Source organism: Homo sapiens, chromosome 10 (genome assembly GCF_000001405.40).
Source record: "Homo sapiens chromosome 10, GRCh38.p14 Primary Assembly".
Lineage (NCBI taxonomy): Eukaryota > Metazoa > Chordata > Mammalia > Primates > Hominidae > Homo > Homo sapiens.
Window position 1 is genome coordinate 5,239,622 of NC_000010.11, and position 72,089 is coordinate 5,311,710.

The 72,089-nt window shown below is 41.4% G+C and overlaps 1 long non-coding RNA gene and 2 pseudogenes across 1 annotated transcript, besides 4 other annotated features; all 3 read right to left on the reverse strand.

Moving 5' to 3' along the window:
- Nucleotides 18,768-18,937: an enhancer, noted in NCBI's record as "experimental_13180 CRE fragment used in MPRA reporter constructs". NCBI's record gives its function as "activates a minimal promoter by MPRAs in K562 erythroleukemia cells, with activity observed for both the introgressed and non-introgressed 10:5300437 variant alleles {active_cell/tissue: K562}" and the evidence as "EXISTENCE:reporter gene assay evidence [ECO:0000049][PMID:34662402]".
- On the reverse strand, nucleotides 26,368-31,615 carry LINC02561 (long intergenic non-protein coding RNA 2561). The gene is made up of 2 exons (NR_149060.1): nucleotides 31,577-31,615; nucleotides 26,368-27,064 (listed from the first exon to the last, which is right to left on the reverse strand). It is a non-coding gene; the product is annotated as a long intergenic non-protein coding RNA 2561 (long non-coding RNA).
- Nucleotides 31,918-33,117: an enhancer, noted in NCBI's record as "MED14-independent group 3 enhancer chr10:5313502-5314701 (GRCh37/hg19 assembly coordinates)". NCBI's record gives its function as "activates an origin of replication core promoter dependent on BRD2, BRD4, P300/CBP and CDK7 cofactors, and independent of MED14, by STARR-seq in HCT116 cells {active_cell/tissue: HCT116}" and the evidence as "EXISTENCE:reporter gene assay evidence [ECO:0000049][PMID:35650434]".
- On the reverse strand, nucleotides 35,585-46,304 carry AKR1C7P (aldo-keto reductase family 1 member C7, pseudogene; annotated as a pseudogene).
- Nucleotides 44,845-45,139: an enhancer, noted in NCBI's record as "tiled region #4527; HepG2 Activating non-DNase unmatched - State 11:FaireW, and K562 Activating DNase matched - State 5:Enh". NCBI's record gives its function as "activates a minimal TATA promoter and a strong SV40 promoter by Sharpr-MPRA in HepG2 and K562 cells {active_cell/tissue: HepG2 | K562}" and the evidence as "EXISTENCE:reporter gene assay evidence [ECO:0000049][PMID:27701403]".
- Nucleotides 51,566-52,765: an enhancer, noted in NCBI's record as "P300/CBP strongly-dependent group 1 enhancer chr10:5333150-5334349 (GRCh37/hg19 assembly coordinates)". NCBI's record gives its function as "activates an origin of replication core promoter dependent on BRD2, BRD4, P300/CBP, MED14 and CDK7 cofactors, with strong dependence on P300/CBP, by STARR-seq in HCT116 cells {active_cell/tissue: HCT116}" and the evidence as "EXISTENCE:reporter gene assay evidence [ECO:0000049][PMID:35650434]".
- Nucleotides 64,759-65,280, reverse strand: RPL26P28 (ribosomal protein L26 pseudogene 28; annotated as a pseudogene).

Sequence of the window (72,089 nt, forward strand, 5' to 3'; positions counted from 1 at the left end):
CTACAACCATCTGATCTTTGACAAACCTGACAAGAACAAGCAATGCTGAAAGGAATCCCTATTTAATAAATGGTGTTGGGAAAACTGGCTATATGCAGACAACAAACCGGACCCCTTCCTTACACCTTATACAAAAATTAACTCAAGATGGATTAAAGACTTAAACGTAAGACCCAAAACCAGTAAAACTCTAGAAGAAAACCTAGGCAATACCATTCAGGAGATAGGCATGGGCAAACACTTCATGACTAAAACACCAAAAGCGATGGCAACAAAAGCCAAAATTGACAAATAAGATCCAATTAAACTAAAGAGCTTCTGCACAGCCAGAGAAACTATCAGAGTGAACAGGCAACCCTGGGAGAAAATGTTTGTAATCTATCCATCTGACAAAGGGCTAATACCCAGAATCTACAAGGAACTTAAATTTACAGACAAAAAAAAAAAAATCAAAAAGTGGGCAAAGGATATGAACAGACATTTCTCAAAAGACTACATTTATGCAGTCAAACACGAAAAAAGCTCAACATTACTCATTAGAGAAACGCAAATCAAAACCACAATGAGATACCATCTCATGCCAGTTAGAATGGCAATCATTAAAGTCAGGAAACAACAGATGCTGGAGAGAATGTGGAAAAATAAGAATTCTTTTACACTGTTGGTGAGAGTGTATTAGTTCAACCATTGTGGAAGACAGTGTGACAATTCAACAAGGATCTAGAACCAGAAATACCATTTGACCTAGCAATCCCATTACTGGGTATATACCTGAAGGATTATAAATCATTCTACTAAGACAACACATGCACACATATGTTTATTGTGGCACTATTCACAATAGCAAAGACTTGGAACCAACCCAAATGTCCATCAGTGATAGACTGGATAAAGAAAATGTGGCACATATACATCATGGAATACTATGCAGCCATAAAAAAGCATGAGTTCATGTCCTTTGTAGGGACATGGATGAAGCTGGAAACCATCATTCTGAGCAAACCATTGCAAGGACAGAAAAACCAAACACCACATGTTCTCACTCATAGGTGGGAATTGAACAATGAGAACACTTGGACACAGGGTGGGGAACATCACACACCGGGGGCCTGTTGTGGGGTGGGGGGATGGGGAAGGGATAGCATTACGAGAAATACGTAACGTAGATGGATTGATGGGTGCAGCAAACCACCATGGCATGTGTATACCTATGTAACAAACCTGCACATTCTGCACACATATCCCAGAACTTAAAGAATAAAAAAAATTGTGGTTTTTGCATTGTTGGAATTTGCTGTTTGATACTAGAATACATTCTTAAATAAATGTGATTATATTATGTATCATTTTAATGGGCATTTCTCACTTTATTTTGCTAGTGACTTATTACTTGCTGTTTATTTTATGTTTATTTTAGACTGGAAATTACATTAGACAAAAAGCAAATTCGAGTGATTTTCTTATTCGAGTTCAAAATGATTTGTAAAGCAGCAGAAACACACAACAACAAAAACACACTTAGCCCAGGAACTGCTGACTAATATACAGTGCAGTGGTCGTTCAAGAAGTTTTACAAAGACAAGAGCCTTGAAGATGATGTAGTGGCCGGCCATCGAAAGTTGACAACTACAAATTGAAAGCAATCAAAGCTGATCCTCTTACAAGAAGTTGCCAAAGAACTCAACATCGATCATTCTACAGACGTTTAGCATTTGAAGCAAATTGGAAAGGTGAAATAAGTGGTACCTCATGAGCTGAGCAAAAAATCAAAAGAACCATGAAGTTTCATTTTCTCTTATCCTATGCAACAACAATGAACCATTGCATGATTTGATTGTAACATGCAACAAAAAGTGAGTTTTATAAGACAACTGATGAGGATCAGCTCAATGGTTGGACCAAGAAGCCCCAAAGCACTTCCCAAAGCCAAATTTGTACCAAAAAAGGTCATGGTCACTGTTTGGTGATCTGCTGCTGGTCTGATCCACTACTGCTTTCTGAATCCCAGCAAAATCACATCTGAGAAGTATGCTCAGCAGATATATGAGATGCACTGAAAACTGCAATGCCTATAGCAGTCACTGGTCAACATAAATGGCCCAGTTTTTCTCCACAACGCCCAGTTGCACGTTGCACAACCAACACTTCAAAAATGGAAGGAATTGTGCTACAAAGTTTTGACTCATTCGCCATATTCACCTGACCTCTCACCAACCACCTACCACTTTTTGAAGCATCTGACAACTTTTTGCAGGGAAAATGCTTCCACAACCAGCTTGATACAGAAAATGCTTTCTGAGAGTTCATAGAATGCTGAAGCATGGATTTTTATGTTATAGGAACAAACTTATTTCTCATTGGCAAAAATGTGTTGGTCGTAATCGTTCCTATTTCGATTAACAAAGATGTGTTTAATACTAGGGAGTTTTTCTCGGTGTGGTAGTTAGAGTTGGAAGAATCAAAATAATTATGAAAACACACCATGAAATAAGTGAATAAATCAAATAATTACTAACAATGACAATTCTTAAGAAACTGAAACAGAGGGTTGAGAAGGAGACAGATAATGGGGACTGGGAAGCTACGCTGAATAGAGTGACACAGGGATGAAGACCTCACTGAGAAGATGAGACTGAAGCTAAGAACAAAATGATGAGAGAGAGGGGGTGACATGGTGCTCTAGGGAACCTCTGCTCAGACAGGTACTATTCTTGGCGTGACTCAAGTACTTTCCTAAAGGAGAACTTGACAAGGACACGGTCATATTGTTGCGGGGGGAAGGGGAGTGAGTCTCAGGAGATTCGATTTGGAGCCAATGCCTCTGCTGGACTTCTCCCGGGACGTGGGAGAAGTAAGCCAGAGACAGGAGATGAGACTTGGCAGTGTGATTTAGACTTGCGCATGCTCTTAACCATGACACCTGCTTCTGGTTCCAGAAATGTAGTGTCGCACTTAAATGTGCTCCCCTACCCGTTACACCTAAAAACAGTAAAAGTCTCTGAAATGTTGAGAAAAGAAGGCAGACTGTCTAGGGACCTAGACCCCAGGACTGAAGAGATGACTGGGCAGTAAGTCCTCTGGATCTTTTTGCCTCCTGTATATCCTGGACTGGGCACTGAGGAGGCTCATGACCTAGAAACACCAGTGGGCACAGTCAGCAAAACAAAGCAAACAAAGGTGGAGAAACAGGATGAGGTGGCTGTCTCTGGGCAGGAGAGTCAAACATGGCTAATGAAAAATGTAAGATGGTGCAGCCACATTGAAAAACAGTGAGGCAGTTTAACAAGTTAAACATACACTTATTCTAGATCCCAGAAGTTCCATTCCTAGACAACCACCCAAAAGAAAAATGTAGATTCACAGACTCCTACACAAATGTTCATTGTACCAATACTATTCATAATAGCCAAAAACTAGAAACAATCTAAATTCCGTTCACTGGTGAATAGAGAAACAGAACGCGGTACATCCATACAATGGAACAAATACTTCTCAATAAGAAGGAGCAAACTATTGGTACAGGCAAGAACAAAAATTAACCACAAATATTTTAATCAAGTAAAAGTCAAATATTTAAAAAATTATTGTTTGACTTGATTTTTATAAAATTTCTGGAAGAGGTGAAGCTTTATAGACAGAAAGTAGGTTACAGGTTACTTAGAGCTGGTGTTGGGAGGAGAGATTGCCTGCAGATGGGCACAGAGAATTTTTTTGGGGTGATGAAAGTGTTTCAAAATGAGATTGTGGTTATAGGGCCAAAAAGGGAAATCTTACCTCTTTATCCTTTGAAATTTCACTGAAAATGAATGAACAAAAAAAAAATTATGAGGAGCGAAAAGGCATATAAGTTTATTTTTATGTGTATAGAATGGAAGAATTGCAGAAGAATCATGACCTAATAACCCAGGTGAGGTCCAGGTGCTTATATACCTCACTTCATGGGAGAAGGGGAGGTGAGGAAATAGGCGGTATGGGAGTCAATGATTTTCAGGAGAGATGAATGGACCTGGGAGGCAAAGATCATCCTGTAGTCTATTTACTTTGGATGTTGGGAGCACAGAACAAATAACAATTTGGGACAAAGTTGGTTTAGGCTGTAAATGTTGGTGTTTAATTTTCAGTCTCTTCCTCTGTTACATAAGTTCTAATCCTCTTTGGTTAATGAAATTTCAGGGAGAGATTGAAAGCAATTGTGTTCCTCTTTGTGAGTCCAGTTTCTAGGTAAAGAAACTTCAGAAAAGAGCCTAATCTTGCACTTCTTGGGAGACAAAGGGAGGAAAGGTGGGAGGAGGGGAGGGGTATGGTGGGGGAGACCCTGAGCCTGCTGTCTCAGTTCAGCCTGTCAAAGCTCCCTACCTTGGGGTATCATTTTCCACTTTGTAGTATGATTTTCTGAGCCTTAACACAGGGATGATTGCAGAACTCTAGACATTTGCTAAAACTCATAGAACTGTATGTTAAAAATTGGTGAGTTTCATGATATATAAATTACACTTCAATAAAGGCGCTGGCACACAGCAGTAAGTATTGTTGTTGTTACTGTTCTGATAACCTCAGCATTTGTCTAACTTCCTGCGGCATGAAAAACAGGAATGGAGACAATTTTAGGCAGGAGGAGCTGCACAGCAGAGTTCATTTGGTCTGGGGGATGGTGGGTAGGGGTGCCCTGGGGCTGAGAGCAGGAGGATCTGCTGTCTTTAGTGGGTTCTGAGTACTCCCTACTGCTCTCTTACATGCTGGGTGTCTCCTCTTTTCCTACAGTTCACACACGTAGAACACCCAAGGCTAGGAAAGGAGAAAACTTGGGGTGCTGATGGCAGCAAGCTTTTCAGTATTAAAGGGAGCTGTGTTCTCTGAAGTTGGAGTGTCTTCAACTGTGGCTTATCCCCCCTTCAGCAAGCACAGGTCCCATGGCATAGATTCTGAGGAAGACCTTGGTGAAGAATGCGCACTCCTAGCTCAGACCAAACTCTGCAACCTTAGCAAAGCTGGATATTTGATCTGTTGCATTCTTCTGATCATGTGTTACAACCTACAAATGGTAGAGCCATTGGCACTCAAACACCTGATGTTTTTCCCTGGTGTAATCCATGCCCCAGAGACAGGAAATTCTCCCTTGGTCTTCCAGGCCACAGTTTGGGAAGGTGTTTATCCCTGGGACCAGGGGCTTCAAAATTCAGCAATAATTACTGATATGATTTGGATATTTGTGCACTCCAAATCCTATGCAGAAATGTAATCCCCAGTGCTGGAGGCAGGGCCTGGTGGGACGTGATTGGATCATGGACTGGATCACTCATGAATGGTTCAGCACCACCCCCATGTGATTAGTTCTCGCTTTGAGTTCATGGGCACCTGGCTGTGTAAAGTGTGGCACCTGCCCCCTCACTCTCTTGTTCCCACTCTTGTGGTGTGAGACACAGGCTCCCCCCTTACCTTCCGCTGTCACTGTAAGCTCCCTGTGGCCCTCCCCAGAAGCAGATGCCAGCACCATGCTTCATGTCCAGACTGCAGACCATGAGCCAATTGAACCCCTTTTCTTTATTAATTACCCAGTCTCAGGTATTCTTTCATCATGATGCAATTGCCCTATTACCATCACTCCCATATCCTAGTTTCAAGGAAGGCTGTTGTTTTAGTCCCAGCCCAAGCGAACATGTGAAAATATAGCCTCACAAAGTGAATATGGAACTCTTATTCTTATATGCCTGACTTAAAAAAATAGTGTAAAGTGAGGAGGAGCCAAGATGGCCGAATAGGAACAGCTCCGGTCTACAGCTCCCAGCGTGAGCGACGCAGAAGACGGGTGATTTCTGCATTTCCATCTGAGGTACCGGGTTCATCTCACTAGGGAGTGCCAGACAGTGGGCGCAGGCCAGTGTGTGTGCGCACCGTGCGCGAGCCGAAGCAGGGCGAGGCATTGCCTCACCTGGGAAGCGCAAGGGGTCAGGGAGTTCCCTTTCCGAGTCAAAGAAAGGGGTGACAGACGCACCTGGAAAATCGGGTCACTCCCACCCGAATATTGCGCTTTTCAGACCGGCTTAAGAAACGGCGCACCACGAGACTATATCCCACACCTGGCTCAGAGGGTCCTACGCCCACGGAATCTCGCTGATTGCTAGCACAGCAGTCTGAGATCAAACTGCAAGGCGGCAACGAGGCTGGGGGAGGGGCGCCCGCCATTGCCCAGGCTTGCTTAGGTAAACAAAGCAGCCTGGAAGCTCGAACTGGGTGGAGCCCACCACAGCTCAAGGAGGCCTGCCTGCCTCTGTAGGCTCCACCTCTGGGGGTAGGGCACAGACAAACAAAAAGACAGCAGTAACCTCTGCAGACTTAAGTGTCCCTGTCTGACAGCTTTGAAGAGAGCAGTGGTTCTCCCAGCACGCAGCTGGAGATCTGAGAACGGGCAGACTGCATCCTCAAGTGGGTCCCTGACCCCTGACCCCCGAGCAGCCTAACTGGGAGGCACCCCCCAGCAGGGGCACACTGACACCTCACACGGCAGGGTATTCCAACAGACCTGCAGCTGAGGGTCCTGTCTGTTAGAAGGAAAACTAACAACCAGAAAGGACATCTACACCGAAAACCCATCTGTACATCACCATCATCAAAGACCAAAAGTAGATAAAACCACAAAGATGGGGAAAAAACAGAACAGAAAAACTGGAAACTCTAAAACGCAGAGCGCCTCTCCTCCTCCAAAGGAACGCAGTTCCTCACCAGCAACAGAACAAAGCTGGATGGAGAATGATTTTGACGAGCTGAGAGAAGAAGGCTTCAGACGATCAAATTACTCTGAGCTACGGGAGGACATTCAAACCAAAGGCAAAGAAGTTGAAAACTTTGAAAAAAATTTAGAAGAATGTATAACTAGAATAACCAATACAGAGAAGTGCTTAAAGGAGCTGATGGAGCTGAAAACCAAGGCTCGAGAACTACGTGAAGAATGCAGAAGCCTCAGGAGCCGATGCGATCAACTGGAAGAAAGGGTATCAGCAATGGAAGATGAAATGAATGAAATGAAGCGAGAAGGGAAGTTTAGAGAAAAAAGAATAAAAAGAAATGAGCAAAGCCTCCAAGAAATATGGGACTATGTGAAAAGACCAAATCTACGTCTGATTGGTGTACCTGAAAGTGATGTGGAGAATGGAACCAAGTTGGAAAACACTCTGCAGGATATTATCCAGGAGAACTTCCCCAATCTAGCAAGGCAGGCCAACGTTCAGATTCAGGAAATACAGAGAATGCCACAAAGATACTCCTCGAGAAGAGCAACTCCAAGACACATAATTGTCAGATTCACCAAAGTTGAAATGAAGGAAAAAATGTTAAGGGCAGCCAGAGAGAAAGGTCGGGTTACCCTCAAAGGAAAGCCCATCAGACTAACAGCAGATCTCTCGGCAGAAACCCTACAAGCCAGAAGAGAGTGGGGGCCAATATTCAACATTCTTAAGGAAAAGAATTTTCAACCCAGAATTTCATATCCAGCCAAACTAAGCTTCATAAGTGAAGGAGAAATAAAATACTTTATAGACAAGCAAATGCTGAGAGATTTTGTCACCACCAGGCCTGCCCTAAAAGAGCTCCTGAAGGAAGCGCTAAACATGGAAAGGAACAACCGGTACCAGCCGCTGCAAAATCATGCCAAAATGTAAAGACCATCGAGACTAGGAAGAAACTGCATCAACTAATGAGCAAAATCACCAGCTAACATCATAATGACAGGATCAAATTCACACATAACAATATTAACTTTAAATATAAATGGACTAAATTCTGCAATTAAAAGACACAGACTGGCAAATTGGATAAAGAGTCAAGACCCATCAGTGTGCTGTATTCAGGAAACCCATCTCACGTGCAGAGACACACATAGGCTCAAAATAAAAGGATGGAGGAAGATCTACCAAGCCAATGGAAAACAAAAAAAGGCAGGGGTTGCAATCCTAGTCTCTGATAAAACAGACTTTAAACCAACAAAGATCAAAAGAGACAAAGAAGGCCATTACATATTGGTAAAGGGATCAATTCAACAAGAGGAGCTAACTATCCTAAATATTTATGCACCCAATACAGGAGCACCCAGATTCATAAAGCAAGTCCTCAGTGACCTACAAAGAGACTTAGACTCCCACACATTAATAATGGGAGACTTTAACACCCCACTGTCAACATTAGACAGCTCAACAAGACAGAAAGTCAACAAGGATACCCAGGAATTGAACTCAGCTCTGCACCAAGTGGACCTAATAGACATCTACAGAACTCTCCACCCCAAATCAACAGAATATACATTTTTTTCAGCACCACACCACACCTATTCCAAAATTGACCACATAGTTGGAAGTAAAGCTCTCCTCAGCAAATGTAAAAGAACAGAAATTATAACAAACTATCTCTCAGACCACAGTGCAATCAAACTAGAACTCAGGATTAAGAATCTCACTCAAAACTGCTCAACTACATGGAAACTGAACAACCTGCTCCTGAATGACTACTGGGTACATAACGAAATGAAGGCAGAAATAAAGATGTTCTTTGAAACCAATGAGAACAAAGACACCACATACCAGAATCTCTGGGACGCATTCAAAGCAGTGTGTAGAGGGAAATTTATAGCACTAAATGCCTACAAGAGAAAGCAGGAAAGATCCAAAATTGACACCCTAACATCACAATTAAAAGAACTAGAAAAGCAAGAGCAAACACATTCAAAAGCTAGCAGAAGGCAAGAAATAACTAAAATCAGAGCAGAACTGAAGGAAATAGAGACACAAAAAACCCTTCAAAAACTCAATGAATCCAGGAGCTGGTTTTTTGAAAGGATCAACAAAATTGATAGACCGCTAGCAAGACTAATAAAGAAAAAAAGAGAGAAGAATCAAATAGACACAATAAAAAATGATAAAGGGGATATCACCACCGATCCCACAGAAATACAAACTACCATCAGAGAATACTACAAACACCTCTACACAAATAAACTAGAAAATCTAGAAGAAATGGATACATTCCTCGACACATACACTCTCCCAAGACTAAACCAGGAAGAAGTTGAATCTCTGAATAGACCAATAACAGGCTCTGAAATTGTGGCAATAATCAATAGTTTACCAACCAAAAAGAGTCCAGGACCAGATGGATTCACAGCCGAATTCTACCAGAGGTACAAGGAGGAACTGGTACCATTCCTTCTGAAACTATTCCAATCAATAGAAAAAGAGGGAATCCTCCCTAACTCATTTTATGAGGCCAGCATCATTCTGATACCAAAGCCGGGCAGAGACACAACCAAAAAAGAGAATTTTAGACCAATATCCTTGATGAACATTGATGCAAAAATCCTCAATAAAATACTGGCAAACCAAATCCAGCAGCACATCAAAAAGCTTATCCACCATGATCAAGTGGGCTTCATCCCTGGGATGCAAGGCTGGTTCAATATACACAAATCAATAAATGTAATCCAGCATATAAACAGAGCCAAAGACAAAAACCACATGATTATCTCAATAGATGCAGAAAAAGCCTTTGACAAAATTCAACAACCCTTCATGCTAAAAACTCTCAATAAATTAGGTATTGATGGGACATATTTCAAAATAATAAGAGCTATCTATGACAAACCCACAGTCAATATCATACTGAATGGGCAAAAACTGGAAGCATTCCCTTTGAAAACTGGCACAAGACAGGGATGCCCTCTCTCACCACTCCTATTCAACATAGTGTTGGAAGTTCTGGCCAGGGCAATCAGGCAGGAGAAGGAAATAAAGGGTATTCAATTAGGAAAAGAGGAAGTCAAATTGTCCCTGTTTGCAGACGACATGATTGTTTATCTAGAAAACCCCATTGTCTCAGCCCAAAATCTCCTTAAGCTGATAAGCAACTTCAGCAAAGTCTCAGGATACAAAATCAATGTACAAAAATCACAAGCATTCTTATACACCAACAACAGACAAACAGAGAGCCAAATCATGGGTGAACTCCCATTCACAATTGCTTCAAAGAGAATAAAATACCTAGGAATCCAACTTACAAGGGATGTGAAGGACCTCTTCAAGGAGAACTACAAACCACTGCTCAAGGAAATAAAAGAGGACATAAACAAATGGAAGAACATTCCATGCTCATGGGTAGGAAGAATCAATATGGTGAAAATGGCCATACTGCCCAAGGTCATTTACAGATTCAATGCCATCCCCATCAAGCTACCAATGACTTTCTTCACAGAATTGGAAAAAACTACTTTAAAGTTCATATGGAACCAAAAAAGAGCCCGCATTGCCAAGTCAATCCTAAGCCAAAAGAACAAAGCTGGAGGCATCACACTACCTGACTTCAAACTATACTACAAGGCTACAGTAACCAAAACAGCATGGTACTGGTACCAAAACAGAGATATAGATCAATGGAACAGAACAGAGCCCTCAGAAATAATGCCACATATCTACAACTATCTGATCTTTGACAAACCTGAGAAAAACAAGCAATGGGGAAAGGATTCCCTATTTAATAAATGGTGCTGGGAAAACTGGCTAGCCATATGTAGAAAGCTGAAACTGGATCCCTTCCTTACACCTTATACAAAAATCAATTCAAGATGGATTAAAGATTTAAACGTTAAACCTAAAACCATAAAAACCCTAGAAGAAAACCTAGGCATTACCATTCAGGACATAGGCGTGGGCAAGGACTTCATGTCCAAAACACCAAAAGCAATGGCAACAAAAGACAAAATTGACAAATGGGATCTAATTAAACTAAAGAGCTTCTGCACAGCAAAAGAAACTACCATCAGAGTGAACAGGCAACCTACAACATGGGAGAAAATTTTCGCAACCTACTCATCTGACAAAGGGCTAATATCCAGAATCTACAATGAACTCAAACAAATTTACAAGAAAAAAACAAACAACCCCATCAAAAAGTGGGCAAAGGACATGAACAGACACTTCTCAAAAGAAGACATTTATGCAGCCAAAAAACACATGAAGAAATGCTCATCATCACTGGCCATCAGAGAAATGCAAATCAAAACCACTATGAGATATCATCTCACACCAGTTAGAATGGCAATCATTAAAAAGTCAGGAAACAACAGGTGCTGGAGAGGATGCGGAGAAATAGGAACACTTTTACACTGTTGGTGGGACTGTAAACTAGTTCAACCATTGTGGAAGTCAGTGTGGCGATTCCTCAGGGATCTAGAACTAGAAATACCATTTGACCCAGCCATCCCATTACTGGGTATATACCCAAATGAGTATAAATCATGCTGCTATAAAGACACATGCACACGTATGTTTATTGCGGCACTATTCACAATAGCAAAGACTTGGAACCAACCCAAATGTCCAACAATGATAGACTGGATTAAGAAAATGTGGCACATATACACCATGGAATACTATGCAGCCATAAAAAATGATGAGTTCATATCCTTTGTAGGGACATGGATGAAATTGGAAACCATCATTCTCAGTAAACTATTGCAAGAACAAAAAACCAAACACCGCATATTCTCACTCATAGGTGGGAATTGAACAATGAGATCACATGGACACAGGAAGGGGAATATCACACTCTGGGGACTGTGGTGGGGTCGGGGGAGGGGGGAGGGATAGCATTGGGAGATATACCTAATGCTAGATGACACATTAGTGGGTGCAGCGCACCAGCATGGCACATGTATACATATGTAACTAACCTGCACAATGTGCACATGTACCCTAAAACTTAGAGTATAATAAAAAAAAAAAAAAAAATAGTGTAAAGTTTCCTCTTCAAAGTTTTCCTTGTGAAAGAATAAATCATAAATGTTAGAAATGATAGTTTCTTTTAAAGACTAACTTCCTTCAAGCCTCCTTGCTTTATGCTAATAACTTTGTTAAGCCCTAGGCTATACAGCTGTTAGACATGCTCACAGGCAAGTTGTACATCCTATGTCCTTGTACCTTAACCAAGATATTTGTGTTGGACGTGCTCATAGGCATGCCCCAGCTCACAGCCTATGCCCCTTTCTTATTTGGGAATATTACTTTTCTACCTATTTAAAAAAGCTTAAAATTAGCCAATCGGGTTTTAATTTAGATTGTGAGGTCTGGCTCCAGCCAGCGGAGACAGGACGGACACAGCAATAGGGACCTCATGCGTAAGGAATAGATACCCTGATGTCTCTTTATTCTATGTGTGTCCTCACCATTGTTCCATCTGCAAGGGGTACCCTTTCTGCAGAAAGTAAAAATTGCCTCACTGAGAGAACTTTTTGTCTGAATGCTGATTTTTCCTTGTGGCACAAAAGAAGAAACATTTTGCATTTCTAACACTAGGAACACTGATTTCCACGTAAAAAATACTCAGTAAATATTTCTGGAACTGAATTTCAGGTAGGATATCTAACCCCACCTATTAATCCTAACCTCTGGCAAAGGTGGCTTCAATCTTGTGAATGCTTAAGAAGCCTTAATGAGATTTAAGGAACAAATCTCAGGAACAAATAAGTTTATATTTGTTCTAGTTATCTGCCTCAGTGAACACCGTGACAATTACATAACCCAGCATTCTCGTCCCATCAGCCTGAACTACTTAAGGTGGCGGATTTCATTGATAACCTCCCAGAGGATGCAGGGCCAGGGTCATCCTGACTGACACTCCTGTCTGCTCAGTGCCCCTCCTCCTCCCTCTCCTGCTCTGCTGTAGCCCAGGAGGGCAGCCTCTTCAGCCCAGGGTACTGCCTTCTCTGCCCGCAGCCTTCCAGGTGGGCTTGGCCACTGTGAGGTGCTGCTGAGAGCAGAAAGGGAAGCCAGAGTCCAGGTGCCTTTTCTTCCCTTCTCTGGGGGACACAGCAACAGCTTCCATCCCTCCAGTCATCCTGGCTGCCTCCCTCAGGCCCTCCATGGCTGCTGCTTCTTCCAGGGACCCCGGGATCTGCCTCCAGCACTGCCTCCTCTGCTTCTCTAGCCTAGGAGGGTAGCGACTTCCTGTGTTTAAAAGCCTCTGGGTTGCTTCATTGTTCCCTACTGGCTTCCAGATACTCCCACCATCTGATGACACATCCTGTTTAAATAAGCAGCATGGATTTTTATATCCTGGTTCATGACTGATGCTGCTACCTCAAGATGTCCCTGGTCATCTCTGAACCTCCTCAGGGCTGCCACCCTGCACCTGTCCACAAGCGGCCATGTGTGAACTCCCCCCTGTGGCCACCATGCTGGCCTCCTGTGCTGCTGTGTTCTCTGTGACTAGAGCATTTGTCACTCAGCTGGGCATAGCTGTACCCTGTTGAGGAAGACCCTGCTGTTAGTCCCAGCCCTGAGGGGAGGGATGACGAATGCTTCGCTGCTCTGTTTGAGTGCAACATGGGCCTCTCAATTTCCCACTGCAAAAAAACAGTGTTGGATGCAACCTTTCATAAGGATTTAGAGATAGTTTGCAGATCACAGAAAATAAGAACAGAGCACAGAAAAACTTAAAAAAAAAAACCCCCACTGTGCCTATGCTTAGAACTCAATTTCATTCATTCCGCAAATATTTATTGAGCACTGACCACATACTAGGGAGCTTTTCTAGGTGTGGTGATTAGTGTTGGAGAAATCAGTCAATAAATATGAAAACACACCACAAAATAAGGGAATAATTCAGGCAATTGCTCTGGTCACATTTGTTCTGAAGAAACTAAAACTGAGGAGTAAGATGGAGAGACACAGTGGGGACTGGGGAGCTACTTTGATTAGAATGACACAGGGACAAAGACATCACCAAGAAGGTGAGACTGAAGCCAAAAACCAATGATGAGATAGAGGAGGTAACACGAGGCTCTGGAAAACCTCTGCACAGGTAGATACAAGCCTCTATGTGAATCCCACATTTTCCTAGAGAAGAACTTGACAAGGACATGGCCATCTTGTTGCAGGGGCAGGGAGTGAGTCTCAGGAGATCTCAATTGAGTCTGCACCTTTGCTTGGGATGCAGGACCTGGGAGAGGTAGCCCAGAGCAGCATGAAGGCCTTGGCTGAGGTGGGGCAGGCCTGGGAGTGAGGGGCAGTGAGCAGCCCCAGAACACTATGACCCTGCTGCTATGGCCTCCCTTTGCCCTGTGCAATGAATGGAATCTTTACATCCCCACCAAAGTCGTATATGAAGCCTTAACCCCCAAGGTGATGCTATTTGGTGGTGGGTCCTGTGGAGGTGATTAGGTCGTGAGGGTGGAACCCTCATGAATGGGATTAGAGCCCCTCTTAGTCCATTTATTGTTGCTATAAAGGAGGACTTGAAGCTGGGTAATTTATAGAGAAAAGAAGTTTATTCAGCTCACAGTTCTGCTGGCTGGAAGTTTCAGGACTGGGATTCTGGTGAGGGCCTCAGGCTGCTTCCAAGCGTGGAAGAAGGTGAAGGGGAGCTGGTGTGTGCAGAGATCGCGTGATGAGAACGGAAGCAGGAAGGAGGGGAGGGGCCAGTTTCTGTTTAACAACCAGCTCTTATGGGAACTAATAGACTAAGACCTTACCCCTCCCCAGAGAGGGCATTCATGTATTCATGAGGGGCCAACCCCATGACCCCAAACCTCCCATTAGACTCCACCTCCAACAATGGGGATCAAACCTCAACATGGGATTTGGAAGGGACAAACATCCACACTACACCAGTGCTTCCGATAAAAGAGCCCCCAGAGAGATCGCATGCTTGTTTCGCCACATGAGGACAGTGAGAGGACAGCTGTCTGTGACCCAGGATGCAGACCCCGCCAGACCCTGAATCTGCCCGCACCTTGATCTTGGACTTTTAGCCTCGAGATCTGTGAGATATCTCTTTTTTGTTTGTAAGACACCCAGTCTACAGTACTTTGTCATAGCAGCCTTAATGAACTAGACTCCTAATCAGAAGGTGTGGTCTTCACCAGAGTTTTCAGAGGGCATTTTGAGAATCCTGAAAGGTGATCTTTTTGGCTCCGTGCTTGTGTGGAGCGGTAAAGGAGGAGTGAGGTGTGTTTCCCTAGCGAGTCCAGAAGCATATCTCTTTGTTGCTTGACAATGGACTTTCACTTACTCGGGGAGGATTATATGGGTGTGTCTTAGTCTGTTTTCTGTTGCTGTCACAGAATTACCTGAGGCTGAGTGACTCAAAATAGGTTATTTGGCTCAGTCTTGGAGGCTTGAAAGTCCAAGTGCATAGACTAGTAGACATCTACAGAACTCTCCATGCTAAATCAGCAGAATACACATTCTTCTCAGCACCACATTGCACTTATTCCAAAATTGACTACATAGTTGGAAGTAAAGCACTCCTCAGCAAATGTGAAAAGAACAGAAATTATAACAATCTGTCTCTCAGACCACAATGTAATCAAACTAGAACTCAGGATTAAGAAATTCACTCAAAACCGCTCAACTACATGGAAACTGAACAACCTGCTCCTGAATGACTGCTGGGTACATAACGAAAAGAAGGCAGAAATAAAGATGTTCTTTAAAACCAATGAGAACAAAGACAACATACCAGAATCTCTGGGACACATTCAAAGCAGTGTGTAGAGGGAAATTTATAGCACTAAATGCCCACAAAAGAAAGCAGGAAAGATCTAAAATTGACACCCTAACATCACAATTAAAAGAACTAGAGAAGAGCAAACACATTCAAAAGCTAGCAGAAGGCAAGAAATAACTAAGATCAGAGCAGAACTGAAGGAGATAGAGACATAAAAAAACTTTCAAAAAAAAAAAAATGAATCCAGGAGCTGGTTTTTTGAAAAGATCAACAAAATTGATAGGCCACTAGCAAGACTAATGAAGAAAAGAGAAGAATCAAATAGACACAATAAAAAATGATAAAGGGGATATCACCACCGATCCCACAGAAATACAAACTACCATCAGAGAATACCATAAACAGCTCTACGCAAATAAACTAGAAAATCTAGAAGAAATGGATAAATTCCTGGACACATACACCCTCCCAAGACTAAACCTGGAAGAACTTGAATCCCTGAATAGACCAATAACAGGCTCTGAAATCGAGGCAATAATTAAGAGCCTACCAACCAAAAAAAAGTCCAGGGTGAGACAGATTCACAGCCAAATTCTACAGAGGTACAAAGAAAAGCTGGTACCATCCCTTCTGAAACTATTCCAATCAATAGGAAAAGAGGGAATCCTCCCTAACTCATTTTATGAGGCCAGCATCATCCTGATACCAAAGACTGGCAGAGACATAACAAAAAAAAAGAGAGAATTTTAGACCAATATCCCTGATGAACATCGATGCAAAAATCCTCAATAAAGTACTGGCAAACCGAATCCAGCAGCACATCAAAAAGCTTATCCACCAAGATCAATTTGGCTTCATCTCTGGGATGCAAGCCTGGCTCAACATATGCAAATCAATACGTGTAACCATCATATAAACAGAACCAAAGACAAAAACCACATGATTATCTCAATAGATGAAGAAAAGGCCTTCAACAACATTCAATGGCCCTTCATGCTAAAAACTCTCAATGAATTAGGTATTGATGGGACATATCTCAAAATAATAAGAGCTATTTATGACAAACCGACAGCCAATATCATACTCAATGGGGAAAAAACTGGAAGCATTCCCTTTGAAAACTGGCACAAGACAGGGATGCCCTCTCTCACCACTCCTATTCAACATAGTGTTGGAAGTTCTGGCCAGGGCAATTAGGCAGGAGAAAGAAATACAGGGTATTCAATTAGGAAAAGAGGAAGTCAAATTGTCCCTGTTTGCAGATGACATGATTGTATATTTAGAAAACCCCATTGTCTCAGCCCAAAATCTCCTTAAGCTGATAAGAAACTTCAGCAAAGTCTCAGGATACAAAATCAATGTGCAAAAATCACAAGCATTCCTATACACCAATAACAGACAGAGAGCCAAACCATGAATGAACTCCCATTCACAATTGCTTCAAAGAGAATAAAATAACTAGGAATCCAACTTACATGGGATGTGAAGGACCTCTTCAAGGAGAACTACAAACCACTGCTCAACAAAATAAAAGAGGACACAAACAAATGGAAGAACATTCCATGCTCATGGATAGGAAGAATCAATATCGTGAAAATGGCCACACTGCCCAAGGTAATTCAGAGATTCAATGCCATCCCCATCAAGCTACCAATGACTTTCTTCCCAGAATTGGAAAAAACTACTTTAAAGTTCATATGGGACCAAAAAAGAGCCTGCATTGCCAAGATAATCCTAAGCCAAAAGAACAAAGCTGGAGGCAACATGCTACCTGACTTCAAACTATACCACAAGGCTACAGTAACCAAACCAGCATGGTACTGGTACCAAAACAGAGATATAGATCAATGGAACAGAACAGAGCCCTCAGAAATAACACCACACACCTACAGCCATCTGATCTTTGACAAACCTGACAAAAACAAGAAATGGAGAAAGGATTCCCTATTTAATAAATGGTGCTGGGAAAACTGGCTAGCCATATGTAGAAAGCTGAAACTGGATCCCTTCCTTACACCTTATACAAAAATTAATTCAAGATGGATTAAAGACTTAAATGTTAGACCTAAAACCATAAAATCCCTAGAAGAAAACCTAGGCAATACCATTCAGGACATAGGCATGGGCAAGGACTTCATATCTAAAACACCAAAAGCAATGGCAACAAAAGCCAAAATTGACAAATGGGATCTAATTAAAGAGCCTCTGCACAGCAAAACTACCTATCATCAGAGTAAACAGGCAACCTACAAAATGGGAGAAAATTTTTGCAATCTACCCATCTGACAAAGGGCTAATATCCAGAATCTACAAAGAGCTTAAATTTATAAGAAAAAAAAATCATACAACCCCATCAAGAAGTGGGTGAAGGATATGAACAGACGCTTTTCAAAAGACAACATTTATGGAGCCAACAGACACATGAAAAAATGCTCATCATCACTGGCCATCAGAGAAATGCAAATCAAAACCACAGTGAGATGCCATCTCACACCAGTTAGAATGGCAATCATTAAAAAGTCAGGAAACAACAGGTGCTGGAGAGGATGTGGAGAAATAGGAACACTTTTACATTATTGGTGGGACTGTAAACTAGTTCAACCATTGTGGAAGACAGTGTGGTGATTCCTCAAGGATCTAAAACTAGAAATACCATTTGACCCAGCCATCCCATTGCTGGGTATATACCCAAAGGATTATAAATCGTGCTGCTATAAAGACACATGCACATATATGTTTATTGTGGCACTATTCACCATAGCAAAGACTTGAAACCAACCCAAATGTCCATCAATGATAGATTGGATTAAGAAAATGTGGCACATATACCCCATGGAATACTATGCAGCCATAAAAAAGGATAAGTTCATGTCCTTTGTAGGGACATGGATGAAGCTGGAAATCATCATTCATGAGCAAACTATCACAAGGACAGAAAACCAAACACATGTTCTCACTCATAGGTGGGAATTGAACAACGAGAACACTTGGACACAGGGTGTGGAACACCACACACTGGGGCCTGTCGTGGGGTGGGCAGAGTGGGGAGGGATAGCATTAGGAGATAGACCTAATGTAAATGACGAGTTAATGGGTGCAGCACACCAACATGGCACATGTATACATATGCAACAAACCTGCACATTGTGCACATGTACCCTAGAACTTAAAGTATAATAAAAAAAAGATATTCAGATTTAAAGAAAAGTTGAAAGAGTAGACCAATGAATACTTATTGTTAGACTATTATCACATTTAATACTTTTCCTTGTTTTCATTGAAACAATAAAAATAAGTGCAGACATCTTGAGTTTCCTCAGCCTGCATCTCCTATGGATAAGGACACTTTCCTGCATAACCACAACACTATTGTCACACCTTAGAAAGCTAACAATTTCCTAATATTGTCTAATAAACAACCCATGTTCCATGTTCAGATTTCCCCAGTCTTCCCCAAAATGTCCTTTTAGCTTTTAAAAAAGAATCAACTCAGAATCCAACCAAGGTTCATGAATTGGTTGTGTCTCTTTTGGCCTTTTAAATCTAGAATAATCCCTCCTTTTGGGGTGTATATGTTTCATGTCATTGACCTTTTTGAAGGATCTAGGACAGTTGTCTTGTAGAATGCTTCACAATCAGCATTTGCCTGTTTCCTTGTTTGCTTTCTATTTTGGGGGTTTTTTTCAGTGAACATTTTGAAATATACATACAGAAATGTGCTTAAGTTATAAATGTGTGGGTTTGTGAAAGTTTACTTTTCAGCCTCTGGGATTTTAAACTTTTGGCTACTTTGCAAACCCTTATCTCTGCACTTCTTTCTCCATTGCCTGTAGAGAACACCTATTGCCATGACAATTGCATGGCACTTTCCTACAGATCAGAGTGCTAAGGCTGGGCAGCATCCAATTTAGGCAGTTCCATTGTACTTATCTCAGATCCCCCACTGGGGTTTCAGTTAAAGAAGTTATTGTTCAGTTCCCCTTCTAAAAATGTTGCATTATATAATTATCCTGGCCTAGGAGATTTGGGTTTTTATACCATGTGAATGAATTGGCTATCAGGAAAGTCATTTTAAAGCTTTTGGTGATCTAATTCAATTGTTAAAACTGCTTTAATAACTAGGTTGTAGAAGACACAATATAGCAGGTCCTTGAGTAATGTTTTGCTCAATGTCTTTTTGTTACAATGTTGATGAGGAAAAAAAAAATCAATTCCTGGCTGGGGCCACTGTCAGTGGAGTTCACACTTTCTCCCCATGCCAGCGTGGGTTTTCTCTGGATGCTGCGGTTTGCTCCCACATTCCAAGGATGTGCACGTGAGGTTAATTGGTCCCATTCTGAGTGACTGTGGGCATAGATTATGAGTGCACCCTGCCATGGGATGGTGTCCTGTCCAGGTGTGCTTCCTACCTTGTGCCCTGAGCTGTTGGGATAGGTTCTGGCCACCCTTGGTCCTGAACTGTAATGAGCAGGTTGGAAAAGGAACAAATGAATAAATGCAAATTATTGTAAAATAAAAGTTTGTAAGGTCTACAATAATCCTACAAATGCATGACAATAAACGATATGGTATGAAAGTGCAAAAAAGAAAAAAACATTTCTGATAACCCTGAGTTGCCTTTTCCTCACGAATTGCAGAGTCTTTACTGAACTTTGTTTTGTTTGGTTAAATTCCCTATCAGAGTTTAAGCTGTATCCAGCTCCTCATAGTTTTCCTGTAAATAACTTTCTTCCCTTCCAGCAAAATGTTTTAAAACAAATACTGCCTTTTCTCAGTTGATACTTTTACATGGAAGGGCTCAAACATCCTTTATTTTTCTGGAACGTAACTCACTTGGTGCAGGAAAGAAGAAATTCATTATCCCCTCATCATCCCACCTGGTGGTTCCTTCTAGAGAAAACCTGCCAGGATTTTCTTCAATGCAGGTAGAAGAGTGACTTGAGAGTTGAGATTTGCTGAGAGGAGAGCAAATCTTGCTCAGTTCTTTAAGGTCTCAGTTACCCATGTTTCGCCGCATAGGTTAGCAGCTGTTACTGTTTAGTTTGGCTTTCATGAGATACAAAACAGGGAGCGAGTGAGATGGAGAAACAGTCCACCAATATTCAGAAACATGGAAAACTGGGCAGCAAAGGTGCTCAAAGAAATAAAGTATTATGATACAGATCAAGAAATATCACAAAGAACTAGCTCATACTCCAGGGAAGATCTGGGATATCGACTTCTGTAGATCTGTGAGATTTCATGCGTCTCATCACTTTCCAGCTCCCTTGGCTTTATCTAACTTGTTCCCTTCAACTAAACAAACAAAACTACAAACACAGAACATGTGAACCTTGCATTTCCTTTAGGACACAATGGGATAAGAAAAATAAACTACAAAAGTTTCATTCTCTGAGAATACTCAGGTGAAAAAGAAAGGAGAATTAAAATAAATGTAAATGAACAGGTTAATATCTCTACTCTTGTAGCTATAAAGATGGTATCAAGTTACGAGTAAGAAACCCATTGTGCTGGGCCCCTATTAACCTATAGGGCTTATTTAGGGGTTACTTACAGGGCGATCCACTGTCAGCAGGCTGGATAGGAGAACTGTAATCGCTTGCAAAAAAGCTTGCAGTTTATATAACACCATCACTTAACTCCCTCCCACCAGCGACCTCCATGTAGCAACCCTCATTTCTTAGGATAAGTTATTGCTGTCATGTGCGCCTGTCTTACAAGGTATGCCTAAGTTATTGTTGTCAGGTGAGTCTACCCTGCAGGTTATGCCTAAGTTATTGCTGCCAGGTGAGTCTACCTTACACGGTATGCCTACATTATTGCTGACAGGTGCATCTGCCCTACAGGTTATGCCTAGGTTATTGTTGTCAGGTGTGTCTACCTTACAGATTATGCTTACGTTATTGCTGCCAGGTGTGTCTCCCCTACAGAGTATGCCTAAGTTATTGTTGTCAGGTGAGTCTGCCTTACAGGGTATGCCTACATTATTGCTGACAGGTGCATCTGCCTTGCAGGGTATGCCTAAGTTATTTCTGTCAGGTGTGTCTACCTTACGGGTTATGCCTAAGTTATTGCTGAGAGGTGTGTCTACCCTACAGGGTATGCCTAAGTTATTTCTGTCAGGTATGCCTACCACGCAGCACCAAAGACAATGGAACCAATCCAGGGAGAGAAATGGATCAGGCCTCTGATTCATGAAAAGCAATGCAAAGAGAAGATGCCAAGACAGCAACTCTGGCAGCAAATTCAAAAGACAGGAGAGGTTGCTCAAGTATGAGCTGCATGAGGATTCAGGACAGGGTTCTTCACAATCTTCTGCTTTGCAAACGTTCCCCTGACCAACAATTGATGACTTTAGGAAACTGACACTGGTGTGTGGGTGTCGTGGTGGTGATGAGAATGACCAATGCTTGGGTTCCTAAATCTGAGAGTCAGAAACAGAACCAGATGACCAACCAGGGTTTGAAAGGAATTTGGGCCAGGCAGGTAAAAAGACCACAGGAAACATTAAGAACAGAAAAATAGTCCTAGCTTTCACACCACAGCAAGCACAATGGAGAAATCTGGAAGTGGCATCCATATCAGAAAAGGCTCCCTGAAACCATACAGTGCAGACACAGGGAGAAAAGGGGACAGAGGAACAACACAAGCTCCGTGGGGCAGCTGCCCCCTGGTGTCCCTGGTGTATCACAGGCATTTGGATTAGGATGCACAGTACGTGGTGCATGAAGATTGTTGCCCAAAGGAATGAATGTCCATCTGGAAGAGGAGGGTTCTTACCCCGGCAGCTCCCCTGGGGAGCTTTCAAGAAATGCAAATGCCTGGGCCTCACCCTGGGAGACGCTGAATGAGGAAGCCAGAGGTAGGCTTTTTTTTTGAGACAGAGTCGTGCTCTGTCACCCAGGCTGCAGTGCAGTGGCAGGATCTCGGCTCACTGCAAGCTCCGCCTCCCGGGTTCAGGCCATTCTCCTGCCTCAGCCTCTCAAGTAGCTGGGACGACAGGCGCCCGCCACCACGGTCGGCTAATTTTTTGTGTTTTTTAGTAGAGACGGGGTTTCACCATGTTAGCCAGGATGGTCTCGATCTCCTGACCAAGTGATCCACCCGCCTCGGCCTCCCAAAGTGCTGGGATTACAGGCATGAGCCACCATGCCTGGCCGTAGGGTCTTTATTTTTAAACAAAACCAATAAAAAGCTGAAGGAAACCAAAGTATTTCAGCCTAATATGGGTCTTTCTTTGACATATTTTGAGGTGGCTTTTCAGAGGGACTGCCAACAGAAACAGCCCTGGAAAGCTGGCTTTGGCATGGGAGAGTTGCATCTGGATAGAATCTGCCTCGATGCAGCCTGGCTTCCTCAGAGGCCCTCCCTTAGAGCTAGGGATGATTAACTGAGAGTCTGATACCTTTAAAGACCTGAAACCTTCACGTCTTCTCTCTGAGGGCTGCTCCCTATGAGGTTTCAGCTACACAACAAGACCACCTTTGCTAGGCAGGCTTCCTCTTCTCTCCCTCTCATAACTTATTTGCCCACCATAGCATGTTTTGTGCCATGCTCTCCACTCCATTCTTTTGGTAACCTCAAGATACTACATAAACTTCTGAACCCAGGTGAGGGAGGGGTTGGGTTAATCACCCTGATTCTGTCCTTTGCACACTAATACCTTTGTATGCCTGTTCTCTTATTAATCTGCCTTTTGCCAGTTAATTTTCCAGTAATACTTTTTCAGAGGCAAAGGGGATGGTTTCCCTCCGTCCCTACAAAACCAACAAACACAAAAATGTGTGCTATTTTGACCTGTTGCCAGGGTTTCAACCTTGCATTAGAGTTTCAGTAAACCTGTTTTTTCTTTTCTAGGATTCTTAGTCCCTGTACTTGTGCTAACTTCAAGTTCCTTCGGTGGATTTTAGTTCATCTCAGCTGTGCTGAAGGAGAAACAAGGCCACACAGTCTTGTCACCTCTGCTCTGGGTGTGAGGACAGCATGGAGATCATCAGGTCAACGCAAGTAAGATGAGGACTTGGGCCAGGAAGCAGAGAGAATGCTGGGCCGCTGTCCTTTTCTTCATGGGATGGTGTTTAGACAACATTCTCTGGTGACAAGGACTCTCTTCTTGCCCAAACCCTAGTCAGGCTCCTCTGGGCTCCTTTTTCAGTGAGGCCCCATTTTGGGGTGTGTCCCAAGACCCCAGTTTTAGCAAGAATCCTGTTACCTCAATTCAGCCAGAATCCCCCACCCTTGATGTCTATCAATCACCCTCAGCTTCAATATCTGGCCAGGTTCTTTGTCCCTCACCATCCCCAAGGAATTTGTGGCCACCCTGAGCTGCCTTCTACAGGAATCCTGTTAGGTTGGTTGAGTCAGAATGCCCCTTACCCTGGGCACTTTGTCCTAGTGATCCTCCATCTCCTGCCCCCACCCTGCTTCTTGGCTTTCCTTTAGTTGCACACTCCTGTTTTCAACAGTCATGCCCAGAATTTTAGCCAAGAAAAATTAGAATTCGGACCAAACTGTAGAAAATAATAAAAATTTAAAAACATTAAGCAAGACTAGAACCTAACAACAGGTGTACTATAGTTTTTGAAACATAATTTTTTCTCTCTCCAATTTCCCATTTTTACTAAAGACAAATCATGGTAGGACTGATTTGCTTTATTATACTTGGCCTGATTATTTGTATACAGTACAGCAAGAATAATTATTTTTTTACATAGGCTTTTAAATTGGCTTTGATGGAACTTTGTTCCACAGAAGGAATCTCAGATAATATTTTTTTGAAGTGAAACCCAGCCATGGATTTGTACCATCAAACACCTATGCGTGGGTGAATTTCTCTCCTCTTGAGATCCCAAGATAAACTTGGGGCTCCTGGACCTGTCAGAAAGTTACATTTTTTACTTACCACAGATCAGGAACCCTGTACAGGCACTGCGTAGACAAAGTATGAGGCCAGTTTTCCCAAGGGGCTTTTATTGTCTCCATAAGTCAAGTTTGATTCCTGAAAGAAAGCACAGCGTGCCAGTCAAAGCCTTGGTAAAATAACCAGTTTCTCCAATTGTGTCCTGTTTCAAATAAAAACATATTCTTATTGCACTTATGCAAATAACTGTATTGCCATAAGTTAAGAATACTAATAAATAGTTTCCAAATTCTGGAGAAATCAGGTAGAGAGAAAGAAATAAGCTCCAAATTTTGTTCACGGGAGTATACTAAATTGTTAAAAGCTGCCAATAGCTCAAAAGAAAAGCTTCCTTGACTCTGAAAAATACAGAACAAAGGATCAGCAATGTTTTAAGCAAAAAGTCAAAAAGATTACTTCAGTCTTCTATTAGTTCAGTTCATGCAGCTAATTCCTGCTCTGCTTGATATTCATGAACATTTCAGCTCTCCATGAGTTTTCAAAGTTTTTCCTCTATTCTGATGTCACAGTCTTCAAAGTTATCAGAAACCTGCATTCAAGAGCACCTGTTAGAGTATTATAGTTCTATAAACCACCTTCTAAAGAGGAGCAAAACAAGAAACAATTGTCTGTGGATGACAAAAAGTTTTAGAGCAGCCATAGTCAAAAACACAATTGACAGGGAAATTTGTTACCTCTGTGGCACACCATAATTTAACATGACAATGATTATTACTGATAATGTATACTAAGTTATATCAGAGTTATATGAGTTTCCCATAATTTTGGAACACATGCCAATTACATATTTATACAAATACAGCCCAAAGATAACCAAACACCATTTCATGTTTGACAATACTTCCTGTATAATTTTTACACCAAGTGAGCCAAATTTCATTTTTAGATTTTAGGGAACCTAATATCTTAAAGGATTAATTAGGTCTGAAAAAGAAATAATTTATAATTTGATTTGGAAAGTTTGTCAAATATCAATGGTTTAAAACACTTGATATTACAGGTCATTGTAAAATAAGTCATTCATTTAACCAAAGTGATAACACAAGGATTCCAAAAAAAGGCAAAAACCTTTTTTCTTTGAGAGAGAAGACTTAATTTTCCAAACTATAAGCCCTAATAAAAACAGTGTGATACCAATTAAATCTGTTTTTCAAAATTTTATTAACAATTTATGAACTTTTAATCTTGACAATAGGATATAACTTTCTTAAGCCTTTTATAACCTTTATAACCTTTATTAAGGAGTCAGTTAATGCTTCACTAAAACCTTGTTAATCTGTCACAGGGGGCCATATTCTTGTCTTGCATCAGTGTGCCTTTGACATTAATGATTAATTTACAGAGAAATTGAACTTATTTTGTCTCTCAAAATTGGCCCTTTCAATCTCACACACCCACCTCTTCCACAATAGTCCTGGGGCCTTGAGGAGTTGAATAGCTTTTATTTCTGGCCCTATGTCTCAGGAATGCAATTTATTTTGATTGGCATCTTCTACTGCGCCTGAAGATGAGGCTTTAATTGTTGTCAGTGTTTAAGATGTAGCAGGACTTGGTGTCCTTTATAGATCCAGGAGTCAAAGCCCTGTAACTCAATGTCACAAGGACTTTAAAAGCACATACAGAAAGATATACAGATGTAATAACCTTACTTTTTTAAAAATTTGTTCTAATCTCAGTTTTTTTTACATTCTAAGCAAACCAAAACTTAATGATAATGGCATAGGAATTCTCTCAATAAACTGTAAAATCTCTTAGGCCATTTACCAAAAGGCAAAAGAAAAGACTTTCTGCACTGCACGGAATATTATGCTGGAAGAAAAAATCTCCTTTAGACTTTGAAGAAAAATTGTTGAGTAGACTCCAGAGGACATGAAAGCCATTGATGTCCTCAACAGAAATTTCCAATATGCTAAGTTACAATTGTAAGTGATGCCTGCAGATTCTTTCACAGGCTGTTTCTGTAGTATGCAGACAAACAGAGGAATAAATCTTCCCTAAATCAGAGGGACAGGCCTAATTTCAGGAATAGGCATGAAACAGGAGCTTCCCTGTAGCCCTCAGACCAGAGGTTTCCTCCAGGGCTCAATCTCTGACCCAACAGGAATATGAGTTCCTAACTGAAACTGCCAATGTTTGCACCATTGTAAATCCACTTCTTTGATGCCCTCACTAATTATTAAAATAACATGCAAATTATAGAAAATTTAGAAAATACAAGGGAAAAGAGAATGTCACTGACAGTTTCTACAGGGTCAATGAAGGGGGTCGAATGCAGAAGTAAAGACAAAGACGAAAAGACCTATTTTGAAAGAGGGGGTCAGGGGCTCCTTGCTTCTAGAGAGCAAAGGCAGCCCTGAGTTTCTACAGTCTTTCATATTTGTTAGGTAGAAAGAGCAGGGAGGGAGAGCTAATGGTTGGTCCACTGCTTGATTTATCACAGGTCCACATAATTGCTTTCTTTGTACAACAGGCTTCAGATGTTCCTATAGATAATCACAAGGAACACTGTGCATGAGGCCTGACTGCCCTCAGCACCCCTTCTGGCGGCAGACACAGTTATCAGTTTTCCAACATCCTGCTTTCATAAGAACAGTTTTCTGTTTGCTCATATAGCCTCCAGTGGTATACTGAGTTGGTCACAACTCTCATTCTTTCAGCCTGTAACAAGAGAACAAAAATAAGCTGTAATATTCCCATTGAAAAATACTTAATGTGTATCCACCTACATGATTTTCCTATACAAATGTGTATGTTTGGAGTTTTTAGGACTTTTAAAAAATTATTTTTTTAACTTTTATGTTCAGGGATACATGTGCAGGTTTGTTATATAGGTATGCTTATTACCTGGGTGACTAAATAATTTGTACATCTCCTGCCATGACATGAAATTTACTCATGAAACAAACCTGCACATATACCCCTGAACTTAAAATAAAAGTTGGAAAGAAAAAGATGAAAAAGAATGGTTCAAATATGATGAAAGACATGAATCTACAAATACAAGAAACTTGAAGATCTGCAGAGAGAATACACTGAAAAAGACCCAGACCCACATACATTATAATCAAACTCTCAAAAGCCAAAGACAAGGAGATCATTTGAAAAGCCGCAAGAGAAACATAACTCATGAGGTACAAGGAATTCTGGATGAAGTTATCAGGAGATTTCTTATCAGACACCTTGGAGGGCATATGAGATTATATATATTTTTTAATTGGTAAAAGAAAAAAGAAAACTTGCCAACCAAGAATTCTGTATCTGACAAAAATGACCTTCAGAAATTGGGAAGTTATAAAGACAATGTGATATAAACAAAAGCTGACAGAGCTCATTGCCACTAGAACTACTCTACACGAAATGCTTAAGGGAGTAATTCACTATGAAATAAAAGAATGTTAGATTAGATGGTTATGTAAAGTCGTATCAAGTATAAAGACCTCTCATCAAGGTAAATATGGGACAAAATACAAAAACATGTATTTTTGAAAGTTTTGTTTATACTAGCTTTCTGTTCAAGTTTTAAAATTTGGCTGAGTGCAGTGGCTCATGCCTGTAATTCCAGCACTTTGGGAGGCCAAGGCAGGTGTATCATGAGGTCAGGAGATCAAGACCGTCCTGGCTAACATGGTGAAACCCCATCTCTACTAAAAAGTATAAAAAATTAGCCAGGCATGGTGGTAGGCGCCTGTAGTCCCAGCTACTTGGGAGGCTGAGGCAGGAGAAGGGCATGAGCCTGGGAGGCGGAGCTTGTAGTGAGCCAAGATTGTGCCACTGCACACCAGCCTGGGCAACAGAGCAAGACTCTGTCTCAAAAAAAAAAAAAAATTTAAAATTCAAATGTGTACAAATAACTATAAATCTATGTTAACATGTACACAATGTATGAGGTTGTAATTAGTGACATCAGTAATGTGAAGTTGAGAGAAACACAGATGTGGAAAAGGGGAATTTATGTACAGAATTAAATGTGTATTGATTTCAAAGGAGATTTTATAACTCTAGGATGTTTTATGTCATTTTCATGGTAACCACAAAGAAAACAATTATAGAATATACACAAGTGAAAATGAGAGGGAAATCCAAGTGTCCCTAAAAATCAATCAGTGACACACACAAAAAAATGTTAGTAATGGAGGATATGAAGAACAAAATGCTATAGACATACAGGAAAAGAAAAATATTAAAATGCAAAATTAAGTTGCTGTCACTAATTATAGTTATCTGTCATTTAATGATAAGAATACATTCTGAGAAATGCATTTTTAGGCAATTCAAGCATCATGTGAACACCATAGAGTGAACTTACATGAATCTAAATGGTATATTCTACTATAGGCTTTCTGGTCTAGACCATTGCCTGTAGGCTATAAACAGTAGAGTGCAGCATGTTCCTCTACTGAATACTATAAGGCAATTGTAACACAATGGTATTTGTGTACATAAACATATAAAAGGAGCAGTAATAGGTTTTGTAATCTTATAAATCCACTGTTGTATATATGGTCAATCATTGACCAAAATGTTGTTATGCAGCACATGAATATACTTTAAATGTAAATGGATTAAACCCCCACACCAAAAGGCAGATCAATTTGCAAAATGGATTAAAAGAAACAAGATCCAACTATATACTCAGCACTAGAAACTCAGTTTGCATCTATAGATGTGACTAGTATGAAAGTGAAAGACAGAAACAGATATTCTATAAAAACAGTGACAAAAAAGAGCTGTGGTGGCTATACTAGGACCAGGAAAAATAAAATTTAGTCAAAAACTGTGATAAGATATAGACAACATATTATATACAAGCATATCTCAGAGATATTGCAAGTTCAATTCTAGACTACTGCAATGCAGCAAATATGACAATAAAATGAGTCACACAAATATTTAGATTTCCCAGTACATATAAAGTTATGTTTACACTATACTGTCATATATTTAGTGTGCAATAGCATTACAGCTAAAGAAAAAAATATGCATGCATTTGTTAAAAATATTTTATTTCTGAGAAATGCCAATAGTCATCTGAACCTTCAGCAGGTCATAATCTTGTTGATAGTGGAGGTTTTAGATATGATGTCGATGCCTCCTGACTGACCAGGGTGGTGGTTACTAACGGGTGAGGTGGCTGTGGTCATTTATTTAAAATAAAATAAAATAAAATAAAGTTTGCTGCATTGATTGAGTCTTTCATGTGAGATTTCCTCTTTCATTTACACACACACACACACACACACACACACACACACACTATATGTTTTGTTTCTTGGGACAACCCTGACTAATATAGATTTTGGTATCTGGAGCAGTTCTAGAGGAATAGAATTTTGAGTTTCCTGAATTGGTTTTGGGGTTTCTGGCATTGTCAGTCTAATCAGATTAGACTTGAAAATGCGAAGGACTTTATTTCCAATAATGAAGAGAGCACTGATAGTCCATGATATGAAGTATTTATAGAGTGCACAAAACATCTGCATTGATACTCTACTTAACAACTTAAAAGAGGCAAAAAAAATAGTGACTCTGTATGTGATACTTTCAAACATTTGTGGAAAACTAAGAATAGAATGATGTTGGTTAGTTGCACCTCATATTGCTGGAAAGAGGAAGAAAAAAAAGGGTGAGCTCAGGAATTCAAAATCCTGGATTAAGCACACATGACCTAAGAGCTTCTAGGTGTGCGCTGAGTGAGAATCCTATGTCTTACAGCCACAGGGCTGAAATTGCTGAAAATCAAATGCAAGTGACACCAAAAGCACAGTCAACAGAGGAAAACATAGATGAATGAGACTTCATAAATTAAAACATTTTTGCATCAAAAGAGACTACTAAGCATCAGAAAGCAACCTATAGAATGGGATAAAAATATTTAGTTGCAAGTCATATTTCTGATGAAGCTGAATACCATGAAATTTCCTGGCAGATGCCCAGCACTCTCAACTTCATCCCAAGCTGCCTTTACTCAGCTGCCAAGACACTTCTTGGTGTCTTCAGACTTCTGTGTGAAGTTTCTCCAGAGTTAAACCCTGCATGTACCCCTAACTTGATGTAAAATTTGGATTATGATATCTTCTGATTGTACACAGATCAGACTTCCTGTTCTATCATGATTTCCCTTCTCTCCTGAATTCAGAATATTTTCTGACAGTCTTTGGATTTATACTTTGATCTAATCCTGGTGACTCCCAACTAGACTAATTGGAAATGCTACAACTGGTGAAAATTTTGTTTCCAATGTCCTTGTTATAGGAACAGAACTATGTTGCTTCATTCGCATCACGCCAGGCAATTCAGTATATTCTCTCAACGATATTCAAAAGTAAACTCTGTTTCTCTTCTCTGTGTGTGTGTGTGGATTGGTTTGGTTTTATGAGAAGGAGTCGTCCAGGCTGGAGTGCAGTGGTGCCATCATAGCTTACGTAGTCTCAGCCACCTGGATTCAGGTGATCCTTCCACCTCAGCCTCCCTATTAGCTGGAACCACAGGCGCATGCCACCTCGCCCGACTAATTATTTTATTATTTGTAGAGACAACGTCTGTGGCCCAGGCTGGATGTGTGTTTTAAGACTAAAATCTTTTAGACACCACCAAAATAAAACAACTCTGAAGTGCCTGTGACACAGGATAATCCCTAGGATCATGTGAAGGTGGACAAAGTACCCTGGTTACTTCCCTCTCTCTCCACATCCGTTTCCTCCCTTCTGTATTTTGGGGATACTATCCACTCCTCTTTCGTGCTACTGTGCTCCAGGAGAAATAAAAACATGGGACAGAATAAATCTTTCTGGGTTCACACTAACAGCCTCTCAGGGTTGGAGGGGAGCTTGAAGGCCAAATTAAACCAAGTAATTGGGGAAAGTATCAGACAGCAACAGGAATAAAATGTGAAGTCCATGGATAAACACCTTTATTATGCAAGGAGTTTATCCTAATCTATAAGAAAATGTCTGGTTCTCAAAAACAGAATTCAACAGACTTTTCCTCTGGCAAACCTGCATTTCAAACATCACTGGGAATTCATCCAGTTGTCTTCAATGAGAATCATTTCAACATGTCCTGCAGCAAATAACTCCACTGTTGGTGCTTTGATAGTTAGAAAACTCCTCTATATGGTGCAAATAATTTTCAATCCACAAATTCAGATGAGTAAGAAGAAAGAAAAGTTACCTGTTTTCTTGAAATTAAACTTCTTTAGGCTGTTGCAACCTTGATCCTCCTTGTCAAATGCCAGCTGAGGATCTGATGGCCTCACAAACGGACCCAAGGTTTTGGGTGGTCCCTCCGGGTGTCCTGCTCTGTTTCTGTGGAGACACTCATGGCTCCCAGAGCTTAGCCCCATTCAGGCCCAGCTGCTTTGCCTTCCGTGAACATCACTCCAGCTCCAGAGGGAAAAGGGATGGTTTCCACCTTCAGATATCAAAGTCTAAATAGGGATATGGGAGAGCAACAAATGAAAAAGGCTTAACATAATGGCCTGTAAAAGTAAAGAAGGATGGTCATTGGGTGGTAACTGTGCTAGGAGACAAAACCCCACCATCCAGACATTTTTCTTCCTCTCCAGGCTATGGAGATTTTCTCTCAGACAGTGTCTGGAAGATCCCACAAAATGACACAAAAATATTGGCATTCACAACAGAAACCAATCAAGGACTCTTGCTCAACTGCACTGAAAGTTAGAGTAACTTATCCTATGTGGTCACAAACTTTGGAAGTTGTCTCTTAACACAGCTGTGCTTGTCATCTCTAAAGCACTCTGCTTGGTCCTCCCAGACCAAGATAAACTCTAACCTCACAGAGAGCGGCTTAAAGTTGACAGTAGGCTCAGTACATCTGAGCAAGGCAACCCTGTACTCACTGTCCAATAAACTTAGTATTTCTTCTGGCTAACTCAAGGGAAATTATAGTGCTGATAATAGCAATGACACCAACGCTACTAGCTAAGATTTTGAGTTTCTATTCTGTATCAGGCAAGACTATCAGGGAATCCTCTCAAATACCCTACAAAGTAGATTTAACTTGTAACTTATTTTACAGAAAAGGGAACAAAAAGGGTTACTTACTTGTCCAAGGTGATTTGAAGAAGAAACTGTGTCCTGAATATGAGCTCTCAGTGAGTGAAGATTCCTAAAGACTTTTTTAGATCCATGCCTTTTGTGCATTATTTGTTATTTTAATATCACTCAATACTATAGCCGACCCCTAGAATCTACTGGAGCCATGCTGTCAGGATGACTCAGCAGTTTTCACACATTCTGACCACTCTTGTATAGGTACAAAATGCAGGGTGCATTGTAAAGAGAAAATTATTAACTTGGATGGTTGTTTGGATTAGAGTACAGGCAGGTGCAAAAAAAGTAATTCAAATTGGTTTAAAATCCACAAAAATGTGTTAGTCCCATAACAAGAAGTCCAGAGGGAGGGTAAACTCTGGGTGTCATCCATGAGAGTGCAGAATTTCTCTCATCTTCTCCTTTTTCTTCTTCTGTGTATTGATGTCGTCCTCAGGCTGGGTGGAGACTCCACAGCAATTTCACACCTCACCTTGCAATGGGACAATATCCCCTTGAAGAAGAGAAGCAACCTCTCTTCAAAGGCTCCTTCTTAGAAGTGAGAGAAACTCTCCTAGAAGTACCCAGCACAGTGCTTCTTATGTGGCGTTGGCTAAGGCTGGGTCACAACTCTTTATCCACAGTGACTCCTATGCCAACCACAATGAAATTAGCATGGCTGACCTAAACAAATTATTTAAAGTAAAACTGATGTTGGAAAGGCAATCATCTTGACTGCTGAAACCATAGTGAGAAAGTGCTTTTCTTTAAATTAGATGTTTCCAAACTTACTTGTGTAGAATAAGTGGAGTCTGATCAATTTCAATTTAGTATATTATTTAGCCTAATTTTCATACGTAAACTTCTATGGGTATTGAAAGAATGCAAAGAGGAAAGAAGAGAGACCTAATGACAACTCTTGATGAATCAAGAACTTGATAAATCAAGGTATAGTAGAAACTGCAGAGTTAAGAGACTTCATTAATATAAGATGTGTCCAACTGAAGGTTTCATAGATGAAGCACGTTTAAGTAGTAAACATGGGATCCATTGCCTGAAGTATAATCTAGACATCAGTAGAAATTCTGAAGAGTTGAGAATGTTGGCAAACTGAAAAGCTTGAGTTTTCCATATGAACAACAAAAGACAATGTCAACAGATCCTGAGAATAAATTTTAGAATAAAATAATGAAGGGCATGTATCCAGAAGGAGGAAATACAATAGGGTCAAGATTACATCAGCTTTAAAGAAACAGGTATTTATTCATGTGGTTTTCCTCTTGATATCTGAGATAAAAGTCTAGAGTTTCAGGATCCAGTGGCTGGACATAGAATTCTTTCTATTACAAAAATTAGAAAACTAAAGTTTAGTTGCTCTAAATTTACTTACAAAACTAGTGTAGTAGGCTCAGTAATGGCCCCCAAAGACATACATGCCCTTATCTCTGGAACCTGAAAATATGTTACCTTAATGGCAAAAAGGGCTTTCTTTTTTATAATTCGTTCTTTTTAATTGAGTGTCATTAAAGAGTACTTTCTAAGCAGTTAAATGCACCAGGAGCTGTATTAACATAGGGCCACAGAGATGAGTAAGAGGAGACATTCACAGTCTCATGAGGCAGATCACAGATTATACTTAAGGCCTGTGAGTATAGAAAGGTTGCTTTCACATTTTTCTCATTGAAAATGTCTTTTCTTGGAAGCCTGGTATGGTTTTACAAAAAGAAGGGGGACCTTTCAGATGTGTTTTGGAGACTGAGTATTTTCCTAACTAAAATGATATTTCGCCCTGTTTCTAAACTCCCCTCCAAACTTGGCTCTGTTTGATTAGTCATCTTTCTCCTCAACCCTGAGATCCTGCCACAGTTGATCCAATGGAACGTCATGTTTGTGAATAAACTAAAGTGAAGTTATGTTGGGTTCCTTAGAGGTGGGCTTCAGATGGACGAAGATGACACTGGAGTAAGAGTCTTGCCTCGAAGATCCGGAGAAATTCCAGAGGATCTTAACTTGGTGGAGGCCACTGGGGACACCTCAGTCACTAGCACTGAGGGTCTATTAATTTCATAATTCATTTGTCATTCAGCTTAGTGAGATTATATAGCTGAGGAAATGGGAGTTGTGAAGGTAAAGAAAGCCAAGGAAGACAAAAATTTGGAAGAAATAGTTGGTGTCTCGGAAAAGGAATGCCACAGTAAGGAGAAATGTCACTGGACACTTAGGGGAGGCCATGGAAGCAGGGCCCACTGTGACTTCCCTAGGACATATGCACATTTGCTTTCATGGACCAATGCTCTATACAAATATTAAAATTAAGTCTTACATTGCCTTGGTATAGACATGAAGATAGACGAGGCTGGATTCATTATTACATATTCATCATTGTTGTATTCTCTTTTTCTTCTGACTTTAAAATAAATTAAAGCTAGAACATTATCATGGGCTCCTATAAGTATGATGGGTCATAGACACCGTGCCTTCTATTCTAATAGGCAGTGGCCCTGCGTGCAGGACCGGGCACAGGTAGTAAGGGCACTAAAGAAGTGCATTCATGGCGGGGCACAGTGGCTCATGCCTGTAATTCCAGCACTTTGGGAGGCCGAGGTGGGCAGATCACGAGGTCAGGAGTTCGAGACCAGACTGGCCAACATGGTGAAACCCTGTCTCTACTAAAAATACAAAAATTAGCTGGGCGTGGTGGCAAACGCCTATAATCCCAGCTGCTCAGGAGGCTGAGGCAGGAGAATTGCTTGAACCCGGGAGGCAGAGGTTGCGGTGAGCCGAGATCGTGTCACTGCACTCCAGCCTAGGCAATAGAGCAAGACTTTGTCTCAGAAAAAAAAAAAAAAAAATTGAAGAAGTGCATTCACAATGGTGCAGATGTCAACAGTTTCACTTACTGACTCACATTCCTGTTGGGTCACAGATTGAGCCACATGAGGACTATAGGGAAGCTCCTGTTTCATACCTATTCCTGAAATCTGGCCTGCCTTCCTGATTTAGGGAAGATGTATTCCTCTGTTTGCCTGCATATTACAGAAAACAGCCTGTGAAAGAATCTGCAAGCATGACTTACAATTGTAACTTAGCATATCGGAAATTTCTGTTGAGGCCATCAGTGGCTTTCATGTCCTCTGGAGTCAACTCAAAGTCAAAAACCTGAAAGGAAGAAAACACTCACATTAACCTTTCCCCAGGACAGCAGCTTCTTCCTGGGAATACAAGGCTTTCCGGGGGCAGAGGCAAGGATGGCAGTATGTAAAGTTTCTGTCCTCATTGGCCTCTAGGTGAGACCTCTTCCCCCTGAGTTCTGCTACTTTTCCATCCCACCTCCCTCCTGCTCTGCTCCACTTCTCAAAAGAAAGACAACTTATCAATCTAAGACATTTCTAGAGAATTGCTTGAGACAGAAAAAATAAATTCTTTATACTAAACAAAGGCAAATCTGGACAAAATACCTGCTTCCTTGACTTGATCACACTTGGTCAGGATTTTCCTTACTCACTTCCCCTGGAACTTGACCCAGTCTTTGACTGTGCAAGCCTTGGAACACAAGACAACCTTGCTCCAAGAATGTTTTGGCCTTAGAAAAGCATTTCTTGATCAATTGTTCCACCATACCACTTGCTCACTGCAGGCCCCCAAATACTATTTCCAGCTACTACTAAGTACTACCAAATACTACTTCCTTACAAAACAAAACAAAACAAAAAAAACAAACAACAAAAAAAACCTTTTTTGAATATATTTATCTTACTTAAGCCAAGAGTTGTTTTTATTTGAAAACACATTGACACATAGTCCCCTGATGAAGAATCCCTTAAAGCAAAGAAAAAGATATGTGGTTTAAAAAAATTAAGTTCATTATTTCATGCAGAAGATGGAAAACTCAGAGCCCTATCTATCTATCTCTCCGTCCATCTATGATATACATATCTATCTAATGTGTTTCTCTCTCTCTCTCTACCTATATCTGTCCATTATCTACCTATCCACCCATACATTTACCCATCAGTGATTCATCTTAAAAATATACTCCAGAAATGACATGGTTGTCACAGGGATATGTATTAATATGTTGAGTTAAATTGAAAAATAAAATAAAATAAGATTTTTTTCTGTATGGTAACAAGGTTTAGATTTGCCTATTTGATTTTTGTATAACTTAAAAATTTTAATCTAGAGCTACAAAGTTGTGAAACAAATACATTAGAAAATATGCTTCAAATATCATCCTTTGTAATAACTAAACTCATGTTGATTTTTCTAGCTGCCATCTTTAAATGGAAAACAGCATACATAGTCTTTCAAAATTCTTTTAGAATTCAAAACAAAGTAAATTAAAGACCACTGATTGATCTAATGGATTGGAGTGTATATGAGGAAGGCTTCAGGCAAAATCTTTACTCATTGATTTACTATTAATAATTTGGTCAGTCTATGAAATTATACCTAGCTTCCTACCAGCCCGGGGCACTGCCAGGGGAAAGGTGATAAAAGATGACCCAGAAGGAGTCACAGCATTTAGGGTCTCACAGTCCAGAGAGCACACTGACATCTTAGCAAACAATGTTAAGTTAAAAGGGAAAAGACTCACTAACAGAACCATGCCAGGCACTATTGTGGTGAAAAATGTGCTAGAGTGTCCCAATGGTTATGTATGTATGATATGTAACAAAGCAGGTAATCCTATTTGAGTTTGATCATAAAATACAAATAGAGGTTTGTCAGATAGAGATGGTGAAGGAGAGAAATGAAGGTCCTTAAAGTTCCTTACCATGTAGAACTCCTGAAACTCATGAAAATGATGGAGTTGAAATTTGCTTAGTGTCACACAACTAGTGAGTGGCAAAGCCAGCCCTAGAGGTGATAAACTTTAGGACTGTGAATCCAGTGATCTCTTCGCACTTTTCCATCCTGCCCCCTCCCTTAGCACACAGAGGAGAGAAGCACGGGCATGAATGACATATGGTGCATTCCCCCCTGGAAGAGAGATCACCCAGACCAGCGCCCATGGCTCACTTTGGAGCAACACCACTTGACCTGTACCTGGAAGTTCTCTTTGATTCTCTTCTCAGAGAAGCTCTTGGCCAGGACCACCACCCCCCCGCTGCAGCTCATAGCACAGGGCAACCTGGCCTGGGCTTCTATTGTATTTCTTGGCAATGGATTTCAAGGTTGGCTCCTCTAAGAGATATGGGCTATCTGGGTCCATCCTGGAGAAAAACAACAGATATGAAGAGTATAGATGAAAAATCTAGAGTGTGCTACCCTTTTGCCCAAAGCCCCAGACAATGAGAGAAGACACAATATAGTATGTTTCAAGGTGTCTCATAAATATTCATAGAGATTTATTCGCAATTGTGGCAAACTGGAAACAACTAAACTGCCCATCAATAGGTGAATGGATAAACAACTTGTGGTGTACATGTCCATATAATGGAATATTTCCCAGCAGTAAAATGGAAAGAACAGACACCTGCAACTACAGGAATGAATGTCACAGACAGGTTGAGCAAAAGAAGCTACACCAAAGAATATATATGACTTCTTTACATAAAGTACTACAGCAGACAAAACTAATCTAAGACCGAAAACGTTATGAACATAGTTGCCTAGAGGTGGGGAGGAATTGTCTCAGAAGGAACACCAATTAACATTTTTGGGAGAAAGTTTCCATATCATGACAATAATGTGGATTACAAAGTACATTCATTTATCAAAATTGTACAGCTAACGTATATGCATTACAGTCTATGTAAATTTCACCTTCAAATCACTTTGAAATTGTATTTGGAGTGGGGTTGGGAGAAGGCAGATATACAAATGAAACAGGAGGGAAGGAATGTTGGTGACATTGAAGCTCAGTGGTGTCACATGGGAATTCACTGCACCGTTGTGTTCACTGTTCTATGTTTGACTTGATCTAGAATGAAATGCTAAAAGTTTCTTAATCAATAGAGTTGCTGATATAGATTAACTCTTCGATACTCTTATTACCAGTTTGGGTCTCTGTGAGATGCCAGGGCCCTGTAGGCAACTAGAACAATGTCCTTGGACTTGCAGAACTCCAGGAGTTTGCTCTAGTTGAGGTAAGGGTGACATTCCACCTGTAATTTTTCAAGACCAAAAGGTGTCAGAATACATGAGCAAATAACCACATGTAAATTTTAAAATGCTTTGAAGGAATATCTAGTACTATATTAATATATGTACTATGTATTTCATATTGGTCATTTTCCCCATGCACCTTCTGAAATGCTTTCAAATTCCATCAGTGGTCATACTAACATGATAACTTACTTATTCTTTTTTTATTAGTGTTTTAAAATGATTAACATCTCTCGTGCCCAAATTATAGTCTCTAAATGACATTTCTACTCAGACAAACCAAGATTTCTTAGAAAAATGGCTAATTCTAGTTCTGACTGGGGAAGCTACAAGTTCAGCCTAGAACAGCTTACATTCTAAATGGCAAAGAACATAAAGAAAATGAGGCAAGTCAAAGGACCAAGAAGCTCAATTGAAAAGGCTCCTGCTGGTCAAAATGATGGCAAGTTGAGCAACAAAAGGCATAGTAACTACAATGGTTGGGAAAAGGACATATTTGTTAAAATTCATGAGTTCAAATGATGTTAACCAATTGTGATCAAATCTTTAGCTCTAACTTTCAATTTACAGAAAGTACAAAAGGAACATGTTAAATTGTATCACTGGATCAACCAGTATATCCTATACGGAGGAAAACTTTACAGGAATAAAAGGCTTAAGTTTTCATTAGTAAATTGAAGGAAAGAAAGAGGCAGAATGAGAATGAGGACTATGGAAGAAGAGAAGGAAGAGAAGGTAGAAGAGCAGGAGGAGAAGAAGGAAGAAGAGAAGAAAGAGAAGACAGAGGAGGCAGAAGAGGAAGAGGAGGAGAGAAGTAAAAAAAAAAAAAGAAGAGAACAAACTTATTTATTGAAAGAGTGATTTGGCCGGGATCAGTGGCTCACGCCTGTAATCCCAAAACACTGGGAGGCTGAGGCGGGCAGATCATGAGGTCAGGAGTTTGAGACCAGACTGACCGTCTCTACTAAAAATACAAAAATTAGCCAGGCATGGTGGTGCATGCCTATAGTCCCAGCTACTCAGGAGGCTGAGACAGGAGAATAGCTTGAACCCAGGAGGTGGAGGTTGCAGTGAGCCAAGATCGTGCCACTGCAGTCCAGCCTGGGTGACAGAGCGAGACTCAGTCTCAAAAAAAAAAAAAGAGTGATTTATGAGACATATCATCCAATTGCAATGTATGGGCCTTATTTCCACATCAATTTAAATGAATCAACTTTAAAAATATGATAAAATTATATTTTAGCACTCATGATATTTACTAACAACAAGAAATTATTGCTACAATTTCAAGTGGTATAAAAGTATTCTGGCAATGTTTATTTAAAGATTTAGAGATTTTTAAAATATTTTACAAAACATTTTCAGATACAATGATATCATGTCTGCTTCAAAATAATACAGAGGTAGAATTATCTACGTAACATGTTTGGTTGTGAGATAATTATTGCTTAAGTGTGATGATGGGTACATAAAAAGAAAATGATTATAACATGAGGGGATATTCAAAAAATTGATTGAAAATGTGCATTATGAAAAAACCATACATGGATTTCAAAAAAAAATGCTCCAAAATAAACTTGTACTAATTTGTTATGATGTGTCTGAACAGGATCTAGTTTGAGGCATTGAGAAAGATAAAACAACTCCCCTATCAGAAAAACATGAATTCAGCTAAATTGAAGTAAGAACAAAAATCAAATTTATTGTGAAGCATGGGTGGAAGAATGGTGAAATTATTGACTCTTTACACAAAATATATGGGCAAAATCCCCCAAAGAAATCAGAAGTTCACAAATGAATAATTCATTTGAAGAAGGAACGAGATGATGTTGAAGATGAAGCCCGCAACAGCATACCATTCACATCAATTTGCAGGAAAACAAAAATGTATCTTACTAGTGCCCTCATTAAAGAAGACCAATGATTAACAGCAGAAATGATAACCAACACCATAGATATCTCAACTGGTTCAGTTTACACTATAGTAACTGAAAAATTTAAGTTGAGTGAACTTTCCAATTCATGGGTGACGAAACTGTTGTGGCCAGATCAGCTACAGACAGGAGCAAAGCTTTCCAAGGAAATTTTAGGTAAGGGAGATCAAGATCCTGAAGCATCTTCAAAGAATTGTAAAATGAGGTGAAACATGGCTTTGCCAGTACAATCCTGAAGACAAAGCAAAATCAAAGCAATCGCTACCAAGATGTGGAAATGATCCAGGCAAAGCAAAAGGAGATTAATCAAGAGAAAAGGTCATAGCAAGTTTTCTGGGATGCTCAGGGCATTTTGCTTATTGACTCTCTGGAGGGCTAAAGAAGAATAGCAACTGTTTTGAGAAAATTAGCCAAAGTTTTAGTATGAAAACACCCACAAAAAGCTTCACCAGAGATTATTTTTCACCATACCAATGCTCCTACTCGTTTTTTTCATCAAGCAGGGGCAATTTTGCAAGAATTTTGATAGAAAAATCATTAGTCATCCACCTTACAGTCCTGGTTTGGCTCCTTCTGAGTTCTTTTTGTGTCTGAATCTTTAAGAATCTTTAACAGAGACTCTTTTTCTTACAGTTAATAATGTAAAAAATAAAAAGAATACATTGACATGATTAAATTACCAGGACTCTCAGTTATTTAGAGATGAACTAAATGGCTACTATTTGCTATTAGTTCACATACTTAGTTCATATACTCATAAGCATATACTTATGCTTTAAAAACTATACTGAATTTGGTAAAGCTTATTTTGAAAAATAGTTCATATATTTATAAACATCTTTTAATTCCATTTTTCCATGAACTTTTTGAACTCCTCATATTCTCTATATCTTTTTTTAAAAATTTACAAAAATAAAAACTTTTAAAAGTTATAAAAGAAATATTTTCATGTCAGATATAGGAAAAAATACAACAAGGTCACCTAGAATTTTACCAGAACCACGTAGCAACCTCTAATCATTTTGTGTGCTTAATTTTAGTCATTTTTATTATTCTTAAGATGTTAAATAATTTAAAATTAGTATATGTACTGAATAGTATAGATTAGCATATTTTATAAGAATCCTGATTTTGTTCAGTTATTTCTCCCTTCCTCCATATTCAGTTTCTGTGCCCCAGAAGAAGCCAGTTCACACTTTTGTGTCACAAACTTCCTTTCTCTTACATTAATTGGTTTATGAAAGGCACAATATGTTGTTCAAGCCAATGAAACATGAGAAAAAAATTGCTAGAAAACTTCTGTGACCATTATTCTTCTCTCTTTAGAAACAGCTCCAGAAAACCCTCTCTGCTGTGCTGAACATGAATGAGGAGACCTATAGCCCAATTGCCATGAGGAGCCATTCTGAAGCGATCAAACATGGAGCACAGACAAAATATATTCATTTCAAGAGAGTATCTTACAGCTTCTAGAGCAACAAAGACCCAAACTTTCTATAAATGAATCAACTTTAAGCCCGTTTGAATTGAGTTTTCTGTTTCTTGTGGCTTAAAAGCATCCTGAAAAACAGAATAGTATATAATTCTCTGATATACTTTTGATATAATATTATAACATAAGCTTTCCCTTTTTGCTATTAGTCTTCATAATATCCTCTCAAAGATCTCTATGAAGCCATCAGAACTTTAATTAATTCCTCATTTGTGGATATTCAAAATTCTAATCATTTGGTTTTAGAAATTATATATATATGTTAATATATATTATATTACTATATAATATAGATGGGAGTTTTTAACACGTCTTGTCTACAAATATCCCTAGAAATATAAAACTAAGACAGAGTATACATTTTTGAACTGCTTTTTGTATAATTATCAAAATGGTCTACACAAAGCTTTAAACTTAACAATGTCATAAATCATGTTTGATATTTGGCTATATTGGATGTTTCTTTTAAAATCATATGTTTTGATTACGATTTATACACCTCCTCTTTCTCACTCCTTTCCTCTGATCTGGCTTTAGTGCTTACCACTCTGGATCAGGCCCTGCATGGCTTCCCATAACCTCCATGCCACTAAATCCAGCCACTTTTATCTTTCCCTATTGGAGTGTTTGCTCACAGTAGGACCTACCTATGTCTGACTCAAGCCACTTCAATGCTCTTTCTTTGGCTCCCGACACCACAGTCTCCTGGCTGTCTCCACCTGTCTGGCAGCTCCTGTTCAATCTCCTTGCCAGTGCCTCTCTGCCTCACCCTCTCCTGTGAACTTTCCTGCCTGTTCCTTTTCATTCCATGAACTTTCCCTAGGAGAGCTAATCCTTGTCTGTGAGTTGTTACCATCTATACAGCAATAATTTCAAACACTGTGTCTCCACCTCCACCCCCTGAGCTCCAGACCAAAGCGACCACCTCCCAACTCTGCCTCCGCTTGGCTGTCTCATAGGAACTTCACACCCATCCCCAAAGAACTGAAGTCAGGCTCTTCTACTCCACTCAAACTGTTTTTCTCTAGTATTTTCTATTTCTATGAAAGTAGCTGTCATCTACACAGGTGATATAAAGCCAGAAACTTGGAAGCATGATTAAGCAGGAAGTGTGTAAAGAGCAGAAAGTCAGAGAAGGCCCCGGTGGGCTAACGGCTCACCTGGTTGCAGGTGGGCTTGTACTTGAGCCCTGGCTTGTTGAGGATGAGTTCCAGCAGTTTGTGATTGAAATTGGACACCCCGATGGACTTGGTTAAACCTGCTTCTTTGCACTTCTCCAGGGCCTGGGGAGGGAGGAAATGGGTGGTAGACCTTTACTGTAGTTTGTCCATTTCGTTTGTCACTGACTTTTTATAAACCGAAAATCTGATTTATGATATACTACGATTATAATGAATCAAACCGTTTTATCCCTTGAATAAATTAATTTTGAATGCCTTTTCTTGTTCTGCGTACATATTTGTCTCCTTAATTCTATTACATGCACACTGGGGACACCAAATAAACATAAAGCTGCTTTTCCATTTCCTCTTACCTATCCCACTCTCTTCTATGGTACCTATTTTGCTGTTAGGATGCAATAGTTAACAAACTACACCATAGTCAAGGGCAAAAGAAACTCTCAGCTTTTCCTCTAGTAAAGGGTTTGTTGCTACCTCTTTCTACAACGATAAAAATAAATGAATGGTATAGGTGTTGCAAGGGCGGGTTCACTGTCCTGCACCTTCCACCCTCCTGCTGAGTCAGGCCGCAGCTATTCCTCCTCTGTGATGTGTTTCTGTCCCGGGATAAAGCGCTGACTCCTTTTGTGCTTCTCTATGCTGACTCCTCTTTAGGGCTCATGTCCTCAACCTGATCTCAGGGGTAAAGCTGCTTCCATGTCTATGTAGAGCCATAGAAGTTAAAATTAAAAATGGACCGTAGGGGTTATCTCATTCCACTCCCTCACTTCAACGATGAGAACACGGAGGCGCAGAGAAGTTCCACGTCTGAGGTCAAACAACTGCTGGAGCAAAACCCCATCTCTTTTGACCCCTCCTTCTGTGATTCCAACCTCACCACACAGTGCCACCTGGTGTCTGCAGCAGAACATACCTCCCATGTGTCACGAAGATCCACAGTATCAAAAATAATGTTTCCACTGGCATCCTTAGGCAGCAATTCCTCCCCAGGCTGGAAAACAGAGGATAAAGAAGAAGGTTTTCTATGAGAATTCCCTTTCTGGCGCCTAAGGAGCTTAGCCACACCACTTTCAGAAGGCTGTGATTATTAATCTGAACATGCATGCGTGCATGTGTGTGGATGTATGTGCTTGTGTGTCTGCATGTGCAGACGTGTGTATGTGTGTGCATGTGTGTGTGCCTGTGTGCATATGTGTGTGTGCATGAGTGTATGTGTGTGGATATGGATATGTGTGGATGTGCATGTGCGTGTTTGGGGTGAGGGTTGGTAAGAGAAGACATGGGAAAAAAGAAAGATGAGAACAGTCTGAGAGACTGTAGCAAAACACTTTTTCTCCAGTTACCTGCAGGCTCCTTCCTCCATACACCCCCACACTTCACTAAGAATGCCGTCCCTACAGTTGAAATTTATTTCATTTCTGAAGGACAGGCTGGTGTGGAAGACAGCGCTTACCATAACTATTGATCAGTGTGTTTAGCCCCCGTTTATGCTCACCCAACTTGGATAATGAGGACATCAGATGTGCTCAGCCAATGTCCACTGTGATGAGAGGTTGGATCACTGAAGCCCAAAGGAGTCCAGTTGTGCCACATGTGCCATCCCATGTACCTCTCTCTCCTGTGGGCTGAGGGTACATACGGGAGAGACCCTCACCATAAAGAGGTGGAGATTTCACGTTGTATCTCTGTAGTCTGTAGTAACCTAATAGCTCAGAACCTACACTCAGGAACACAAGCACTAAGAAATGCAGGGCAATGCCCTCATGTTTCTAGCATAGAGGAAGTGAGATCATCGAACCTGCATCTCGCTTAAGGCTGGGGGATGAGCACAGACAGAAAATTGCAATGTCATTCGGCTGTGAAGGAGACTCGTGAATGATTTAGCAATTCTATGCAATTCACTCAAACCTACCCCTCTCGGAAAGAACCCAGGAAATCAAGCTGGAATGAGACAATGGAGGTGCTAGTAACAGTGATGAAACTGTTTGGGGCATAAGAAGGAAAAAACAAAAGCTGACCTTCATAGCCAATGGATTGTGGATAATGAAGAGATCGACATAGTCCAGTTGAAGTTTCTTCAGTGACCCTTCCAGGGCTGGGCGAACTAATTCTGGTCTAAAGAAAGTTGTCCAAAGCTGCAGTGAACAAAAGAAATAAAAAGTAGCTTATGATTTCACACACTTGGGGACCAAAATTAAACATAACAGAAATTGACACATGAGTAACAAAACACTGTGGTCTCAAACTAGAAGAACTGGGGCTACATTTGTATTATTCAGGGTAAATTACATCCTTGATGAGATGCTGAGATTTACTTGAATGACTGCAATGTAAGAAAACTGTGAATAAAACTTAGATGGAGCAGGAAAATCAACTTTAATGCATCAAGGGTTAATGGCATCGTCCTCTGAGAGCAGTCGAGAAATGTCAGGACACGGGGAATGGAATCTACTGTCCTGTATAATGAATTCCTCAAAACAATTCTGCTGAGAGATGCATTCTAAAAACAAGTTGTCGTCAGTGTAAACAGGCATAGGCTGTATCGCCAGTAACCAAGGCTTTATTTACATTGGAAGAAAGGTTTTCCACCCTAGGAAAATGTTATAACATTCAGGAAACTCAATGCTGAGTTGAAAAATAAAAAAGTATTTCCCAGTCTGGCTCCCTTTTCTGAATAACATCCCAACCTCACTTGATACGTCCTGAGAACAATTACTGAACAATCAACGGAGTGGCCCCAGAATGCCTTGGGTAATCGTATAACAGTTACTTAAGTATTATCGATCTCATCTCATATATGAATAATACCTGCCGCTCAGAGACATTGAAGAACAGTGTCCCACCTTTCACACATCTCAGAGAAAAGCCTTTTCTATGTTTTCATAACGTGCCTTCACAATATTAGGTAAGAAATACATTGTTCCTATGTTTTGATAATGTGCCTTCACAATATTAGGTAAATACATTGTTCTGAGACCACATTGTTTTTCTAAATAATACATCTGAACTGACGGTGGCCTCTGGCCACTGCACACACAGAAATTTCACCTCAGTGGTGTAGAAAATGTCCTCTCTCTTCACAGGGCCATCAGCAATCTTCTCTCGAATGGCCTTTCCGACCTCCTCCTCGTTTTGGTAGAAGAACGCCGCATCAATGTGACGGAAGCCTGCATCAATAGCCACTTCGGTGGCTTCACCAGCCTTGCTCTTGGGGGTCTATAAAACAGGAGTAAGAGGAGTCAACGATCTGCCTGACTCAGAGAAAATCCATGTATTTCCACAATGGCATTTTCCTTTTTTTTTTTAATCTTTTACTTTGGGTTCAGGGACACATGTGCAGGTTTGTTATATGTGTAAACTGTGTCACAGGGGTTTGGTGTACAGATTGTCACCTGGGTAATAAGCATAGTACCCAATAAATATTTTTTCTGATCCCCTCCCTCCACCATCCTCCAACCTCAAAAGGTCCCGATGTCTGTCGTTCCCCTCCCAGTATCCCTGTGTGTTGTTCAGCTCCCACATGTAAGTGAGAACGTGCAGTATTTGGTTTTCTGTTTCTGTGTTAGTTTGATTAGGATAATGGCCTCAAATTTCATCCATGTTGCTGCAAAGGACGTGATCTAGTTCTTTTTTGTGGCTTCACAGTATTCCACGGTGTTTATGTACCACATTTTCTTTATCTGGTCTACCACGGACGGGCATTTAGGTTGAGCCCATGTCTCTGCTATCCAATAGCATCTTCATAGTCTGCTGGCCTCCTGCTCCCCTTTTGATCATTTGGGTTTCCATGATAGACTTGCACACTCCGAGGACAGCAACTAACCTCCTGTAAGCTTCTACTCCCAAATAAATTAGTGGAATTGGCTTCACCCTGGAGCATGGAAAAATCACATCTCATTCCATATGAATCAATTGTACAAGAATAACCAACGGGAAAACTTCTGATACTGGGAGAATTTTTCTAAGGCACTCAATAGGAAGGACAGGTCAATCGACACACACACACACACACACACACACACACTACATACATATTACAGCTGACCCTTGAATAACACAGGTTTAAACTGCACAGTCCCACTTATACATGAATTTTTTTCAATCAAAATTACAAAGTGTGCCTACTTCTCCTGCCTCCCTTCCCCCTCCTTCACCTCTTCTGCCTCTGCCACCCCAGAGACAGCAACCCCAACCCTTCATCTTCCTCCTTCTCCTCAGCCTACACAGTGTGAAGAAGACAAGGATGAAGACCTTTGTAATGATCTACTTCCACTTAATGAGTAGCAAATATATTGTCTCTTCCTTATGATTTTCTTGAGTTTCTTTTCTCTAGCTTACTTTTCTCTAGCTTGCTGTATTATAAGAATACAGTATACCATACATATAACATGCAAAATAGGTGTTAATCAACTGTTTATGTTATTAGTAAGGGTTGCAGTCAATAGTTGGCCTGGTTTTACCCAGGACACAGACGTCACCTCACCAAGCTGGCGTTGCAACGTTAGGATGATAATATGTACACGCTCTGCCTCAAATTTCAAACAGTGGATAGTCTAATGACTACATCTGAGATTCTGCCCTAGCAAGCTTCCTAGAACAGCAGGACAAAAGACAGCACAACACACACGCAGGAAAAAAGCTTCTCGTTCCTGCAGTGACTTAAGGTAAAAACACCAATTAGAGTATTAAGGAAGCTTCTTTTTCACTTAGTGCATTTGAAATGTCTGAATATTAAGCACGTGCACGTATTACAATTTATTATGGTAAATGAGGGGGTTATGGGGAATTTTGTTCTATTCTCTATGGCACTTTTTTCTGTCTTTTCTAAGAGTAATAAACATTACATATAACATATGTAAGACACACATTATGCCTAATGGATGAAATGGATAATTATGTCATTGAAAACCTACTGACCCTTTCTGGCAGCTGTTATCTCGTGATATCTCATGACAGAGTTCTACCAAGATTGAGCCCATCCATTGGTCTCTCATTTTGGGGGCAATCCCTCCAAAGCAACCCCAAAGCTGCCCTTACGTTACCGTGACCAGAGTGTGACACTTCAAGTTCTCTGCCATGAACTGAGTGGATGGCTGTATTTCAGTCCTTACTGTGATGTTGTGCCCCCTAAGTCTTCCCATCGAATTACCTAATGTTCTGAATCACAGTGGCTTCTTACGTGACAAAAGGTTTGGATGGTCGAAACTCCCTGGCAAATACTTCCAGCCCCAACAACCTCACAGCAAAGCTGCCAGCAAGTATTCATGTTGGTTTCCACTTCCCCCTAGGCCCTTGGCCCTTCACATTTCTAACCAGGAGTGGAGCGGCTCTGAGCAGGTGGAAGATGAGAGCAGCCTGAGCATGGGTTTTTTTTTTTTTTTTTTTAATGTAAGAAGTAGTGAGTACTTACCAAGGACGGTTGTTGAAGAATTAAATAAGATAATGCATGGAAAATACAATACATGAAACCATTTGATATATGTTAGGTCACAATAATAATAATAAAAAGAATTATCCAAAAAATTAACCTCCAAACTCTCAGAGTCAACAGCTTATCATCCTCTTAGTGCAAAAAAATATAAGACCCTTCAGCCTCCTGGGGTCCACTTACATGATCAGGAGCATAAGTGCCAAATCCCAGCATCGGCATGACATGTCCATCATTCAGCCTCACGGAATGGCTTTGCTTCAGATCCATCACCACCCACAGCTCAGCTAATCTGACTCTGCCTTTCCTTCCATTTCCTGACTGAGAGCCCAGTAGGAGACAAGGCTGCCACGTTCTTTATTTCCATCAATACAAGATGGGCAGGGCAGAGATTACAGCTGCCTATAATTTCAACATGAAGTTGAAATCAATCCATTGACTTTGTTCTGATTCTTCCATGTCTCTGCAGGCCTGTCTTACAGGAAAATCGTACAGAAAGATTTGCATGCTAGAGGAGTTTGAATTTTCTCTTCAGTGTTGTACACACTTGATTTCTAAGTTAAAAAATTTAAAATGCCAAAAGAAACTATCAACAGAGTAAACAGACAACCTACAAAATGAGAGATTTTTACAAACCATGCATCTGACAAAGGTCTAATATCCAGCATCTATAAGGAACTTAAACAAATTTACACGAATGAAACAAACAACCCCAATAAAAAGTGGGCAAAGGACATGAACAGACACTTCTCAAGAGGAGGCAAACATGCAGCCAACAAATATGAAAAATGCTCAACATCACAGATCATTAGAGAAATGCAAATCAAAACCACAAGGAGACACCATCTCACACCAGTTAGAATGGCTATTATTAAAAAGTCAAAAAAATGACAGATGCTGGCAAGGTTGTGGAGAGGAATGAACGCTTATACACGGTTGGTGGGAGTATAGATTAGATCAGCCATTGTGAAAGACAGTCTGGTGATTCCCCAAAAGACCTAAAGTCAGAAGTGCCATTCAACCTAGCAATCCCATTAGTGGGCATATACCCAAAGGAATATAAATTCTTATATTATAAAGATGCATGCTTGTGTATGTTCATTGCAGCACTATTCACAATAGCAAGGACATGAAATCAACCCAAATGCCCATCAGTGATGGACTGGATAAAGAGGATGTGGTGCATGTACACCATGGAATACTATGCAGCCATAAAAAAGAATTAGATCACATGCTTTGCAGGAATATGGATGGAGATAGTGGCTGTTATCCTTAGCAAACTAACACAGGAACAGAAAACCAAATACTGTATGTTCTCACTTATAAGTGGGAGCTAAATGATGAGAACACATACGGGGCAACAACACACACTGGGGCCTATCAGTGGGTGGAGGGTGGGAGGAGGGAGAGGATCAAGAAAAATAACTAATGGGTACTGGGCTTAATACCTGGGTGATGAAACAATCAGTACAACAAACCCGCATGACACAGGTTTACCTGTGTAACAAACCTGGACATCCTGAACACGTACCCCTGAACTTAAAATAAAAGTTCAAAAAAAGCATGCAAATATGTCTTTGATAATGGCACCAGACTTATTTTACAAGGTATAAAACTATCATTAGGCTAGTGAATCTAAACACTAATTTTCCCAGAGTACCTAAGTTAGCTTCCTCACCATTCCTTTCATCATAAATCCCATAACAATACCTCACTGAAAATTTATTGAACAAAGCCTGACACCTGGTCCCAAGCACACACGTAACAACATTTCTTAGGAAGACCTACTCCTACTTTCATTATCTTTGTCTCCTGTACCAAGGACCGTTTCGTTTTTTGATTCTCATTGTCTTGTTTTCTTTTTTTTTTTTTTTTTCTTTTTTTGAGACGGAGTCTCGCTCTTTTGCCCAGGCCGGAGTGCAGTGGCGCGATCTCGGCTCAGTGCAAGCTCCACCTCCCAGGTTCACGCCATTCTCCTGCCTCAGCCTCCCGAGTAGCTGGGACTACAGGCGCCCGCCACCACGCCCGGCTAAATTTTTTGCATTTTTTTAGTAGAGACGGGGTTTCACCGTGTTAGCCAGGATGGTCTCGATCTTGTTTTCTTGAATCCTTTTGGTGAGAAAAAATTGTCTGAAATCATGGATAAATGTCTGTATTCTTGCCTTTCTTTCAGCCATTGCCTCTTTCTGGAACAGCTTTCTCTATCCCACCTAGTTTTCAGCAGTTTAATGACTTCTTACTTATCTAAAATGCACCTCCTCCAGTCACACATCCTTTATGACTCCTTCTATGATCTCCCTAGATGAAGCTGATGCCCTTCCCTGCATACTCTTTAGCTTCTACCGTCCAGGCCAAAAAACCACATCATTCAAATTACATTCTCAACTAATAAGGAACTTCTGCTACATAAAACACCTAACTCATGTTTTCTTTAATGTTTCTATTATACTGTGCTTCTTGCAACCTGTATTTGTGCCATCCGTATTTTACAGCCAATTATGAAACATACAATTATAATTTATCTTACTTTCAACTCATCCCTCTGGCTGGTCAAGGTCAGAACTCTGTCTGATTCTATGAGTCCATGTGGTTACATTTATCTCAACATTGTGTTTGCTATAAATTTGATGAGAATATCCTTTATATTCCATTGCTAAAGCTTTTGCACTAAATAGAGATGTTCCGTATCAAGTCACAAGAAAATTCTGTCTTCATTGATGTGAACTGCCTGGAGTCCACAATTCAACAGGTTAAAAATTTGTCTAACGTTCAGTCCACCCGCCAGCTAAAAACTGAGGCCTTAAAGAACTGAGCAAGCTTGTTCTCCTCTCAGAGCTAGTCTCAGCCACCAGCATCACCTTTTTAGCTGCACTGAAAGAAATCCTGGCGGGTTTTCTCTAGTGGGGACCACCAGATAGGATGATGAGGGGATAAAGAATTTCTTCCCACCTTCTTGGTGATGTCTTTGTCCCTGTGTCACTCTCATTGAAGTAGCTCCCCAGTCCCTACTGTGTCTCTCCATCTCACTCCTCAGTTTTAGTTTCTTCAGAACAATTGTGATCAGAGCAATTGCCTGAATTATTCACACCAAGTGAGTTATTTATCAGAGGAATAAAGGATGTTTGAGCCATTCCATATCAAGTATCATCTTGTTTTAAAACATTTTGCTGGACAGAAAGAAAAGTCATTATTTACAGCAAAACTACAAAGAGTTGGATACAGCCCCAAAACTCTGATAGGAGATTTAACCATACAGAACAAGAGTTCAGCAAGGATGCTGCAATTCACGAGGAAAGGCTAACCCAGGGTTATGAGAGAAATGTTAACATTGCATGGCGATAAAATGCCAAATACCTTGCTGTGGTTTGAATGTGTCCCCCAAAGTCCATGTGTTGAAAGTATAATCCCCAGTGCAACAGTGTAAAGACGTGCCCTCTAAGAGGTCACTAGGTCATAACGGCCCTGCTGTCATGAAGCACTGACCTTATTATTGCGAAAACGGGTCCATTATCGTGAGAGTGGGTTTATTGCAAAAGTCATTTCAGCCCTCTCTTGTCTCTCATCCTCTTACCCCTGCGCTCGTGCCCCCTGCCTTCTGCCATGGGATGACACAGCACAAATGTCCTCACCAGATGTGGGGCCTGTGATCTGGGACTTTCAAGACTCCAAGACTGAGCCAAACAACTTTCTGTTTTTTATGAGTCACTCAGTCTCGGCTATTCTGTTACACAACAGGAAACAGACTAAGACACACCCATATAATCCTCTCTGAATAAATGGGAATCCATTGTCAAGCAACAAAGAGAAATGCTGCCCGACTCTCTGGGGAAACACACCTTACCCCTCTTTTACCACCCCCACATAAGTAGGGAGCCAAAAAGATCAGCTTTCAGAGTTCTCAAAATGCCTTCTGAAAAGTCTGGTTAAGACCACACCTTCTGACCGGGAGTCTGGTTCGTTAAGACTGCTGTGACAAAGTACTGTACACTGGGAGGGTTATAAACAAAAGACATAGATAGCTCACAGATCTGAAAGCTAAAAGTCCAAGATCAAGGTGCTGGCAGATTCAGGGTCTGGCGGGGGCCTGCATCCCGTGTCACAGACAGCTGTCCTCTCACTGTCCTCATGTGGCGAAACAGGCACGCAATCTCTCTGGGGGCTATTTTATCAGAAGCACTGGTATAGTTTGGACATTTGTCCCTTCCAAATCCCATGTTCAAGTTTGATCCCCATTGTTGGAGATGGAGTCTAATGGGAGGCTTGGGGGCCATGGGGTAGACGCCTCATGAAGAGATGAATGCCCTCCCAGGGGAGGGGGGTAAGGTCTTACTCTATTAGTTCCCATGAGAGCTAGTTGTTAAAAAGAACCTGGCCCCTCCCCTCCTTCCTGCTTCCTGTCTCACCACACGATCTCCGCACACACCAGCTCCCCTTCACCTTCTTCCACACTTGGAAGCAGCCTGAGGCCCTCACCAGAAGCCCAGTCCTGAAACTTCCAGCCAGCAGAACTGTGAGCTGAATAAACTTCTTTTCTCTATAAATTACCCAGCTTCAAGTCCTCCTTTATAGCAACAATAAATGGACTAAGAGGGGCTCTAATCCCATTCATGAGGGTTCCACCCTCACGACCTAATCACCTCCACAGGACCCACCACCAAATAGCATCACCTTGGGGGTTAAGGCTTCATATACGACTTTGGTGGGGATGTAAAGATTCCATTCATTGCACAGGGCAAAGGGAGGCCATAGCAGCAGGGTCATAGTGTTCTGGGGCTGCTCACTGCCCCTCACTCCCAGGCCTGCCCCACCCCAGCCAAGGCCTTCATGCTGCTCTGGGCTACCTCTCCCAGGTCCTGCATCCCAAGCAAAGGTACAGACTCAATTGAGATCTCCTGAGACTCACTCCCTGCCCCTGCAACAAGATGGACATGTCCTTGTCAAGTTCTTCTCTAGGAAAATGTGGGCATCACATAGAGACTCGTACCTACCTGTGCAGAGGTTTTCCAGAGCCTCGATCACCCCCTCTGTCTCATCATTGGTTTCTGGCTTCAGTCTCACCTTCTTGGTGATGTCTTTGTCCCTGTGTCATTCTAATCAAAGTAGCTCCCCAGTCCCCACTGTGTCTCTCCATCTTACTCCTCAGTTTTAGTTCCTTCAGAACAATTGTGACCAGAGCAATTGCCTGAATTATTCACTTATTTTGTGGTATGTTTTCATATTTATTGACTGATTTCTCCAACACTAATCACCACACCTAGAAAAGCTCCCTAGTATGTGGTCAGTGCTCAATAAATATTTGCGGAATGAATGAAATTGAGTTCTAAGCATAGGCACAGTGGGGTTTTTTTTTTTTTTAAGTTTTTCTGTGCTCTGTTCTTATTTTCTGTGATCTGCAAACTATCTCTAAATCCTTATGAAAGATTGCGTCCAACACTGTTTTTTGCAGTGGGAAATTGAGAGGCCCATGTTGCACTCAAACAGAGCAGCAAAGCATTCGTCATCCCTCCCCTCAGGGCTGGGACTAACAGCAGGGCCTTCCTCAGCAGAGTACAGCTATGCCCAGCTGAGTGACAAATGCTCTAGTCAGAGAACACAGCAGCACAGGAGGCCAGCATGGTGGCCACAGGGGGAGTTCACGCGTGGCCGCTTGTGGACAGGTGCAGGGTGGCAGCCCTGAGGAGGTTCAGAACACCAGGGGCATCTTGAGGTAACAGCATCAGTCATGAACCAGGATATAAAAATCCATGCTGCTTATTTAAACAGGATGTGTAATCAGACGGTTGGAGTATCTACAAAGAAGCCAGTCAGGAAACAATAAAGCAACCCAGAGGCTTTTAAACACAGGAAGTCGCTACCCTCCTAGGCTAGAGAAACAGAGGTAGCAGTGCTGGAGGCAGAGCCCGGGGTCCCTGGAAGAAGCAGCAGCCATGGAGGGCCTGAGGGAGGCAGCCAGGACGACTGGAGGGATGGAAGCTGCTGCTGTGTCCCCTAGAGAAGGGAAGAAAGGCACCTGGACTCCAGCTTCCCTTTCTGCTCTCAGCAGCGCCTCACAGTGGCCAAGTCCAGCTGGAAGGCAGCAGGCAGAGAGGGCAGCACCCAGGGCAGAAGAGGCCGCTCTCCTGGGCTACAGCAGAGCAGGAGAGGGAGGAGGAGGGGCACTGAGCAGACAGGAGTGTCAGTCAATCAGGCTGACCCTGGCCCCGCATCCTCAACGGGATGTTAATGAAATACCGCCTTCTTCTGTAGTTCAGGCTGATGGGGCAGGAATGCTGGGTTATGTAAGTGTCGCAGTGTTCACTGAGGGGGATAACACGAAAAACTTATTTGTTCCTGGGAAAATTTCTTAAATCTCATTAAGGCTTCTTAAGCATTCACAAGATTAAAGCCACCTTTGCCAGAGGTTAGGATTAATAGGTGGGGCTAAATAGCCTACCTGAAATTCAGTTCCAGAAATATTTACTGAGTATCTTTTATGTGCAACTGTTCCTAGGTTTTGTTTGTTTGTTTGTTTGTTTGTTTGAGACAGAGTCTCGCTCTGTCGCCCAGGCTGGAGTGCAGTGGCGCGATCTCGGCTCACTGCAAGCTCCGCCTCCTGGGTTCACGCCATTCTCCTGCCTCAGCCTCCCGAGTAGCTGGGTGGGACTACAGGCGCCCGCCACCACACCCGGCTAATTTTTTTGTATTTTTAGTAAAGACGGGGTTTCACTGTGTTAGCCAGGATGGTCTCGATCTCCTGATCTCATGATCCGCCCACCTCAGCCTCCCAAGGTGCTGGGATTACAGGCGTGAGCCACCGCGCCCGGCCCCTAGTATTTTTTTTTAAATCAGGCATGTAAGAATAAGTCCAAGAGTTCCACATTCAATTTTGTGAGGCTATATCTTCACATGTTCCCTTGGGCTGGGACTAAAACAACAGCCTTCCTTGAAACTAGGACGTGGGAGTGATGGTACTAGGGCAATTGCATCATGATGAAAGAATACCCGAGACTGGGTAATTGATAAAGAAAAGGGGTTCAATTGGCCCATGGTCTGCAGGCTGGACATGAAGCATGGTGCTGGCATCTGCTTCTGGGGAGGGCCACAGGGAGCTTACAGTGACAGCGGAAGGTAAGGGGGGAGCCCGTGTCTCACACCACAGGAGTAGGAGCAAGAGAGAGCAAGGGGGGACAATGCCACACTTTACACAACCGGATCTCCAGAAACTCACAGCGAGAATGAACTCATCACAAGGGGATGGTGCTGAACCATTCGTGAGTGATCCAGTCCATGATCCAATCACCTCCCACCAGGCCCTGCCTTCAGCACTGGGGATTACATTTCTGCATGGGATTTGGAGTGCACAAATATCCAAACCATATCAGTACTTTTTGCTGAATTTTGAGCCTCTGGTCCCAGGGGTAAACACCTTCCCAAACTGTGACCAAGAAGACGAAGGAAGGGTTTCCTATCTCTCTGGGGCATGGATTACACCAGGGAAAAACATCAGGTGTTTGAATGCCAATGGCTCTGCCATTTGTAGATTGTAACACATGATCAGAAGAATGCAACAGATTGAATATCCAGCTTTGCTAAGGTTGCAGAGTTTGGTCTGAGCTAGGAGTCCACATTCTTCACCAAGGTCTTCCTCAGAATCTATGTCATGGGACCTGTGCTTGCTGAAGGGAGATAAGCCACAGCTGAAGGCACTCCAACTTCAGAGAACACAGCTCCCTTTAATACGGAAAAGCTTGCTGCTATCAGCACCCCAAGTTTTCTCCTCTCCCAGCCTTGGGTTCTCTACATGCATGCACTGCAGGAAAAGAGGAGGTACTCAGCATTCAAAAGAGCAGTCAGGAATAATGGCCATTATGAAGAATAGTTGGAGGTTCCTCAAAAAGCTAAAAATAAAACTACCACTTGATCCAGCAATCCCACTACTGGGTATGTATCCAGAGAAAATGAAATCAGTATGTCAGAGAGATATCTGCACTCCACAGCAGCCAAGATATGGAACCAACCTGAGTGTTGATGAACAGATGAATGCATAAAGAAAATGTGTTATATATACACCATGGAATATTATATTGCTTCTTTTTCAACCAATTTGTTATTGGTGTATGGAAATGCAACTGAGTTTTGTATGTTGAGTTGGCATTCAGCACCTAATTCCCCAGCTTCCTTCTCCTGTTGCAGAGCCTCAGGTTGGCATACCAAAATAACATATCACCCTGAGTCCCGGAATGTCCACCTAGAGCAAAGCCCTGGACACTATGAATGACAGACAGAAGTTCATTTTGTTAAGCTGATGAGATTTGGAAGTTGTTACTTCAGCGTAATTTAATCTATCCAAATACTCCAATCTTGAGTCAGTTGCCTGCAACCATGTTTGGTTTCAAACACTGTATTAGCTGGAGCTCAGTGCCAGAACCAAGAACTGTTCTATGCCTTTTAAGCAGAAATGAGATAAATAATTTTGGTTGCTTAGAAAACACTGGTAAGGCCTGGAGATGGAAGCTTAACATGACCTCTAAGAACTGCTCCAAGAACAGTGTGTACCTGACCCCGCACATGAGTGTCTGCACCTGCCCCATCAGGAAAGCTACCTCGGAAATCCTTGCACTCAAGAACATACCTCCATCCATAGCTACGATGGCCAGAATCGGGAAGCCACAGCCACACAGTGCCCTGGACACAGGAGCCCAGGAACCACTGCACAGCGGGTGGTGCAGTGAGTGTAGCCACCCCACATCTGCCTGTAGTCACCTTGGAAGCCAGAGGCTGTGCCTGCCACCTCTAACTTTCACTGCCAGCAGAAAACACCAAATGCCCTAGGATTTGGCTGCTGCTTCTTTCTGCCTTCCAACACTTGTGTGGGTGCTTCAAAATGGCAGAACCCAATGAGCATATAGAAGTCGTATTTGCAAGGTCTTTCCACATTGTCTTAACCTCTTTGTGCTTGGCCAGTTTTGCCAATGTGCATTTATTTGTTTATTCAGTTTGATATATCCTAATCTTGTGATTCCAGAGAGTGGAATTCATTTGGCTTTCTGTAAGTTATGCTGCATTTCATTAATTGCACATTTTTTCACGTAAAATGAAATCAGGATGCAACTTAAAGTTGATAGCATGACATAAGTTAGTTGGCAGAGTTTTTTCTTTCTTAAGTAGTATATAAAATAATAATGCATCTTACAACTGTCAGCATCTTATATTTGAAGAACCCACATACCCAAGAGGGAATGTGGGCCTGCCAACACCTCAATTTCAGACTTCAGAACTGTGAGAGAATAAGTTTCCATAGTTTTAAGCCACCCAGTTTTGGTCAATGTGTTATAGCAGTTCTAGGAAACTGATGTAAGTGTGCATGAGGCAGGCAGGAAAGATGATGCCAGAGAGAGATTACTGTGAACAAAGCAACAGGATGTGAAATAACTGGTGTTTTCGAAACAATGAGACAAATTTAGGGTGGCCGGCATGAGGCAACCAAGAGTGGAATGGGTGTGGACAGAGGCTCCATCATGAGGACAGCCTGTGCCTTTCAAGGGATAGCAAAGCAGGCCTGACCCCAGCTGCTTTCACTGGGAGGGCGGGAGGCCTCAGAGGGCAACCCAAATGTTCCACCAGGTTCAAAGCCAAGCCACAGGGAGGCATCAGCCTGACAAAGAAAGGAAGGGGGAAGTAATCGGGAAGAAGCAGAAGACTGTTCCTACCAAAAGCAATACTAACAGGACAACAGGTTCATCATTGTTGGGAAATTGACCAGGAAAAAGTCACCAATGATGGGCAATGGGGCATAGTTGAAGACACAGGGGCTAAAGATTCCAGGGCTCTTCACTCAAGCTTATCTTTCTTTCTTTTCAATATTTGTGGGAGACAGACCACACCACAAAGAGACATGAATATCACAGGCATTTTAGTCTGCAGATTTAATATTTGTAGATGAAGCCATCTTTCACAACCTCGACAGGTATACCGGGCCATCGTTCTGCCAGGTCAGTCCCGCAACCACAAGGAAGAGGACCAGGAAAGAGGTTAGGGGAAGGAGGCACCCCAGCCATGCAAAGGCAGAAGATATTCTTAGACCATGGGTCCCAGGAGCTGCACAGTGAAGGGGTGACCACCAGCTGGGTTAGTAATCTGCTGTAGAAACTTGTCAGCTTCTTTCTTGAGGTTTATAGATTTCTCTCCTTAACATACACACATGCATGTATGCACATACATGCATACATATACACCCATACACACACATACACATACATATATGCACATATACACATACACTCAAACACATATACATACATGCAGACACATATACACATATACACATGCATGCATATACACACACGTACACATACACACACTGTGATGGTTAATTTTTTTTTCTTTTTTGAGATGGAGTTTTGCTCTTGTTGCCCAGGCTGGAGGGCAATGGCACGATCTCAGCTCATAACAACCTCCTCCTCCCAGAGTCAAGTGATTCTCCTGCCTCAGCCTCCCGAGTAGCTGGGATTACAGGCATGTGCCACCACGCTCGGCTAATTTTGTATTTTTAGTAGAGACAGGGTTTCTCCATGTTGGTCAGGCTGGTCTCGAACTCCCAACCTCAGGTGATCAGCCCGCCTCGGCCTCCCAAAGTGCTGGGATTACAGGCGTGAGCCACCATGCCTGGCCAGTGGTTAATTTTAAATGTCAACTTGACCAGGCTAAATGATGCCCAGATAGCTGGTAAAACGTTATTTCTGGGTATGTCTGTGAGGGTGTTTCCAGAGACATTAGTATTTTAGTTGAATTGACTGAATCAAATTTTGAATCTGTAGACTGAGTAGAAAAAAATCACCCTCACCAATGTGGGAGGGCATCATCCAATCCTTCAAGGGCCCACATAGAACAAAAAGGCAGCAGAGGGGCTGACTCGCTCTCCTCTGGGAGCAGGACGCCCACCTTCTCCAGCCCTTGGATGCTGACACTCCTGGTTCTCTGGCCTTCAGATGGACCGGGACTTACACTGGCCACTCCCCTGACCCACAGGCCTGGGTTTGGACTGCATTGCACCACCAGCTTTCCTGCATCTCCTGCTCACAGATGGCAGTTCATGGGACTTCTCAGCACCCCTAATCCTGTGAGCCAATCTCTCATGATAACTCTCTTTCTACACCTGTAGCTAGATCTCCTGTTAGTTCTGTTTCTCTGGAGAACCCTGACTAACACACACCCTAGAGTGGCATCCACCTGCCTGCGAATGCCTACCCTCTTCTGTTCCCTACAGTTCTGCAGCGTTCACAGACCACTGCTCAGAGACCACAGGCAGCACCACTGCCCAGGCACAAAACATGTCTGCTCAGTTATGGGAACTCCTTCACAAACTCATCAATCAGATGGCGATCAGTCCCTTCGCTGCACCCTTGACAAGCCAACAGTTTGTTCCTTCAAAGAGATTAAAGCAAAACAATGGGTTTATTACTTATCTGTAAGTATTTCAGCTCTCCTTGCCAAAGAGTGTTTAGAAACTAGCTTTTGTTGTTATTTCCTTCAGAATTTTTTTTAATTTTCTTTTTCTGTTTTATTTATACTTTTTACAAATCAAGAGCTGACTTTCAATAGATCACAGCGAGGGAGCTGCTCTGCCCTGTATAAAGCCCTGACCCAGAAGTAGGTTGTCTACAAATGATTTAGGTTCACCATGAACATGCACTGTGTGACAGGCCAGATTTTCGATTATTGTTAGAGAATTCTTAAACATCTGTGTCACAATCTCATGTTTATTTACAGAACTTTCTTTCGTATCTTCACCAGAATCTCCCTGAGAAGAAAGCAAGCCTCTCACTCAAGTTCTCGAGATAGATAATTTCTCTCTTCCTCAGTTAGAACTATAACAAACCGGCTCTCTTGGGCTGTTCTTGGGCTGTTTTTGGAAAACAATTTCCCCAGGGAGTCCAAATAGACTCTCCCTCTATTGTTCTGGCCATTTAATGTTTTTAACAGGGTCCCCCTTCTCTGCTAACATGAGTGATCAAGGCAAGAATAGCTTGGAAAGTGTTTAAGTTTGGGGTAACACTCCACCTGACTAACAGTTGTTTTCTTGTTACTGTTGGGGTTGTTTTTTATGTTTTTGTTTTTGTGTTTTGTTTTGTTTTGTTTTTTTTTGAGAGGGAGTCTCACTCTGTTGCCCAGGCTGGAGTGCAGTGGTACAATCTCGGCTGACTGCAAGCTCCGCCTCCCGGGTTGACGCCATTCTCCTGCCTCAGCCTCCCGAGTAGCTGGAACTACAGGCACCCGCCACCACGCCTGGCTAATTTTTTGTATTTTTAGTAGAGACGGGGTTTCACCATGTTAGCCAGGATGGTCTCGATCTCCTGACCTCGTGATCTGCCCGCCTCGGCCTCCCAAAGTGCTGGGATTACAGGCGTGAGCCACTGCACCCGGCCTGTTGCTGTTGGAGTTTTTTTGAGACAGGGTCTCAATCTGTTGCCCAGGCTGGAGTACAGTGGCATGATTATAGCTCACTGCAGCCCCAATCTCCTGGGCTCAAGCAATCCTCCCACCTCAGCCTCCTGAGTAGCTAGGAATACAGTCACGCACCACCATGCCTGGCTGATTTTTTTTTAATTTTTAGTAGAGATGAGGTCTCACGATGTTGCCCAGGCTGGCCTAAAACTCCTGAGCTCAAGTGATCCTTCTGCCTCAGCCTCCCAAAATGCTGGGATTAGAGGCATGAGCCACTATGCCTGGCCATGAATAATAGCTGTATCTCTTCAGGGTTCACAGAGTCATTAACTTTTGCATTTTGTGGGAATTTAACAAGTCCTGACAGGCATAGCAGTATGCAGGATTGTAAATTATCTGAAACAATCATAAGGTTTTGTAGATTACAGAAAATCTGACGATGTTAACCTATCATGATCTATAAAATACGCTAGCTTTTGATCACCCCGGAAGATATTTTATTTTATTCCTCATTCTATTGCTGTGCCAGTGGGTCAAAGTCTCCTTCATCCTTTGCTCCTGTCAGTCTGTGTGTGTCTTCTCCCTGCATTTTGGTAATGTTTTCTCTTCACCATTATCTTGATAGATGCCCACCTCCTCATCCTATTGCCAGTAAGTTAAATACAATCTTCTTTGCATCCATCCCACATCCAGGGCAACTGCACGAAAACAGGCAGTGAGGGAAGCAAATATGGCAAATATCAAAGCCATAACTCCTACTTACCTTGTCAATTGCTCTGAGTAACAGCGGTGTACTCCTCAGAGAAATCCTGCTCATCACTGGAAAGTGTCCTAACAAACCCTATTGGTTCAGAGCATTGTGTACCTACACCTGAGTCACTGAGAACAGGACGCTTTCTTACCAAATAAACCTATAAAGTTCAATTACACTCTTTCTGGTGCTACCAAATCCATTCACCTGAATTGTAATGGGTTCTGAGTATCATAGACAATTTCACTTAAGTTGAATGCACATTTATAGAACATTTTAAAGTGTACAAAGCACTCTCAAAAACATGAACTCATTCATTGAAAGCATGCTTTCTAGAATCCAAATCATAGCTCTTTTCTTTTAAAATCCCTGGTGTTGTCTCTACATGAGATTGCTTTTCTTATAGAAAGTTTTAGAGCAAGACAGCTAGTAAGCCTTGATGTCTGCTGCACTTGACCTTGCAGAAATCAATATTATTTTATAATATTGTCACAATTATGACCACAAATTCATCTCTATACAGAAGACCCTGAATATATGCCAAAGAAAAAATTTAATCCATAATTCAGATTGTTCTTATAGCTAGGACTTTGAAATTCTTCAGGTGGTAATAATTCCAGTAGAAATCCAAGATGTTACATCTTATGCATATAATGCCTAATCAGATCCAGTAAAGGCTACATCCTTTTGAGAACATGTTGGGCCAACAGAAACTTCAAAACTGAAATCCAGAAACTCAACTAAATTTGTCTTTAGTGTTTCAAAAGCTCATGGGCAGCTGTCATTTTATATTTGTGTGGTATTTGATGTCTTTCTTTCTCCTTTGATTTTTCTGGAATATAACAAATTTAGTAACCTAGCAATGACCACTTTCTATAAGCCATCTCTACCATCCAAACAAAATTGGGATATCTTTACTTCCTGGCCAATTCCAGATATTGGCTACATTCTAATAGAATTTACCCTCATTTCCTTCAATACCCTCATCATTTAAAGGAAATTCTCTAAAATGTGTCGGTTCAAACGTCTCATAGATCCTTCAGTTTTCTTGCCAAATCACGTATGACAGTTTACTGACCCCTGATTTGGTGAAAGGGTTTGTAGTCTTTTGGGTACTCTTGCTCCCATTAGTCATTTTCAGGAGTTGGTCTGGAAATGTCTGCTGTCCCTTCAGAGACAGAGCAATATTATCTGTGAGTTTAAAAGCCAAACTGTCTCTATAATAAACATGTCACATATTAATCAAGGAGCTTCCCAGTTTTTACTTTTTCATTTATTTTTTAGAGATGGGGTCTCACTGTGTTACCCAGGCTAGACTCAAACTCTAGGGCTTAAGTCATCCTTCTACCTCAGCCTCCCATATGGCTGGGACTATAGGGGTATACCACCATGCCTAGCTGCCCTATTTTTTTTTTTTTTGAGATGGAGTCTTGTTCTGTTGCCTAGGCTGGAATGCAGTGGTGCAATCTCGGCTCACTGAAACCTCTGCCTCCCGGGTTCAAGCGATTCTCCTGCCTCAGCCTTCTGAGTAGCTGGGAGCCCTGAGCCCTTGAGGTCAAGGCTGCAGTGAGCTGAGATCATGCTACTGCACTCTAGCCTGGGAAACAGAGCAAGACTCTGTCTCACACACACACATGTGCACACACACAAAAATTAAAAGTATTGTCCAATGTTGATGTTAATTTTCTAGAACTGTAGTGTGCAGAATTCACTTTATTAAATTGATATTTCAACAAACAATGAATGTACATTTGTCCACCAGTCTTATTCTATTCATGATTCTTTAAGGATCATTGACTGTGGTTCAGCAACTTCTCCCCAGCTTAGGACCTGCAACAACTTCTATTCATTTCAGTCAACATTGAGTGGATTTCTAAACTGAACCAAAGGATAAGTACCTTTTTTGAACTTGAAGTCTGCTTTAAAATCATGTTATCTAGTTTATCTTCCAATTTCATTTCCCCTGCCCTTTTTAAAACCAAAGTATTATCTTTGATGGAGAAGATGAAAGGAAAACAGATGGGAGATTCGACTTTTATTTATCACCATTTACTTTACATGAAATTTTAAATCTCCATTTTCTCTCAACTGCACTGGTTTTTATGAAATATGTTAAAGCCATTTTTGTCTTCAAGTATGAAAGCATGAGCTCATTTAGCTTCCCTAGCAATGTGCATTTGGCCATTGCTATGTCTTGAATGTCTGTATCCCTCCAAAATTCATATGTTGAATCCTACCCTCAAGGTGATAGTACTAAGAAGTGGAGTTTTGGAGTTGATGAGGTCATGAGGATGGGGCCCTCATGAATGGGATTAGTGCCCTTAGAAAAGAGGCCTGCGGGAGCTTGTTTGCCCCTTCTGCCATGTGACAACACAGCGAGAACCAGGAAACAGACCCTCACCTGACACCAAACCTGCCTGAGCCTTGATCTTGGACTTCCCAGCCTCCAGAATGTTGAGAAATAAATTTCTGCTGTTTATAAGTCACCCTCTGCATGGCATTTTTGTTACAGAAGCCTAAACAGACTAAGACAGCCACGATCACTGTAATTTTTTTTTAAATCTTTTCCTTCACATTTGCACAATTCAAGAGCACGTGCTGACTGGGAGACCCTTCCCTTCCTTAGAGAACAGCGAGCTGCTTTTTCTGATTATGGAAGGGCTTATTTACCTGCCGTAGGATTTGCAATCAAGAACATTACCTTCCCCAGGGGCAATTCTAACCCCCCCACCACACTACTTTTAGATCAAAATAGACCCTCTCTCTTTTCACCTATTATTCACTTTCCTCTGATTAAAACAAAAAAGTAAAGGAGAACCAGTACAAGCCCACATACATGCACACACAGGCGAGCACACATACCACAAAAACACACTTATGCACCCATGCATACACACATGAACACGTACAGGCACACACACATAGGCATACAGACACTTTTAACCTCTCCCTGTACTATATCTGTGTTACATTATCCCCACCAGTTTTTTTTTTTCAAGTTTTAATGAAAGCTTGTATACAAGATTACTTTATTCCTGCATGTTCTCAATTGTTTCCTCCTTGTATTTGCCCTTTTCCTTTCCTACTTGGTGAGATTTGGCTTTCCATGCAAGGATCTTTTTGTGCTCTTTGCCCAGTTTTAGTCTACTGATAATCCCCTTGCTGGGGCGAAAGTCTACACGGACAGTTGTGTCATCAGCCTTTTCCCGCTGCACCCATTCAATGTAGATGACATATTTCTCTCTGTAAATCTGGACTACTTTGCCAATTTGCTGACCTTTATGGTGCCCTCACACAACCTGAATATCATCATCCTTTCAGACGGGCATGGATCAAACGTTGTACTTCTGTCTCAGCTCTTTGGAAAGAGGGGAAGACATAACTGTCCTGTGAATGTGGGAAGGCGCATTGAAATGCCTTTTGCAGTTACTACTTCGGTCAGAAGTCACAAAGGGATTGAACTTCATTTTGGCCACTCCCACTTCAGTGATGGCCACAAAGGGCCCCACTGGTTATTAATGTCTTTTTTCAACTCAAACATTTAAACTATATAACCTGGCATATTGTAGAAGAGAACTGTGCAGCATTAAATATTAGCATCTCACACTCGCATGAACAGAAATATTCAGATTGCAAAAATATACCAATTTATGAAGATTAATATTAACTCACTAATTTTTCAAAGACTCGCAATTATTTGATCAATTTCAGGAGAAACTATTCTATTTTTGCACTATGTTCATGCAAATTGCCTAAGACTCATCAGTTTCTGTTATTTTCAAATATAGAGTCACTGACTGATTCTATTAATATTCTGCCTCAGTATTTAAAAAAAATTCTCCTATAATAATTGGAAAAGTTAACAGAAGTGATTAGATTTGTCTTAGAGTGTCTCTTATTTTGTGAACCTTCATGTGAATCTTCAGTATCTCTTATTTTGTGAATCTTCATCATAATCTGAAGTATTCCCATTACTTTTAGGAAAAGAACCAAATGCTTAACCTGATCCTCATAAGATCGCATAATGTATATATCTCCGTATGCTCACTTTGTATTTTATCATCAATATTTGCTGCAACAAAGCAAAACCAACTTCCAAGATAAGGTCCAGCATATGTGGACTTCCCAGCAAATTTTAGTTAATGCTGCCGTCTAACGCCTGGCTCTGATATTACATCAGCTCAGGGTTTTAACCAAAAACAGACACAAATGAGGTCACCTAAGGAGACTTTAGCAACCATTTCCAAGTTCCCTTTGACTAGCTCATTCCACAGACGAGCAAACTGAAGCCCAAAAACTCAGGTCTTTCTCCCAAGATCACACAGCGAATGACCGTCAGAGAGAGTTAGAACACAGAATTGCTGTCTTCCCCCAGACAGGGCATGTGAGGTGTGACCACAGGGCTCTAGGGGTGGTGCCTCACCTGTTAGGCTTTCTGAAATTCACAAACTGCAAAGCATGGCACTGCCCCTAGGAATCTGTTACAGAAAACAAGGATTCTGACAGCTCAATTAAGAAGCAACCGGAATTCATGCAGCCGGGGTCCTTGTGAGAAACAATTTGCATATTATACCAGAAAAGATGGAGAGGTAGCAGAGACCAGGTGCTGCTCGCTTTTGTGTACTGAACTCAGGATTTCTAACTTAATCCTGACGATGACCAGCTATAGAAGGCCTCTAAGCAAATTGAAGAAGGTCACTCCGGCTCAAGGGTATAGGGCGGGTCTGGAGACAGGAAGACCAGCAAAGTTTTATTTTGGTAGTCCAGGGTACCGACGATGAGGACTGCAGGACCTCTACTCTTCTAGTTCACAGAGTGTATTAGTCCGTTTTCACGCTGCTGATAAAACAAACATACCAGAGACTGGGCAACTGACAAAAGAAAGAGGTTTAATTGGACTTACAGTTTCACCAGGCTGGGGAGGCCTCACAATCATGGCTGAAGGCAAGGACGAGCAAGTCACATCTGTGGATGGTGGCAAAGAGAAAGAGCTTCTGCAGGGAAACTCCCGCTTATAATACCATAAGATCTCATGAGACTTATTCACTATCAGGAGAACAGCACAGGAAAGACCCACCCCCATGATTCAATTACCTCCCACCAGGTCCCTCCCACAAGACGTGGGAATTCAAGATGAGATTTGGGTGGGGACACAGCCAAACCATATCAGAGAGCTAATGGGAAGATGGTATTATCAGGCTGTCTAGAGGACACAGGAGAAGGAGAAAGGGTTGTGGGTCCAGAGGAACAATCACTGTAACTGTGGACATGCTGAGCTCGAAGGTCGTTTACACAAATGTGAACCTGACAGAGCCAATCCTTCAAGATGGATCCCAAGCAGCTAACCAGGCGCAAATTTTAAATACAGCCAAGTAGCCATTTGTTGACTGGAGGTCACACAAGCACCGTCAGTTCCCCAAAACCCACACCTCTATTTAACTTTGGAACTTTCAGAGCTCACTTGAACAAACCAATCAGAGCTTACCTGAATCAATCAATTAGAGTTCACCTAAACCAACAAAGGAGAGCTCATCGGAACCAACCAATCAGGGTTCAGCTGTATCAACCAATCAGTGTTCAGCTGTGTTGACCAATCAGTTTGAAGTTTTCATTTGCATACTTGAACCTGATTGGGCAGAAACTTTTGCTATAAAACCTAGCCCCAGCTGCTTGGGAAGCTGAGGCAGGAGAATCACTTCAACCCAGGAGGTGGAGGTTGTAGTGAGATGAGATTGTGCCACTGCACTCTAGCTTGGGTGACAGCAAGACTCCATCCCTCAAATAAAAAATAAAAATAAAATAAAATTTAAGAAAACACCAAACCCTCCCTTTGTTCCCTGGAACACATCTTTGTTTACACCGGAGGCTGCATCTCCCTCGTTTGTCAGCTGTTTGCTGGAATAAAGTCTCTTTCCTCCAATTTCCTTCCCAGAGAACTTTTCCTTACAACCTTAGAAGACAGCCAAATGGAAATACTTAGTAGGTGTTGGAATATTAGGCTGAAGCTCAGGAGCAGGGGGCAGATTTCAGTTACAGATTTTGCACCAAGATACATTTAATGTAATTTTGAAAATTGTCGTAGTCATTATGTAATGAATTATGTAATAAAATTAAATAAGTTAAATAACTGAATAAATTAAATAAAAATATGTAATAAAAGTATGCAATATAATAATTATGTAATGTAATATATAATTTTAAAATCCTCATTGTTACACCGAGATAAGTCTGCCTTGGAGGCAGGTGGAGTTGCCCAGGAAGACTGTAGAATGAGAGGCCAGGAAGACAACTGGAGAACCCACATGTTGGCGTGGGCAGAGTCCACACAGGAAATGAAGGAAAGGCAGATCCATTAGAACGATATTGATAGGATCTCACATCGCAGAAGGGGGGAGCAGTTATGAGAAAAATATGCTCAACACTGACAAATGCTGGGGGAAAAAACTATAACTCCACACTGCCAACTGAGGAAACAGCAAGAAGCTGTTGGTTAAAGCCACCAAAGCTCCCGGAACATTACAAGTTGCCCAACGAAGAAGGGGCCAGTATGAAGAAAGGGAGAAGGAACACAGGGACCCCTGAGGCTGCATCCCAAAAGAAGATGACCATCCTAGAGGAGAAGGAGCTGTGAAATCCTCATTGTCACCGCAGCTTACTTTGCAGAGGGCACAGTAATTTTTCAACAAGTGAGGTGGGAGGTTCGAGAGGTCTAAGTGGGTATTCAAATCAATAGTACAATCTAAATTATAACCTGACTCTGATTTGGGAGTGTGGTGACTAATGTATTTCGGGAAGAAGATCATTGCTGCATGTGCCAAATGACAAACAGGTGACACAAGTTAGCAAAGTTTTTTGTTTTGTTTTTATTAAAGAATACTTAGTGCTAATGAGGATATGGTGAAATAACTGTCTACTCAAGAATGAAAATTAATATTAACCTTTTGTACAACAATGTTGCAATATATATCAACATGTTTACATCATTTGATATAGTAATTCCAATTCTAAGATTTTTAATTAAGTAAATAATTTATAATATGGAGTAAGCCTTATGTTTATCTCAGGGTTATTTATGATAGGAAAAAACTAAACTCAAACTAAATTTTTCATGACAGAGGAATTATTGAGTAAATTATGGTACACATTTCAAGTGGAAAATCAGGCAAATGTTACAAATAATAACTGAAAGTTTTTAATAACTTGGAGAAATAGTAATTATATAACATTAAGCAGGAGAAATAAGATATAAAATTTTATATGCATTATTACATCAGTTCTGCTTTTTTAAGTCCATATAAAAAATTCACAAGATGCCAAGTATAATGTTCTCTGCAAAGAAGAATTGAGGTGATATATTTCCTTCTCTTTCAAATTTTCCTTACTCATCCTGCAATATTTTTATAATCAGAAAAGGTCATCCGGGCATTCAGGGATGAGAGCTGTTAGAAGGATTCCAGGAGTCTCACAGGCTAAAGCAGGTGAGGAGGGCTTCATGAAAGTAGTGGGACTTGAATTAGAATCTGACGGGAAAAAAAAAATTATACACTGAAGAGGAGTGAACGTTCCTGGCAGGCAGAATGATGACAACACGAACAAGATGGGGTGGTGAGTTAGGTGCAAAGAGTTGACCAGTTGGCTGGAGAGAAAGGAGACTTTGTGTATTGGAATATTGGAATTTAAGAGTAATCAGATGAATATAATATTGATGGAATGGAAGAATAAAGCTATTGAATAGTTTTGATCAACAAAAAAGACTCATGTGTTTTCTTCTAGCTTTAATTTTCATTAAACCCTCAAAACAATGGTTGGCATAGGAAGTGTTTGACAAACATTTGTGGGATGAATGAATGAGGAAACAAAGTCCAGGGTAGAAAACATTCTGTAAGTGCCGTTTAAATGCCTTTATTTTCTTCTGCAATCAAGTGTCTCTCCAAGATGATAGAGTAAGGTAGCCTCTCCACCTTTCAGCTCTGCTAATTTGCAAGTCAGACATATTGAGCTTCTGAAAATTTCACAGACCCACTCTCCCTTGGAAAAAATGATAGAGATAAAGTAAATGAAATAATTACTTCTCTACTATTCACCAGGGTCGTATATTACTCAGCTGAGGAAAATGATGATGTGTGCCATTTACTAGTTTAAAAAAAAAAAAAACACTAAACAAAAACTCTATGTAAAATTTCAAATTAAAAGCTTTTCCTAAGCATGGGGTTTATCTATTTCACAATGAAGACTGCATATTTTTCATCTTCCTTTCTAAATAGCTATTGATTACATTCAATTAATTCAGAATCTGATATAAAAAGATTTTCCTAAGACCTAACTCTCAAAAGAGCTAGAAAATGATGTCCAGGTGTTTGAAGCCAAGTCTCACACCAAAGCCCATGGGCTCCACCATCAGTCATCCTGCCTGCTGCCTCTCATATCTCCATCTCCAGCTGGCTGGTGCTGTGAGTTGTTCCATCGGCCCTTACCTCCACTCCACCCTTGGATTTACATTGTCTTGAGTTCTTGTATCTTACAAAATGTATAAGCTGTCAGTCAGCTAACCTGAAAGTCCAACTGTAATTCATGACCAACAGAGAGAAGAGGATAAGCATGCTCCCACCCAAAGCCCTTTTTCTACACAAGCAGCCAAGCACTGCTCTGTCCTCAGACCTCATCTGCCTGAGCTTTCATACATTGTTGTTCACCATCCCTCTTTTTAAAAATTCACCACTTGGCTTCTTCAAGTATTTCTTAAAACGTGATTCTTGGTCCTCTTCCTTCCTTCTTTACTCTCTTATATGTGTACGTCATGCAATGCTGCACATTTAATCCTATCAGGAAGGGTGATGAGGCATAAAGAGGACAGATTTGGAATCAAGCAAACATAGGTTTTCTGTGTGTGTTGGTTCGGTTTGTGTGTTTTTTTAGAGACAGGATCTCACTGGGTCACCCAGGCTACAATGCAGTGGTACAGTCCTTGCTCACTGCCCCCTTAACTTCCTGGGCTCAAGTGATCCACCACAGCCTCCCGAGTAGCTGAGACTATGGGTGTGTGCCATCACACCTGTCTAATTTTTTAATTATTTTTGTAGAGACTGGGTCTCACTGTGTTGCCCAGGCTAATAGCGAACTCCTATTGTCAAGGGATCCTCCCACCTTGGCATCCCAAAGTTCTGGGATTACAAGCATGAGCAACCATGCCCAGCCAAGCATATGTAGGTTTGAATATCAGTTCCACTACTTACTATTCTCTGTTGAATTACCTAATCTATATGAGCCAAACAATATTTTCCTTACTGAGAGGTTGTGGAGATTACATGAGGCCATAGTCAGGCTTACCGCATGGTACATGCTCAATACATGTGAGTTATCCTTATAATCATTATTAGGTGTGTGTTAACATGGGGATATTTGCTGATAATTAATTAATAGTAAGACTAAGCTTGACTGATGCTGGAGAACCAGGGTTCAGGAATTTGAGAATGATTGCCTTTGGGACACACACTTTTGGAAGAGGCCTTCCACCTGACCCTCCACGTCACTGCATTTTCTTGCCAGCTATGCCCAGAATGCATGGTCCTGACTGCATCTTGCCTGGGCTGTGTCTCAGGGTTGTGCTTATAGCAAGCAGCCTTCAGGGAGGAAGTAATGTCTTTCCCTAGGCAAAGGGCAGGCTTCCCTCCACTTGCTCTAAAGCCATGAACCCTCCAAGCTCATTGTTCCCAACCCACTACATGTGGGAATCTGTGCAGGTGCCTAGCATGTCAGTGGTGCTGACAGGTCAAGTAACACAAGAAGGGAGAGTGGATTGTTTGGTTTGACAAAATGAATGTCGCTGGTGTCCCTGAGAAGAATCAAGTTTGCTGGTGTCCTTGAGAGAAAAAGCACCATGGGAGTGAGTTCAAAAGAGCATGTTAGAGGCCGGGCATGGTGGCTCAAGCCTGTAATCCCAGCACTTTGGGAGGCTGAGGCGGGCAGATCACGAGGTCAGGAGATCAAGACCATCCTGGCTAACACGGTGAAACCCCGTCTCTACTAAAAATACAAAAAAGTAGCTGGGTATGGTGATGGGCGCCTGTAGTCCCAGCTACTCAGGAGGCTGAGGCAGGAGAATGGTGTGAACCTGGGAGGCAGAGCTTGCAGTGAGCCAAGATCGCACCACTGCACTCCAGCCTAGACCTGGGCAACAGAGTGAGACTCCGTCTCAAAAAAAAAAAAAAAAGCATGTTGGAAAAGAGGGTTAAGTTGTTGAATAGAAACTTTTTAAGGCACTTTTTGCCAGAAGAGAAATGAGAAAATGAGAAATTCTCATGCTCCCTCTAAG